Here is a 72,089-nt window from a genome sequence, read left to right on the forward strand (position 1 = left end):
GCAAGGTACTTCTTATGAAGGCTGAAGGCTTATTTCTGCTGCTCAATCTGTTCATTTGAAGTCGAAGCTCAGTCAAAATATTGACCAGATACTCTTTAAGTTTTTGTAGAAAAACTCAATTAATTGTATTAGAAAATCCGTTGTAATGAATATTAGTGAAAAGGGTGGTCTTAATATTTTGGATTTTAGTACTTTAAACTATACCTTTAAAATGAATTGGTTGAAACAGTTTAGAAAGAACCCAGCGTCTTTATGGAACTTTAGTCCTAATTAATTTTTTTCTCAGTTTGGTGGTCTGGATTTTCTTCTGTTATGTAACTACAAAATTGAAAAATGACCAGCAATATTATCTGCTTTTCATTGGCGTCTCTTTTGGCTTGGTCTTTGATGTTTAAGCACAACTTTTCTCCTCATAAATATTTGATTTGGAATAACTGTAATATTTTATTCAAGAATAAATCTATATTTTTTCAGAATTGGTTTGATAAAAATATCTTGTTAGTCAGTCAATTAGTTAATTCTCAAGGATGGTTGTTTTCATATAAGGAATTTCTAGATCATTTTCAATAGTTCTGGGTTCAATCCCATCAGGTGCTCTTGCTTTATTGAGAGGAACTCAATCTCTACTTCCAGTCTCTTTGAGTTTGGTCAATACTTCTGTTGGCGAATTATGCTTTGCTTCTCCTTATAAAAACAATAGTAGATCAGTCCGTTCACTATTTCAGCAAGACCGCTTACTGGAATAATGCAGTCGGTAATATCTGTTGGAAAAAAGTGTGGATGCTTCTTTTAACCAATAAAGTAAAAGAGATTTCTTTTAAAATAATTCATAAATGCTCCCCTGCAAATCAATACATGAAAAATTTCCTCCAGTTGCTCTTTCTGTGACATCATCTCTGTCGAAACTGTAGTTCATCTTTTCTGGTATTGTCCATTTACAAAAATGTTTTGGCAAGATGTTTTAGGATTTATTAGGTCTGAAATCTATAATGAATGTGTGTTTTACTGGAAGGCTTTGTTGATTTTGACCAATCTAAAAAAGGTCATTTTTATGTAATTAATCTGATCTTGTTACTAGCAAAATTCCATATTCATAAATCTAAATATCTAAATGCTAAACCTCTCTTTCTTATATTTGTGAAAATACTTCTTCTCAATTAAAGGGATAGTTCACTTTGAAATTAATTTTTGATATGTTTTAGCTTACCTCAAGGGCATCCAAGATGTAGGTGTCTTTGTTTCCGCAGTAGTTTCAATTTTGATATTTTTAGGTCAAACCGTTCTTGTCTGTCAGTCATATAATGCAGGTCTGTGGTCACTGTCTCAAAACACAAGCACAGAGTCCAAATTAAAACAATTCCCCATCGTCCAAATGAAACAATTCCCCATCATAAGTACACATTGATGGCCTAAGACACGAAACGAGCGGTTTGTGTGAGAAACGAACAGTATTTATATCGTTGTTATCTCTTGAAAACAGCACACGTCCAAATGATCTGACGGCGCGGGCGCGTATAGATATATACATAGATGTCGCCTTGGCTACGGTTTCGTTCCAATGAACTGCAGTAGCGAAGGTGACATCTAGTGTATACATCTATACCCGCCAGCGGGCGGGTATAGATATATACACTAGATGTCGCTTGGCTACGGTTTCGTTCCAATGAACTGCAGTAGCCAAGACGACATCTATTTATATATCTATACCCGCCCGCGCCGTCAGATCATTTGGACGTGTGCTGTTTTCAAGAGATAACAACGATATAAATACTGTTCGTTTCTCACACAAACCGCTCGTTTCGTGTCTTAGGCCATCAATGTGTACTTATGATGGGGAATTGTTTCATTTGGACGATGGGGAATTGTTTTAATTTGGACTCTGTGCTTGTGTTTTGAGCCAGTGACCATCGACCTGCATTATATGACTGACAGACAAGAACGATTTGACCTAAAAATATCAAAATTGAAACTACTGCGGAAACAAAGACACCTACATCTTGGATGCCCTTGAGGTAAGCTAAAACATATCAAAAATTAATTTCAAAGTGAACTATCCCTTTAAGTTGTCTGAGAACAAAAAAAAAAGCCTTAAAAACATTATCTGTTTGTAACTCTTTTCCTTTGTTCAGTGTCATGTAATTCTCATAATTTGTTAATGTTTAATTTAATTTACTTGGACCAGACACACACAGATCCACCCTGAAGCTGTCGTCTGCAGGTAAGAGATGCACATCATCACTATCTATTAAACATAGATCCGACTATTTCAAGCGTGTATTTATATGGTCAAGTGGCAGAAATTTTGCCAAGTGTGTCAGAGGTTCTGGGTTCTAATCCGCACTCGTATAGTTTTTTTTCTTCCTCAAGTCAAGTCATCTTCATTTATATAGTGCTTTTAACCATGTAGATTGTTTCAAAGCAGCTTTACAGAGATAAACGTATAATTTAAGGTAACAGAGAATGTTTAGGCTTTATAGCGGTTCTTTAATAAAGTTATTTTCCAGCTAAAGTTAGTTTTGATTGATTTGCTTCCGTCGCAACGATCATTAGTTATTAAATTAGGGGCCGCTAAGACGACACCATTCCCTCTACACAGACTTTAAACACGAACCTGTGAGAAACGCTGATGGCGTTCAGATGCGCATTAAGAACTGGTTCTATAGTTATGTGCGTTTGAATATATGTGTGCAGGTTTGGAATTCCCTACAGACCAAGCCTAAACAAAGTACTGGTGTTTCCTTATAAATTTTGATACAGAATTTTATTTAATTTTATCAATTCGGGGTAGATACGCAAATTGAGTTTCCTGATGACGCTTTATCTGTAGAGTAGTAAAGGGATCCTCCATAGGGAGTGACTAGTTGGCACTTCAGCACTGCATTGTCATCGGTCCAGGCGAAGGTCCTTCATCAGATCTGGATACGGCCTGGATCCGGCAGGCTGTGGGAAAACCTTGGGATAAACAAAGACACTAAAATTAGCGTAGATGCCATTCTTCTCATGATGTAACGAGTACATCAGGATTTATGGGAAGTGACTCATCAAAACCGATTATGTTTATCAGTGGTTGTATATCAGGCAGGGACACATTTATGCGCAGTTTCTTTTGTAATTTCACCGGAACGAATAGAAAGTCTCCACAACGGATTGAAGCGCGCGTCTGAGTGAAGACTCTGAGAGAACACAGTATCCGCGCCACTGATTGCAGCGCAGTGGGCATTTCATGTCAATATAACATCAATATGACATCAAACATTGTCATTTATGTCAAAATTACGTCACGAAATAGGTCAAAAATGAAAGTCATATTGACGTCAAAGTGTGGATGTCAAGATTTTGACCTCTGCTGATGTCATTTTGATGTTATTTTGATGTCATGCTTTGTTGGCATTTGATGTCAATTCAACATTTATTTGACGTCAAGATGTCATGATGTTGATGTCATTTTAATGCTATTTTGATATCATTCAATATCAAGCTTCGATATCAATTCAACATAAATGTGACATCAAACATTAATGTCAAAATTACATCAAAATTTATTGACATATTTTGATATAATAATTTCAATGTCAAACATCACTCAGTTTCAACCTAAATGTACAATGACTGACAACATACACATACTTTGAGATCTGATATGTTTTTATTTAAAAAAAATTTGAGCAGTGTAATACAGAGCTATGAATCCACACTTCCAGAGCTCTCAATGTGCCTGTAAAAGGGAACAAGAGAGAAACAAGAACAAGAAAGCAAACATTAAAATGGGCCCTGTTCATTGACATAACTAATGCTTAGTACACACACATGCACGCACACACACCTCATATTTGACCGCGAACAGTAAATTAAGGGGGGTAGCAACAAACAGTGTTAAAGGTTAAGGGGTCTTTCGCGCTTTTACACTCAGTGGCACCGAGGCGAATGCGCGGGGGAGATTACTCGCGACTGCCGGCCGCCGTAGGAGTTAAAACGCCCTCGGGATGGAAGGGGCTAGAGAGTAATATTCAGCTGGTAGTCATATCAAATTTCACCACTAGATGGGAGAAAATCCTACACAGTGTAGCTTTAACAAACGAACTAAATGAATGCTCTGCTAGTTAACTGGAGATGTTTTATTTATTTGTACTGTACATTCGTGCCACGAGATGTTTCAAAAGTGGTGCGGACAATATCCACCTTAGAAAAAAGCGCCCGACCTTGTGCACCTGAGACTCGTTTCAATAGTGCGCGCTCTCCGACTGACATCTCTATCTTTTCATTCAGATTTCATAAACTAAATTTCGTTTTGAATTAGATCATTTTAAATTAGACACTTAAATGTTTATAAAGATAGCTCATGCCTGTGTGAATGGTATTCGCAGAGTTTTGTTTAGAGACGTGCTCCAGAAAAAAAGGTTCACGGAGGCAGAAAGCACCCTGCTTATCTTCTTCATTTTACAAAAGCACAATGTTTAGTTTCGATTGTAACAGTTTATTTTTTCATATTTCTTAAGTCTGTATGACCATAAATGATGGAATATTTCAAGTCTATTTTGCTGCTATGTGAAAAAATCCAGCAAAACACGCGGCGTGTTTGCAGACCCCAGAGGGTTAACTTTAGCCTAATAGGAACATAAATTGTGACTAAAAATATAAGCTCACATCAAGACGCCGCTGCGGTGGTGGAGTCATGCCGGAGGAGCAGCACTTGGCACTGTGTTGCTTTTGAGAAGCTAAATAACTATATAAAAGCTATGCTAACTAGATACTAATATCCGCTATCCTGATCGTTTTCAATTCTCGCAATTCCAACTCCTGACTCGCTACAGTGGTTTTGACGAAACAAGATGCTTTTATTCTGCCAAGGGCGTGGTGAGCTGGAACCTGCTTATGTCACAGGACACTGCAAACATCCAATAGGAAACTTCAACTGCAGTAGCCACCGTTCAACCTGAAGAGGGCAGCACTCAGACGTTTTTACACCATATATTGTAGAATTAAAACACTTTATACCGAAATGTCAAAAAAGTTACTCTAATCAATGAACAGCACTAATAAAGCCCCATTCTTACAGATCATTAACTAAAAAAGTTGTTTGTTTAGTTACCCTTTAAATACACAGTGGCGATTAACTAAAGGATGAGCAGCTGTGATGAATGTGATAAGTGTCCATTGCTGAGTCCCAATTCGCATACTATCCGTCCTAAATAGTATGCGAAACTAGAATTAGTACGTCCCAAATCGTAGTATTGTGACATTTCTTTTGTTTAATATTCATTGTATTCTATTTATACATATTTTTGTTAAGGACTTTTATTTTGGTGTGGAGTCCTCAGAGAAAGAGGATGAGGAAATGAGAGGGGAGGAGTTTTTGGGGGAGAGCGGACGAGTTTTGTGCGGGAGATAAGTGTGGTGTTGCTCTGCTCCCCAGTTCTAACACTCTGCTCAATAAAAGTTGTTAGCCGTCAATATTTCAAGTCCATCGTCATTCTTGAGATTAATCCACGGACAGTTAAACCCCACGCCTTACATATTTATTGGTGGCAGCGGTGATCGTCTCTGGCCTCTTTGGAGAAGTTGCTGTTAAACGGGTACGGACGCGTTTTGCTTAACGTGTAACGTTTACATTTACATGGACTGTATTCCGACGGACTATATTTATAACTTTAGAGCAGCTTCATTGTTTTCACCATCGTGTGAGTTTTCTTTTCATGTGTAGTTATTTGTTTATTTCGTTTTATTTTGGTTAAAAAAAAAAAGGAGTTAAAGAAGACACCTGCATCTCGACGGTTTGAAGTTGGCTCATTGCCAGGATTTGACGACGCTCACTTTTTCTGAAACGTGAGCGTGTGTCTCCCTCCTGTGGCGGACTTCGGTAACTGCACATAGCCGAGAGTAAAAGGAGAAGGCACTGCAAATAAGACTTATAAAATAGACTTATTTTATGTGTTCATGTACTTTTTTTTTATTTATATATTCATCCTCACTGCAAAAGTTACAGTATAAGTCTAACTTGCAGACAATCTTTATAAATAAGACTTTGCTGGTACTGGCCTGGTTGGTACAATTGCATTGGCATCACTCTTTTGAACATGGCTGAAGACAATGTATCAACCCCACAAGTGCACTTCAGAGCTGTTTTACCTCCAGACTTCACTGGGGATGGCAACGAAAGCTTTTCTCAATGGGCTCGTCGTTTTCAAGTATGCTGTGAGACCTCAGGTATGGACAAACCTCAGCTTGCCAAAGTACTTCCCTCAAGATTGGCTGGTGCTGCATTCAGTTACTGGGATAGTTTGTCAGATGACATAAAAGCTGATTATGACAGTACATGTAACAAAATTGCTGCAGTTTTTGACCACAAACAGCTACTGAGAACTTTTCAGACATACTTAAATGCCAGACCGCGTCGGAGTAACGAGCCACTGGAAGTGTATGCTGCTGAATTGACCCGCCTTGTTCACCAGGCTTTTCCGGATTATGGAGAATCTGCCATCAAAGGTGAAATTTTGCGACGCTTTATAGCTGGACTTGAACTTTCACTGCAAACTAAACTGTATGAGTTTGGTGTAACTACACTTGAGGATGCGATTAAAGTGGCTGGTCGGTGTGAGAGGGCACGTTCCACAGTCACTGAGCCTTTTCCACTGCCGACATCCTCTGCACCTCAACCTGCTGAGGTACACAGCCTCACAACTGAGTCTGCCAATATGCTCGCAGCGCAGCTCAGTGACCTCCATCTGAAAGTAGACAAACTTCAGTCTGTTGTGACTATGTTGACGCAGCCTAAGCCTCATCACACCAGTGCTGTCTCACCTCCTGATCGTCACTTCTCCTATCGTCAGAGATCACCTTCACTTGACAGAGTGAAAGACAATCACTATATGCCATCTTCTCGTTATCAACATTTCACCTTATCTGATGAGCCCTACTTCAGAGGAAGATCTCCGGTACGTTCCAGTAACACTCATCGCAGACTACACGGGAGCCCCGGGCCAAGTTATCATCAGCAGCAGCAAGGGTATGACAGACCCTTACAATACGACAGTAGAGAGACCCACTTTAGCCCTCCGCAGAGATATACTGCATACGATGACTCAGTGCCTTCTCAACCCAGCTACAGGCATCAACTGAAGGATGACAGCAGCCCAGGTGAGAACCGAGATCGACGGAGGGATGAGCAGTATCACAGACGTCGCTCTCCAAGTCCACAACGACCCCATTCACGCCATGTACACTTTGTCGAACATCAGCATTCGGGAAACGAGTGGTAGCTGGAGATGAGGGCCAATCTTCAGTTCAACTGTCAGCGGCCCATAGCAACAATGCAGTCACATCTGTGGACACCACAGTCTGGACACCTTACATAAAAGGCCTCGTGGAGGACCAAGAAGTCAGTATTTTCCTTGACACGGGCGCTGGTTTGTCACTCATCAGTGAGGCCTTATGTCAACGCATCCCTGCACTTAAACATCGCCCCTTACTGAAAAGTTTCCAGGTGGCACACACACTGACAGGACAACAGCTAGACATTTTAGGCTCATTATCTGTCACATTACGTCTGGGGTCACACATATTCAGTATGAACATGTATGTCGTAAGAGACTCTAGACAGGACGCTCTTCTTGGGTGGGACTTTTTCAAAATGCATGGTGCTTCAATTGACACAGCCTCTGGTGTTTTTTTGTTCAAGAATGAAAAAATTTCACTTCTCAGTTCCTCCCAAGCACTGCCTTTTTGCTGTAATGTGTTCCTCCTCTCACAGGTCTCAGTCCCCCCTTTGACAGAGATTGTTGTTCCTGCCTCGGTAGCGTGTACCTCAGAAACAGGAAGTCAGCTACATGGTTTTCAAGGTATTTTGGAACCACATGTGACCTTTGACAAAGATTTAGCTGTTGCTCGTAGCTTCTCTAATGTCGAAAATGGGCTCACAGTAGTTCATCTGCTTAATCCTACACACCAAGACATTGAGTTGCCCAAACAGACCCATTTGGGTCAGTTCTATACTGTGCGTGACATGCCTTCTGATTTCTATAAGCCTGTGGACGGTCTTGTAGCTCAGGTTAACCTGCCAAGCCCTTCGTGCCGATTACCTGATGTTCGCATAGGTACAGACACTCTTACTCCCAATGAGTTAGAAGTAGTTAACTCCCTTCTACAAGAGAACTGTGATGTATTCAGTACTTCCTCTACTGATCTTGGTAGAACGGATTTGATTAAGCATAGCATACACACATCCTCCACATCCCCTGTGCGTCAGAGAGCATACCGTACATCTCCTGTCCTACGAGAGGAAATCCACAGACAAGTACAGAAACTCCTTGATGCTGACTTAATTGAGCCTAGCCATAGCCCATGGGCCTCCCCAGTGATACTTGTTCGTAAGAAGGATGGGTCTTACAGATTTTGTATTGATTACAGGCGTTTGAACTCAATAACCATCAAAGATGCACATCCACTGCCACGTGTGGATGACAGTTTAGATGCCCTTTCTGGAGCCACCTTGTTTAGCACTCTAGATTTGTCAAGTGGCTATTGGCAGACTCAAATGGATGATGCTAGTAAAGAAAAAACTGCCTTTACTACAGGAGATTCCCTCTATCAGTTTAAGGTCATGCCAATGGGCCTTACTAATGCCCCCCCAACATTTCAGAGGTTGATGGAGCTTGTTCTCCGTGGCCTCCACTGGTCTAAGACTCTGGTTTATCTCGATGACATCATAGTCTTCAGTAAGACCTTTAAAGATCACATTCACGATCTCGCTGAAGTGTTTGGTAGATTGCGGCAGGCCAGTCTCAAACTCCATCCTCAAAAGTGTCAGCTTTTCAAGCAATCTGTACTCTTTCTAGGACATGTGGTGTCAAAGGATGGCATTCAACCTGACCCCAAAGTGACTGAGAAAGTGCTGAATTGGCCTCGTCCAACTACACCTACAGAAGTTAGAGCTTTCATAGGCCTCTGTTCATACTATCGCCGGTTTATCAGAGACTTTGCGGAAAAGGCAGCCCCTTTACACATTCTGACGAGGAAACATACCAAATTCACATGGAGCGAACAATGTGAGGACACATTTCAGTATTTTCGCCATGTTCTATCCTCACCTCCTATTCTCACCTACCCTGATTTCAGCAAGTCTTTTATTCTCTATACGGACGCATCTCACCATGCGATTGGCTCCGTGCTTGCACAACAGCAACAGGGTGTTGAAAAGGTAGTAGCCTATGCCAGTCATGTGCTAAGCACAACAGAGCGTAACTGGTCCACCTTTGACAGAGAATGGTGGGCTATTGTTTGGTCTGTTCGACATTTTTCACACTACTTGCAAGGATGCCCCTTTGTGATTGTTACAGACCATCGCCCCTTGTTAGGGTTAAAGACAATGCCTATTGATCGAGATCCAACAGGACGTAGGGCACGTTGGGTATTGGAGCTTGACGTGTACAATTGGGTCATAAAACACAGGAATGGCGTAAAGCACACAAATGCAGATTCACTATCTAGACGCCCGAGTCACAGTGATACTCTTCCTTCTGTTCCCGCAATGTCAGACAAACCAGAACCTTCTGTAGACACCGCCCCTCTGACCGCTCATGCTGTCATAGACCTTTCTCAGACTTTGTCAGTAGATCTTGCACAGTGTCAGAAAGATGATGTCACACTGAGGACAGTGAGTGAATGGTTGAAGGAAGAAAAGAGACCCCCAGCCTGGGTTCTAAAGAAAGGTTCAACAGAGCTCAAAGTGTACTGGCGACAGTTTGATAGACTGCATTTGCAGGATGGAACAATCTACCGTTTTGCCTGTAACAAACCAAAAGAGTCACCCTCTCTTCATGTAGTCATTCCCAGTAAAGCTGTCCCCCAGATATTACGTTTTTTACATGGTCATTCCACTGTAGGTCACCTTGGCTATAAAAAGACACTTGCAAGGGGCAGGGAGCATTTCTATTGGCCATATATGGCTAGAGACATAGAGAACTACTGCCAACAGTGTGTTTCATGCCAGTCTAGATCTATGCCAGTCCCACATCGAGTAGCTCCCTTACAGAATATTCATGCCAATCATCCTTTTGAAAAGGTGGCAGCTGACATTACTGAGCTTCCGGTGACACCATCAGGCCATAGATATGTCCTTGTTCTTCAAGACTATTTCACCAAGTACGTGAATTTGTACTCCATGAAGGACCAAAGAGCTGTAACGGTGGCACACTGTATTTTTGAACAGTACGTCACAGAGCATGGTGTTCCTGAATGCCTTCATACAGATCAAGGCCGCCAGTTTGAGGCAGATTTAATCAAGGAGTTGTGTTCCAAGTTGGGTGTCACCAAAACTAGGACTTCTCCTTATCATCCTGAGGGAGATGGTTTAATTGAAAGATTCAATCGCACCCTGAAAGACCAATTGAGTAAATGTCTGTATCAGCAAACAGAGCCATGGGATACCATGTTGAGGTCAATCCAGTTCTCTTACAATACCAGTGTGCACAGCAGTACTGGATACACCCCTTTTTTCCTTGTTCATGGACGTGAAGCCAGACTGCCTGTTCATTTACTCTTTCCTTGTCCTACTGAAGCTTCTACTGCCTCTGCTGGCACCCCGGCAGAGTATGCTACGTCTGTCTACAGGAAACTGCAGTTTGCATTCAAGTTGCGTCAGGAGAATCAGGAACATGCTCATGTACAGCAAAAAGCTCAATATGACAAAAAGGCCAAATTCACCACGTACAGTGTGGGAGACTTGGTTTGGCTGAATGATCCTGCTCATTCCCGATGTAAACTGGCCCCACGCTGGCAAGGACCCTACATTGTAACACAAACTGTCCAGCCTGCCGATGGTTATCCTGTGCTGTATGCTATTCTGCCAAAAGGTTTTCCTGAAAAGACACCAAAAGTGGTACATCATAACCGTCTTAAACCCTACCTGTCTTCCACATATAAGCTGGGGCATACAGCATCAGATGCATCGTCTCCCATTACACAGACTGTTGAAAAGGAAGTACCCCCTAGCACTTCTAATTCTTCTATGCTTGCTGTCCGAGAGAACTTGCCTTCTGTTGTCTTTACTGGAGAAGTCCCCAATCCAACTAGGTCATTGTTTGTGGGACAGTCACCACTGAACGTAACTCAAAACACTGGACAGTTTCATGTCCCTCAGTCTGATAATATGGACACTGTAACCTCAAAAGGGGGCTGTCCTACTGCTGTGGCTCCACAGGCTGTTCTAGACTCTAGACCGTTAGGTCGCAGGCCTGTCAAATTGCCTGCAAAGTTCAAAGACTATGTTGTGAAGTAAAAGAAAGAAAGAAAAAAAAAGAAAAAAGAAAAAGGGTTATCCATCCTTTGCTTTATAACTTTTGCTGAAATCCTTGCATGTCTTGGACTACGGACCATATTGTGTTTATTGAAACTTTTGGTTTTAGTGCACCAATAATCTGCACATTGCTTTGCCTGGTTTATTAATGGCATTGTTATTTTCTGTATGTTGAAAACGTGGACGTTTCTTTTCCCACAGGGTAACTAATGTGACATTTCTTTTGTTTAATATTCATTGTATTCTATTTATACATATTTTTGTTAAGGACTTTTATTTTGGTGTGGAGTCCTCAGAGAAAGAGGATGAGGAAATGAGAGGGGAGGAGTTTTTGGGGGAAAGCGGACGAGTTTTGTGCGGGAGATAAGTGTGGTGTTGCTCTGCTCCCCAGTTCTAACACTCTGCTCAATAAAAGTTGTTAGCCGTCAATATTTCAAGTCCATCGTCATTCTTGAGATTAATCCACGGACAGTTAAACCCCACGCCTTACAGTATGTTGAAATGAGTATTCCAAAGATACCCGGATGGTCTTCTATTTCCGGTTAGAATTCGAAGTGCAGATCAGTGCACACTCTAACAGCTAATATTGCCCACAACCCATTGCGTGCGGGAGGGAGGAGCTTTGTTGTAATGGTGGTGATGTAAACATGGCAGCCGGTGTGGAGAACAATCGAGTCCGATTGAAGAGATGAGTCCAAACTGCGTCAATAGCAGAGGAGAAAGACCGCAAAATTTAAAAAATACGACTGTATTTTTTACACACCGGATGCAGCAGCGGAGATGCGCCCTCAGTTTTTAAGTGTAAGAATTCAAATGTTTAACCCTAATTAAAGTTATATTTTATTGTCTCGTAATATTAATGGGTTTATGTTGTGCCAAAAAAGTACCGTGTTTATCTTGTAGGGCAGTGGTTCCCAACCTTTTTTTGTCTGAGACCCCCTTTTTCCCAAGAAAATATTTTAGGGCCCCCCTTCACATGATATTATCGCTCTTGTAAGCCAGCAAGGATGACAGAATATGTTGTTTTCAAGCAAACTGTATGTTTACTATAACATTTACTATGTTTATGCACAAATAATAGCCTATAATATTGAAAATACAATAACAAAAACATCAGTAGGCCCTTTGTAATTTAAAAATGTAAGCCTAGGAGTAGCCTATAAATCGGCCCTATTTGAAATGCAATAACAAAAATATTCACACTGGTGTGTAGGTAAAAAAAAAAAAAAAAGTATATAGGCTAAATGACTGCTGTCTGGGACCTCAATACTTGCATGTTATTTGTGAGGCTTTATCAATGAGAGGCTTTATTTTTTACGCTTTGGCGCTATAGCGAGCAATAATAAACTTGCGTTTATTAACAGAATAATGCGTATTTCGGAAGAACATTGTAGTCGGAACTACTTCCCTCTGTGTGCGTCTATGACGAGTCACGCAGGTACTGGGCTACTCCGCAGCGGCAGCGATCTGAACCAGTGTGAAATAGTCCCAATGTAAACACTTATCATAGGTGTACCATAGTGGTTCAGGATAAGACAAAAACACGGATTGGAAAATGGATTCATGATGAACTCGCTCATTATATCAATTTTGTAAAATTTGAACAGAAAAAAGTTAAGGACTTTAATTTAATGGTCATTGCTCAAAACTATTCAAAATACGACGCGACCCCCCCACAGAGCTCGCTGAGGCCCCCTTGTGGGCTGCGACCCCCCCTGTTGGGAACTGATGTTGTAGGGTATTCACCAGTTCACATCTACATATTAGTACAATAAGTTTATGCGTATTTGGCGTGCTGTCCGGGGAGAGGGCTCCGAGCTCGGAGTTAGGCCCGAACCCAGAGTACTCCCCCCAGTTGGTAAGTGTAGATGGAACTGGAAGTGTAGATGGAACTGGAAGTGAGGAGATGGGGTGGAGGAGGGATGCTGACAAACTTTCAATGAACAGAGATAGGTCTGCAGTGAATTTATACTCTGTTATTGAGTTGATTACTGATTAATCTCCAGCTGTGCATAATTTGGTTAATTATCTGAACCTGCTCCTCCCGAACTTTGTTAATAAAACATCATTTCACGAGTTCACATCTACAAATAATTAGTACAATAAGTTTATGCATATTTGGCGTGCTGTCCGGGGGGAGGGCTCCGAACCCAGAGTACTCCCCCCATAAAAGCCAGGTAAGCGCAGGACAGCAATCGTAAAATGATGTGGAATTAATCCCCCCAAAAAGTGCAGGGCATGAGAAGGTATTTACTAAAAACGAGCTTGACTGTTCAAGCCGACACATCCGACGGGAACTTGGATGCTCACGGCATCGGACGGATAAGCCCATTCGGCAGTTGAACTGTCAACTCGATGACGCAAGATTTTTACGAGCGTGATTTGAGAAAGAGTTTAGCCATTCAACTGGGAGGGCCCTCGCAGCGTCCGACGGGAACTTGGATGCTCACGGCATCGGATGGGTAGGCCTCGCCAGTGGAAGGGAGGGCGCCCGCTGGACTCTGTCGGGGGGCTCGACCGGCGCTTCGAAGGGGGCTGGGACACGGGAACAGAACCCCCGCGGCCCAACGAATGGGAGCCCACACAGCGACACGAGCGCGGCCGTCCCACGACGACTAAGACGGGCAGACTCTCACTGCGATTCGAACGGGAGGGCTCGATCAGCGCTTCAGAAGGGGGACAGAGCCCGGCCCTTGAACGAGGAGCGGTTACGTGTGCGAACGGGGGAGCCTGCCATTGTTTGTAAAAAATACGCTGTATTGTAGATGTTTATTGTATCGAGCTTGAACCAAATGATACTGGAAGTGGGTTGGAACTTGGTACTGGTACTGAGAGTGACAATGGATGGAGCGCAGCAGGTGATGGAAATGAATGATTTAATTATGGCTTGGTGAGCGTTTTGATGTGGAAGCGGCTGGATCTGATGTAGGTTTTGAACGCTTCTGATATGGGCCGAGTAGAGATTTGAACATTGAACGTTTATACTGCAGTAAATCAAGAGAGTGGTACAGTTGGATGGGAGATATCTACGATCTGTAAATCTGAGATTGAAGGATGGGTATTTGAGTCGACGTTAGATGTGATAGTCAATTCGGAGTGGTGGAGAAAACCGAAGACAGCTAGGACAGACGAGCTTCCAGTGTGCAGACGGAGTTGGTGGAATGGTATGCGAGACAGAGTGTTGGAATACATTTGGTGAGTATGTCAATTGCAATAGATTGACTGGTATCCGGACGAGTGGGATAAGTTCTTGAATCCTTTAATGAGAAGGGATGTTTGAGATTTATTTATGGCGGGGGCAGGCTTACCGTAGACTAATTTATTGAAAACTGCATGCTGGTTAGATAGCTCTATTAAGCTTTTTATGCTTCTGGCACCAACGTCCTGAATTTCTGGAAAGAGTAATGGGAGAGAGTCAGTGATTTGATTTTGTGCTCCTGGAACGTGTTTGGCAGTTGTTACAAACTGATCAGGCGGAGTTCCAGATGAGGCATCTGAGGAGTGCCAATTAGCGCGGGTGAGTAAGAACGACCTTTGTTGATGCAGTGCATAGTTTAGTTTGTCGCGATGGACCAGGATTCTGTTAGCTGACCACTTTCCCCCCTGGGAAAGCCGTGACGACGATTGGAAGGAGCTGTCAACGGCTTAAATCAAGGGGGAGAGAGATGTAATCGAAGAAAAAGGTTAAGCCATTCCACTGATTAGAGTAAGTTATCCATAAACTTAGGGCAAGGAGGTGCGTGATGACAGGGGCGGCCTTGCGGAATTATGTGTATAGCATGGTTTAGGTGGCCGAGCGGCGAGAAGAATTCGTGTTTGGAATTATTTGGGCAGTCTATGAGGTTGGACGGAAGGACTGCCTCCGCTGTGAGACCGATGCTTGCAGAGAAGAGAAAACAGATGCATGCAGTGTCCACTGGGAGACCAATGCTCGCTGGACAGAGAAGAGAGAAAAATGGATGCATGCAGTGTCCGCTGGGAGACCAATGCTCGCTGGACAGAAGAGAAAACTTGGATGCATGCTACAGTACATCCTCTGGGAGACCGAAGCTCGCTGGACGGAGAAAGGCTGTAGCAGAAGATGAGATTAGCTGGAGAAACAGTTCTCCTGCTGGAGCAGACACATCCCTGCTAGCAGTAGAGAAAATGAACTGGAGTAACAAATCCTGTGGGAGCAAAGGAAACCTCACTGCTGCGGCAGTAGAGAATTAGCCGGAGAAACAGTTCCTGCAGGAGCAGAGGAGACATCACTACTGCGGCAGGGGAGAAAATAGCCAGTAACAGAAAACCCATGAGAGCGAAGGAAAACCTTACTGCTGTGGCAGTAGAGAATTAGCCAGAGAAACAGAGCTCTTGCGGGAGCAGGAGACAGCCTTGTTACAGCAGTATAGAAAATTAGCCAGAGAAATAGAGTTCCTGCGGGAGCAGAGGAGACATCAGTGCGGTGGCAGTGGAGAAAATAGCCAGAGTAACAGAAAACCTGTGGGAGCAGAGGAGACATCACTGCTGTGGCAGGGGAATCTGTCGTTTTTTAGTTTTTGTGCACAAAATTATTCTCGTCGCTTCATAACATTAAGGTTGAACCACTGTAGTCTAAACCCTTTCTGGAGCTTGACAGTTGCAATGACGTTGATGTTTATGGGTGATCAGAAAGCTTCCGGATTTCGTCTAAAATATCTTAATTTGTATTCTGAAGATGAATGAAGGTCTTACAGGTTTGAAACAACATGAGGGCGAGTAATTAATGACAGCAATCTACATGTTTGGGTGAACTAACCCTTAACAGACATCCTTTTATACTACAAGTATTAGAATTTATTTTTATTTTATTTTTTACATTTATTTCTATTTCATTGTCCTCTGTTGTTTTTTCATGTGTTCATAATTTCTTTGTATGACAGCCTGGCTAAAAATATGTCTGTACAATTTGGCATGTTTCATTGTGTTTTCACTAATAAACAATTGACTCCAGGCACAACTACACAATACGCTTACACAATCTTTACACATTTTTAATACTATTTGAATAAAGGGTGAATCTGACCATTTTCCTTTGCCTCACTTTTCCACAGGGTTAGCATCAATACTAATTTGTGATAATTTTGCACAATGCAAAGCAATAATAAAATAAAAAATAATTAAAGTTTCAGTGTTTTAATTAAATGATTTTATTATAATTACATTAAATGATTGGTGTCATGCTGCAGTGACCTCACCCTTGCTCACTATTGGCTGATTCAGTGGTTGAGGGCGGCCATTTTGGGTTGACATCACTGTAGTCCTTAGTTCACAGCACTTAAGAATCAGTCCTAGACTTTACTGAAAGTTGCTTTAAGCTTCTTTATAAAAGTCTCCTACTCTTAGAGAAGCCTTACTTTTTACTAATAATTTTTTTAAAACTTAAGTCAAAGCTTAAGACAATTCAAAAGAGCATTTCTGACACCTGGGGAGACTAATCACCATAACGGGGAACTACTAAACATGGGACAAGACAGGGGAACCCATTAATCATGACAATTTCTTTGTTATTACTGTAGTATGTTTAATCTCTTCAGGTAAAACCAAATTGTGGATATCTGAAAATTTCTTTGAAAAATATGTGTAAAAAAGGGTTCAAATCTTGTTTTTCATGCCCTAAGAGCAATAAAAAAACCACATAAGAAATGACACATTACTAATGACACTCAGGACTGATAATCCAGCCTGGTCTCATTGTTAATACGTAGGTATTAATACATAATTTTCAAAGATAGAAAACGTACTTTTTTGCACGTTTGGATAGATGCTGAAACGTATAATGTGGACGTATCTGCAACGTTTAAACGTAACATTATTACATTTTTACAGCTAAAAAACGTAAACTATTTACGAATATTTCATAAAGATATCTGTATATTTCTGTATTAGAAAATCTGTATTTATGAGTAACGTTAACGTTAAACTGTAACGTTAATGCGACTGAAAATTTAATTGATAAGACAATTGAATGCAATAGAGTCAAAACATTAATGCCACGATTTTAATATAAGTTAAATATGAATACGTACAAATTTGTACGTCGATAAAGTTGTTTATACGTAAATAAATTACGTTTTTTTGCTGTCAGTACGTAAATATTATACGTTTTAGTGCTGTAAATACGTCAGTATTATACGTGTCTGTGAGTATAAAACGTAAATAAATGTACGTATGGTAGAACTTCACTTTACGTAAAAATACACACGTATTCTCATGAGATCACGTTGGATAATCATGCATATATTATTTTTACGCTTCTTCAAAGGGATGTTTCTTAAACGATGACACTTGTACACCCATTTCACAAGATCAAACCTTAGCATGGTTGAATCTCACAATAGTGACAGATGCTGTCAAATGTTGATCATGTTTGTTTCTGTGTGCAGATGTCAAGAGTTTTACCTCAGACTGTGTGTTTTCCTGTTTCCACTGTCGTGTAGGCCTCTCTGTGTGTGTCACACCCTTCCTCTCACATTTGAGTCGCAGCAGAACCTCTGCATTTCCTCCGTGAAATTCAGCTCTGTGAATGTTTTATTTTATTTTTTACATTGGATAACAGACCGGTTGATTACACTTGAATTAGGATACCTGAATGTTTAAATGTTTAATTTTTACTTCTAAAATGTTTGTTAAATGAGTTTAAATGTAGGCAATATTGTATGTATGTTAAAAACAGTGTAAAATGTGCTGTATTGACGTTAGCTACTCATCGACAATAAAGGCCTATGTCATGTATACTGGTGGTTGTATGGAATACTATTTTACAAAGGTTTAGAGGAAATAAAAAAGTTAGTATTACTCATAAATAAAAACAATTAAAATTACTCATAAATATATTATATATTTTTAAATGTTTAAATGTTAAATTCTTTCTACTCAATTTCATTTGTTAATGTACCAGATGCAGTTACTCAGATTTACTTAATTTTTTTACTCAATTCATACAGTATATCATATTTAATTGATTTCACAGCTTTAAAATGTACTTTTTGTGTGTGTGTGTGTGTGTGTGTGTGTGTGTGTGTGTGTGTGTGTGTGTGTGTGTGTGTGTGTGTAAAAATGTTTCACCAAAAAAAAGAGTAAATAATAGTTAAACTTTTTAGAGTGTGGTGACACTGGTCTGTAATTATATTATACAAATATAATTTATACATCATTTATGGAACTCTCTGAAACATTGTAGTTTTTTTTATTTTTTTATGTTACTTGTTTCAGAATGAGAACATTCAAAAGTATTCCATAATGTTTAAATAGAATGTTTCCTTAATGTTTGCATAAATATGTTTTTTTTTCTTTGTAAACATTTGAAACTAGAGAACATTCAGAAATGACGTTTTCATAACTTAAAGGGAACGTTAACAAAATGTTAAAACATATTTATATTAGCTGGGAATGCAGTCGAGTCCAAACATCTGAGAGTGAAAAGGCTCACATTTGCCATTTAATTTAAAAACTTTTCTTTTCCAATGCATGTGATATTACCAGTATGATAAATGGCAAACAATCATGAATTTTTATAAAATTTTGAATTCCAGATTTTAAGCATGCTCTCAGAGTTTCCGTTTGTCATAAAGGTTTTTTTTTTGTTTTTTTTTCACTCAAGCTGAAGTGAAGCTTTGCGCTGTGGTTAAAAACAGGAAACTGGGAGGACCTGCCCCTGTGTGTCTAAAAGCTTCATGTGTTTCTAACAGGATCACAGTGAAGAGCAGAAGAACAGAAGAAGAGCAGAAAACCAGAAGAACAGAAGGAGTTGGTCATGGCCACAGTAAATATCTTGTAATGAACTCAAACGTACGGAGAGAGTGAAAGACAGCATCAATCAGATAATAGATCTTTTCTGGCTGATGTTTCTGATATAAAAGACTGTTTGCTCATTGATCAAGGGTTGCCGGAAAGCAGTTTTACTACGGTAACAGAGCTTGGAAGAGTTTAAAACTACACAAGTTGTTCTCTAAGGAAACAGAAAGCTAAATACTTATAGACCTCTGAAACGAGCTTATGTCATGTGTACAGAAGCTGTTTTTAGGCTAACTTAACACTCTCTTATTGTTCCCTATCAAGGCGGAACTTCGACATTACGGATGTCGTATATGGGAACTCCCTCTCTTCTTCACATCTGCTGATATCTTATAAGCTAACGCCAGCTGACACAGCTGGCCAATTGACGCAAAATATGCAAATACTGACAAGACACCTGGCAGTATAAATTGCATAAACGCGCCAATTGCATCAGAATCTCTCATTTCACGCTCAAATCAAGTGTGCTATACTTTATCGACTGGAAATAGAAATCAACCTTGCCATCGTTGAAGGTGCACCAAAGATACCTTACTGTCTTCAGCATCCGATGGCGACCGTATGCAATCTGTGCGCGGGCCCCATCATGCAGCCCGACACGCACCTCTTTTGCATCGCCTGCATGGGCCTGGCTCACGCCGAGTCAGCGCTCACGGACGACCTCGCGTGCGATCTCTGCGCTGAAATGCCCATGAGAGCACTCAAGGCCAGGCGGGATATGGCTCGTACAGTAGCGGGGATTGGGCCCACCGCCGCCAGCGAGCCGCTGGTGGGTCCCGCCACCCCCGGGGACAAAGAACGGGACGCGGTAAGCTTCCTGGATGCTTCCTTCCACCCCCCTCGCGAAGTTGCGGACTTCATCTCCTTTGGTGCGAGCGTGGAAGACGACTCGATGTCCCTGTCGGCTTCGGAGAAGGACTGGGCATCTGAATCCGTCAAGCCAGAGGAGGGCCCTGCAGACCTCCAAGAGGAGCTCTTCAGGATCCTCAGTAAGGCGGTGTCCAAGCTGGACCTCTCTTGGAGCGCTCCGGATGAGCCTACCCAGGAGTAAGCTCGATTCGTGGTTCCTCAACTCGAGCCGCCGCCAGGCCACATCGAAGAGGGGAACCCCCTTCTTCCCGGACGTGCACGACCATGTGGTAAAGTCGTGGGCTGCGCCCCAGTCGGCGCGCACCCTCGCCTCTACCCAGGCCTTGTTCCCCCACGTCGACGACGCGGAGGCACACGGATATCTACACGTGCCGCCCGTGGAAGAGACCGTCACCTCCCATCTCTGCCCATCGACGCCTGCTCTGGGCTCGGACCGCAGCCTGCCGTCCAAGCCCTGCAGGTTCACTGCTCATCAGGCTGACAAGGCATACGGAGCGGCAGGAGAAGCAGTGTCAGCCCTCCACGCGATGGCTGTTCTCCAGGTCCTCCAAGCTAAATTGCTTAAGTCCCTCGATGATGACGCTCAGTCTAATAAAGCATGCTACCACTTCACAAAAAGAGCTCTTTCCCCCTCTTACACCTCACACCGTGTTTCCCGTCCTGCCCGCGAGCAGCACAGGGTCGCGGTTCATACCTATAAGGCCATGCGAGGGGTCCCAAATCGTTCGCAGCCCACCGGCAGCGGCGATGACCGCAGATCAAGACACGGCCCCGTTGAGTCACTTTCAAGCCGCGTGGGCGGCTATTCCGGGCATTTCGCCGTGGGTAATGAACATAATTCGGCACGGGTATACGCTTCAGTTCAAACGCAGACCACCCTGCTTCCGCGGCGTGATTCCGTCATTGACTTTGCCCCAAAACGCCCATGTCCTGAGACAGGAAGTTCGCGGCTTGCTCGAGAGAGGAACAAACGCGCGTTCAGAATGACGACGCTGAAGCAGATCCTGGCACAGGTTCGTCCCGGGGATTGGTTCGCTTCAGTGGACTGAAAGGACGCATACTTTCACATCCAAATAGTGAAGCGTCACAGACGCTTCCTAAGATTCGCGTTCGAGAACACGGCTTACCAGTATTCGGTGCTTCCGTTTGGACTGGCTCTAGCCCCCTGCACATTTTCGAAATGTGTAGATGCGGCGCTTTCTCCCCTCAGGTCGAGCAGAATACGCATTCTAAACTACCTGGACGACTGGCTGATTCTAGCTCACTCGAAAGAAACGCTGATCGGTCATGTGGAAGCCCTGCTTCACCATCTGAGTACGCTTGGGATGCGGGTAAACGTCCAGAAGAGTGTGCTCACGCCGAGTCAAACCACTACATTTCTGGGGGTGTGTTTCGATTCGGTGAGGATGCGAGCCCGTTTCTCCCCGGAGCGAGTCGAGGCTCTAAGATCATCTCTGGGTCTCTTCAGACTGGGCAGGTCGGTCCCGCTGAAAGACTTCCAGAGACTACTGGGACGGATGGCAGCGGCTTCCTCAGTTTGTCACCTGGGTCTGCTGCATATGAGACCGCTTCAACTCTGGCTGAAAGATCGAGTCCCTCCGAGTGCGTGGTCCTCTGGCCACAAGCGTAGCACGGTTACCCACAGCTGCGTTCGCGCTCTGGCGCCGTGGAAAAACACGGAGTTATTCAGCTCAGGAGTTCCCCTGGGCATCGTGACGCGAAGCATAGAGGTTTTGACGGATGCGTCGACCTCAGGCTGGGGAGCGGTCTGCCTGGGCGAGCCCGCTTCGGGTCAGTGGTCAGAACTGCAGAAGAAGTGGCACATAAACCGCTTGGAGCTCATGGCGGTTTCCCTAGCCCTCAGAGCTTTTCGGTCTCAGTTAGAACAACGGCACGTGCTGATCCGGACCGACAACACGTCCGTGGTTTCCTATATAAATCGCCAAGGCGGAGTGCATTCCAAAGCCCTTTTCAAGCAGGCGGAGGCTCTCCTGCTATGGGCAGACAGGCACTTTCTCTCCGTGAGAGCAGCGCACATCCCCGGTGTCCTGAACCGCGGGGTGGATATGCTGTCGAGGGACGGGATTCCTCAAGGGGAGTGGAGGCTCCACCCGGGGACGGTCCAACTGATTTGGAACCGTTTCGGCAGAGCAGAGATCGACCTCTTTGCCACGGTCGAGAACACGCACTGTCAGGTGTTCTTCTCGCTGACTCGTTCCCCGCTGGGCAACGCGTTGACTTCGCGCTGGCCGAAGACCAGACTCTATGCCTTTCCTCCGGTGAAAATTCTGCCCACGGTGTTGTGCAAGATCAGGGAGGAAAAAGCGTCAGTAATCCTTGTAGCTCCCAACTGGCCAAACCAGCCTTGGTTTGCGGACATGAAGGAATTACTAGCGGGAACGCCATGGGAAATTCCACTCAGAAGGGATCTTTTGTCCCAGGCGAGCGGCACGATCTGGCATCCCAATCCTGGGCTGTGGAACCTCCATGTGTGGCCGCTGCGGGCTCGCTGAGCGGACAGGACGCGCTGCACTCGCGGGTTTTGAACACCATTGCCGAGGCGTGGGCTCCGTCGACCAGACGTTTGTATGCTCTGAAATGGGGTGTTTTCTCTAAATGGTGCCAGGATGTCGACATCGACCCGGGAAACTGTTCCGTGTCGGATGTCCTGCGCTTCCTTCAGCACAGGATGGATAACGGGAGTTCACCGTCCACTCTGAAGGTGTATGTGGCCGCTATTGCGGCGTTTCGCCCCCCGGTCGACGGACGGTCGATCGGTAAGCATGCATCTGTGATCGGTTTTCTTAAGGGAGCTAGGAGATTATTCCCCGCGCGACCGCCTTCGGTACCGCCGTGGGATTTGGCTCTGGTTTTGAAGGCTTTGTCTCTTCCGCCGTTCGAGCCCCTAGCCTCGATAGCGATCAAGGAACTCTCCATAAAAACGGCTCTTCTTATAGCTCTCGCTTCGGCGAAGCGGGTCGGAGACTTACAGGCATTCTCGATAAACGACGACTGCATTCGCTTTGGACCGGGGGACTGTAATGTTACGCTGAGACCGAGACCTGGGTATGTCCCTAAATCGCTCAGTACCCCGTTCAGAGCGCAGATTGTTTCCCTGCCTGCTTTATCTGCTGAGCAGTCAGCCTCGGGTGACGCTGATGCTCAGAGTCCTGTTTGCCCGGTCAGAGCGTTACGGATGTATATTACTCGCTCGGCCACTTTTCGGCAATCGGACCAGCTGTTTGTGTGCTTTGGCGGGTGTAACAAAGGTCGGGGAGTTTCGAAGCAGAGGCTTGCTCACTGGATTGTGGATGCTATTGCTTTGGCTTACGATCGCATGGGGGAGGAATGCCCCCTTAACATCAAGGCCCATTCGACGAGAGCAGTTGCTTCTTCATGGGCTTGGGCCAAGGGTATGTCTATTCAGGATTTATGCCTTGCAGCTGGCTGGTCTTCTCACAATACGTTCGCCAGATTTTACAAGTTGGATATACCCTCTGTAGCATCTCAAGTGCTTTCGGTGAGTTAAGATTTAACCCTTAAGGCCATTGCACACTGAGTCCGAAATTCGCATCCGAAATTTTCGCACGTTAAAAAAAAAATTCGACCTCACGTTATGTCAATCATGCTTGCACACTGTCTACGAAACTTTCGTCCGTAAAAAAAAAATTCGGATTGGGTTCGATTTTCTGCGTTTTTCGCATCCACAGCCAGTGTTTTGTGAGGTTTTTTGCAAAATTCAGAGCCACCGTACAAGCGAACGACAAAATCCAGAATGACGTCTGACAAGTTGATACACTTCGTCTCGCAGCACAAGTACTGTATGAAAAACAAAATGCGGATTACAAAGACACTGAATAAAATATAACCTGTATACAGCTGTTCTGTCTGCCCAGCGCTTCTGCCGGCCGCGTGTGTGTGTGTACGTCCATAGACATACTGCCAGTTTCTGTTCAGGATCGACTGGTTCACGGAAATTGGTGGTCTTCTTTTTAATATGTGGCTCCAGTATCGCTAGCAAAGCATCAAACTGTTCCACTGACATTCTGAGGTAAATTTTGAATCGTTTGGGATAATTTCGCAACTCCTTTATAAGGAGGTGAAACTCTCCTTCCTCTCGGCGCAATCTCAGGATTGGATGGACCCAATATTTCCTCTTTCTTTTTCTCTTTTTAAGAAGAAAGAGGGCAACAAATTCATCCTCACTGCTTGATGAATCCATTTAGTATTTTTTGCGTTTTTTTCCGCAAAGGTTTAATAAATACGTATCGGACTCAGTGTGCAAGGTTTCTGTGCGTGACGAATTTTACTGCTGACGAACACGAAAAAACGCATACGAAAATTTCGGACTCAGTGTGCAATGGCCTTTACACAGTTACAGTTGTTCTACTCTGCGCATTGCTCATGAGTCATCTGTGTTTTACTGTGTTATGCTTAGTGCACTGTCGCCGCTATGCGTTGACTTGTTCTCTATTGAGTTGTGTTGCCCAGGATAACTGTCAGTGCATCCTCCTCCTCATTATTTTGCCTGGGATATGCAAATTCTAGCAAGGTCCAGATGAGCTTGCTATTGGCCAGTTTCGGCCTATCAGGGTAAGGGGCTTGCTATTGGCAGTCTCGCCCTATCAGATGATCGCATTCCCAGAAGGACGGTTATTGGTTGTGGGTTCTGTCAGTCTCAAGTGGTATGTTATGCTCCACGGCGGGATTCTATACAGTTCCCATATACGACATCCGTAATGTCGAAGTTCCGCCTCGATAGGGAACGTCTCCGGTTACTTTCGTAACCTCGGTTCCCTGAAAGGCAGGGAACGAGACATTACGCTAGCCGCCGTGTTCGCTTCAGATTTTAGCTTTTTTCTTAATTCTGATGCAATTGGCGCGTTTATGCAATTTATACTGCCAGGTGTCTTGTCAGTATTTGCATATTTTGCGTCAATTGGCCAGCTGTGTCAGCTGGCGTTAGCCTATAAGATTTCAGCAGATGTGAAGAAGAGAGGGAGTTCCCATATACGACATCCGTAATGTCTCGTTCCCTGCCTTTCAGGGAACCGAGGTTACGAAAGTAACCGGAGACGTTTTATCTATTCACAAGTTCAATGGTATTGTGTTATTTTAGATAAACAGTATGATATTATATTATGACAGATTTAAATGGCTCTGTATCTTTTTTTAAATACTACGCCTGACTGACTGATGTCTCTCCTATATGATAAGAATCCGGAGCCTGGAGACCTCATTGAGATCTACAGACAGTTCACATTTCAGCCATATGAACATTGGGCTTTGTATGTCGGCGATGGAGATGTGATTCATCTGGCCATAGACTGTGAGTGTTTTACACGCTTTACACGCTTTACACGCTGCCGTTACATGTTTGCCGTTTGACTGTATGCCGGGAACGATCTTAAGAACTTCAGCAATAATATGAGCCGCTGGAAAACCTCTGGTGTGTGTCTGTGGCTTTAACAGCATCACTAGTATAGTGTAATACTTAGTTCATAATCAGAATATAGGCACTTAAATATATTCAGGCCTAGCATTAATTTAGTTATTTAAACACAAGACAACATAGAAAAGACACGTTCCTCAGTGTTCCTCCTCAGCAAAGTTCTGTTCGACCATCAGTTTCTCATCAACACACTGTCAGTTATATATGCACTTTAGTTAATCACTGAACAGAATGTGAGTTTCACAAGTGTGCTGAAATCATGAGCTTGACTGACAGCTTCAGTGATTATAGAGCGACGGAGCCGTGCTCGCTTTCTGTGTCACTCAATCACTAAATATGTGAGTAATATCTGAGTGTGAAAATATGACTGGAAACGGCTAATATGAGCCAATAAATGCTCCTCTTCTGCTGGTCAGAGTGGGAATTACTGTCTTTTTATTTTTAAATAAAAGTGTTTCTATTAAATCAAACAAAAGGAATCGCCGGTGCAACACAGATGTCTACTGATTAATATATTTATTTAAGGTGCATAACAATAAATGACTAACGTTTCGATGTGGTTACATCTTCATCAGAGTCCTTGGAGAGAATGAGCAATGAAGCCATTAATAAGGATCATCAACAGGTGTGATTAAGGGGGCGTTAGCCACCCAAAAAATACACCCCTCTAGATTCTGGTAACCCAGAATGACAGCTAACAGGAAATGCCCAAGCTGGCTTATTGAACACCAGGAAGTGACCGTGCACATGCTCAACTGAGCTCAACTTTTACTGAGTCTGAAACATTTATTCCATTCTAGTCTCATGAGTCATAATTGCTTTTAATTTTCCATTTCTTTCTCTGTAGCCGACACTGGGTCCAGCAGTGGGAGTCCAGTAGGAGAAGGCAAGGCCATCGTGAAGAGAGAGAAACTTAAGGATGTGGTTGGCAAAGATGATTACTGTATCAACAATCATCTGGATGATCTAGCATCAATGTATCCACACTTCTTTCAGCATCAGCATCGTCCCATCCAAGATATTCTGAGAGACGCACAGAGCCTTGTGGGACAGAGACGTCCGTACAATCTGATTACAAACAACTGTGAGCACTTTGCTAAGATGTTGAGATACGGAAAGCCAGAATGCAAGCAGGTACAGTAGATCGACACGACCTTGCATGCAGAATCATATTGTAGGATACTCATTAATGTCTCAAATGTGCAAATCACAGGATTATAGACTATATTATGGCAAAAATTGTTTAAATTTAAAATTAGGATCAAGGTTACAAAAGCAACAAGTTTTCACACAGTGATTTAGAAAATAAATACTTTCTGTTTATTCTTCTAGGTGAAAACTACACTGGACATTATGTCTATCACTATGGCTGCCGCTACTCTTCTTGGACCCGCGGGCTGGCTTATCTATCCTGCTTTAAAAGTACTTAGAAAAAAAGAATAAAAAAACAGAAGGAGAACAACAAAAACCTTTAAGTCAGCAAATATATGATGAATTGTGTTTAATCTGAATAAACACCTCACAGCACTGGCATCCTTGCTTTTATTCATTTTATTGTTTCAAAAAAGACAACGAGAAGCAGACACAATGAACTGTGGGAAATGAAGCACTAAAAGTACAATGATGGAGGCCTTGGATTATTAATTAAATTAAAATAAATAAATAATATTAAACAATTTAACACACACAGTTTTATAAACATAGGCCACAGGCAGGGGCGGATTAAGGTGGTCGGGCCCCTAAGCTCTGTGTGTGAGGCCCCGCATATCATTATGCTTTACTGGACACTTTTATTCAGTGTCATACATAGTCCACACACACACAGTAATGTGACCTGGCACACACACACACACACACACACACACACACACACACACTGAGACAGCCAATACTACAGTGTTTCCTCTACATTCCTCAAGGGGTGGACCACCACAGTAAGAAAGTTAGGAACAAAACACAAACACAAGCTCAAGGCCCAGTGCTGTCGAAGCAGCGGTTTAATAATGACCCAGAAACACCGGCTCTACAACCACAACTATCATCAGCAGAGATGGAGATATCATACCTCATTTTCTGCTTTCAATTTTAAATCGAAAAACAAATGAACTTCTTTCTTGATTTTCTGGCAGAGAAGTCCTTAATGAGGCCAGTAAAATCCAGTTTGCACAGAACATTATTTTCAATGGGCATCAGAGACGGGTGATTCAGTCGGTTTGGCCCATCGTGGATCTCAGTCTATGTTTAATTAGTCCCAGTTTAGAAAAAGAGCTGGCGTTGGTTACAGGAAAAGTCATTAATACCCGGAGCGCTATATCAACATCTGGAAAAGCTTATTGTAGTTTCCTTGCTCTTATGAGTTGACCTTGCTGAGGTTTCTTCGGTTTCTTTGATAAATTGTCTGAATTGTACACTTTTATCCACACAATCCTCCTCTAGATCACCTGCATATCTTCTGCAGATTCGCTGCTCCTGTGAGAAGGTCTTGTATGGGGATGGATGTGATGTAGGAGTGATCCCCCTATCCAGCTCACCAACCAGACGGCCTATGACGGCTTTTACTCCTCTACAGTTCTGTCAAAGTCCTTGGGTAGAGAGTAACATCAGTCAGGGGCATTCTGGCTGCAACTTTTCAAAAATGAAAGTCAGGTTGACGTCAAAAACCGGCTTTTAGCCGACAGACTTTGGAGTTTGTTTGGAAATGAAGGTCAGGTGACGTTAGAGCTCGACTGATGTTGGTTTCTGACGTCAACCCAATTTTCATTTTCAACCACAATACGTCTATTCAAGAACCGCTTTAAAGCCAAAACAATCTCTGCTACTTTAAACTATCCTTGTATCTCTGTAAAGCCGCTTTGGAACAATCTACATGGTTAAAAGCGATATATAAATGAGGATGACTTGACTTCTGCTGAATTGAGAGAGTGATGCCGATTTCATCAGACATTAAAACTATTTAATCCTTCAGATTGGTGTCTGTGTCTGAGATATTCTACACCGTATGGCCATATACACAAGTTTCTGAAGGTCTCGGTCCAGTCCAGAACACGACTGGGGGATATCGTATCACTACATTCTCATTGTGTGTCGTCTGATTTATTTCTTAACATTATTGTGATTGGATGTAAAACATATTTCCAATTTGATGTATTTTGTTGCTGTTGTGCAACAAGGGCTTGTGTCAAAATGCCTAAACATTCAGTTGTGTCGGTCGTAAACCCACATTTAATACACATGCCCACAACATTCAGGTTATGATTGCAGAAAAGTACTTGTAGGAGATCTTGATTTTTATATTACGACATATGATATAATTAAGTTTATGTGGTCTTGACTACAACATTACTAAAATATAATTATGTTATTAGAACTCGTCTGATGTTGGATTCTGACGTCAACCTGATTTTCATTTTCAACGTTGGGTTTGGTTTTCTAAATGCGAACTTTGTCACTGTTTTGGAGCGCACTAGCTTATAGATAACAGTAAGGCTAACATATTCATACTAACAGCCAAACAACTTTAAACAGGGCAATATTTGAGGGAACAGGCATTAGTGTGTCCGACATCATTGTGGACGTTATTGAGTGACTTATTCAGTCTCACGTTCAATCCCACTGGAACTGTGTTCTAGAAATACATCTGATATTGATATGAGGAAGGCACAGACTCAGAGGCATACGCTACTGTAAGTATCACATACAACAATGCAACAATAATAAAACAATGCACTGACATTTACTTTTTACTTTTGATACTTAAGTACTTTTAAAAACAAGTACTTCTGTACTTTTACTTGAGTAAAAATAGGTCTTTACAACTTTTACTTGTAACGGAGTAATATTAGACCAGTAGTATCTGCTCATTCACTCAAGTAAGGAAGTGTGTGCTTTGTCCAGCTCTGGACGGCGATAAAACAGTTGTTCTGAATGTGTCGCGGCCGGACCGCTCATAGTCAGGCTCAGTGGATTCATCCGCTTGTTTTTTCCTTCTCCTGTCTCTGGGACAAAGGTGGACACATGTTTTTTGCATCACTCTCAAAATCCTCTGGTAGACTGGCCACATAATCCCTCATCGAGCTGGCCAATATAACAGCATTACATAACTCCAGGTCAGCTGTCTGTAAAGCAGTGCTAGTCTTGTGGAAACACTGCCGTATGTTGACGTAGTGTCAGTGTAACAGTGTCAAGTCACCTTCATTTATACAGCGCTTTTAACCATATAGACCGTTTCAAAGCAGCTTTACAGTGATAATAGGAGATTACAGTAACAGAGATTGTTCAGGCTTTACAGCAGATCTAGAATAAAGTTATTAGATCGACTATTTTTGACTGTCATAAATGCCAGCGGACACCGCTTCAGTGAGTTGTTCAAAATCTTTCTCTATAGTAGACTCTGTGAACACAAACTCTGTTCTCAGTGCTGGAGCTCGTGTGTAGAGTCGCTGGTGACACTGAGAGCACAGTTTCATGTTGTGTCGAGCCTTCTTAGTGTTTTAAAAATAGCGATTTTTGATGCTATCACAGTCGTGCCCCATTAACTCCCATTCACAAGGCATTAACCTAAAATGAAAATACGGTCAAACTTAAAAGTGGCATTTCCATCCTAATTATGTTTTTAAACAAAAGTTTGCCTCGGGTAGATTAACAAAAAGAGCCTAGGTTGCGTTTTGGCGAGAGTTACCCTTTAACGCGCTCCGGCCCACTCATCCGCTCAACACCGTGCCTGGTGGCTCGAGAACACGAACCCTGTTATAGATGTCAAGGTGCAAGCCAGTGCAGCGCTTCTGGGCTCTGCGTCAGAACGTAGGCTTATTATTGGCCGACTCTGGTCGTGTGTGATGACCCAGGAGATAGCCAATAGTGAGCCTACGTTCTGATGTAGAACCCAGAAGCGCTGCCCTGTTTACACTACGTCACCAGTGTAGGAGAATGACATGGAAAAAAAGAGATTATTCAACAATGTTGTTATTTTGGGGGATTTTTGCACACAAAAGTATTCTCATCACTTCATAATATTAAGGTTGAACCACTGTAGTTATATGTACTATTTACCGATGTTTTTACCACCTTTCTGGGCTTTGACAGTTGCAATGACCTAGCTCTCAGTGGAGGGACAGAAACCTCACAGATTTCATCAAAAATATCTTCATTTGTGTCCCGAAGATGAACGAAGGTCTTGAGGGTGAGTAATAATGACAGAATTTTCATTTTTAGGTGCAAACATGCATTTTAGTCTGGAAAATGTCATGTTTAATGTAACCCTTTTTACGATATAATAACAGAGTAAACAGGTAATTGGTTATCTTTAGCAGTATTTGGACCAGTAACAGAAGATGCTAAGCCTTTAAGAGCCAGTGGTTTGACATCAATAAAGACAGAAACAGTAATTTGCGTTATTGTGATCACTCTTTGTTTAACAACAGGAACAATAACAAACAGTGTGACAATTTAGTTCAGAGAATGTACATAAAGAAATAAGAAAATAATAAAGCCGGCATAAGGTTCCCTTAAAACAAAAGAAATGAAACCCAAAAATAGTCTTATTGCTCGTTGGGGCCCTTTTTTTTCTCGGTTGAATCAGTGTCGTGACAGTATCAGTATGCCAGTGCTCGTGGATCCTACCACACAATCCGTGAAGGAGGGAAAGTGAAACTGCGCATGGACTTATGCTCGTGGGTTCGTGGCTCGCCACCCAACGTACGCTGGGAATCTTTCGAGTTTCAGAGTGTGAACATCAAATCCCAATCCAACCGAAAGGCTTCAGCTCCAGGTCGGGCGTGACTTCCGGTCCATGTGCATCACTGGAATGAATCTGGCAGAAAAAACCTGACCTATGGGTTGGCCAGAGGAAATCCAAAAGCATTCATATCATTACATTCATATTCTGTCTATCTCATGAATTATAACCAATCAATAACATTCCACTTTATATCAACTGGTTCAAATCATGTTCTTCAAAAAGGTTCAGTCGCACGACAATAATATATCAAGTATCAGATCCAAGTGTTTATAGTAGTGAACTATAAATATATCCTAAAGCGCTTTTACATTCATGTTCATTCATTTTAAACAAACCAATTTTCAAGTATTAGTGGTTATTGCTATTTAAGGTAGTAACAAACTCACAATACAAATACAATACAAATAAGAACTACAATTTGTGCAAAACAAATAATGCAAGAACATTAATAGAGATTTAGGAGGCACTAGTAAGGCTAAGCGTGCTTTATCATCCCTGCCTGCACCGGTAACATTGAGGGAATGCACTAAAAAATTGACCCCTTAAATCACTGACAAGAAATTCACATACATATGCTTTAACACTTTTTTTCCTTTTACACACATATTAAACATATTGATATAGAACACAGCATCTTTTGCAACCCCAACTGGAAATAAATCCATTTTTGCAAGGATAAGAGCGCATATGGCACTGAACACCCAAGCTAGCAGGATAGCTAGGCTCACATCAGCAGCATTAACATCGTGATACAGCATTAAATAGCTATTACAGCCGTTAACAGCCTTTCTAAACGGCAGCTTATCAACTATTACCATTTCCAGCATAATTAGTTCCTTTACAGGTAACCTAACAGATCTCAAAGTTTTTCCTCACTCACCGTTGAGTCAATGAGTGGGTCTCTCTAAATTGGCTGTCTGATCAGCGGCAGCCGTCTGCCGATCGCAATCTCTATAAAGTGTAAACACGACAACATAGCCGTCATCATATGTTTAACATCCTCATTAATTAATGGAATCCCGTTGGAGGGGATATTTATGTTTCTTACCCTATGGATGTTAATTGATTCGGAATTCAGCTAGGCAACGAAACAGCCATGCAGTCTTTCAGTCAGGAAGTAGCTAACAGGAAGTGAAAGTGGAGCTCGATTGCCTGAAACTTTGGAGCTCAGTGATTGGTCAGCTCCTCACAAAAAGGAGCATGGGAATTGTAGTGTGAACAGCTCTTTAAAGGGGAAATCACTCTTTTTCTATCTTTTTATGCATTTGATCACTTATTTTAGAATGGCGTTTTTTTTTAAACCCACCTTTTTAACAAACACTTATTTGTTGTCATCACTGAACTGTTTTTATCTTTTAATACATAGAAAATGTACTTTGATTAATTAACTTAAAACATTTATCTCAAGATTTGATTAACTTTAAGATGCTTATGCCAAGACTTCGTTTTAAGACCTGGTTACACTCTCCCCTCCTGAACTCATGTACGTCCCTGTACATGGAAGAGCTCAAATGTGCTTTATCTGAGGGGGGTATGGGAGGAAAGGTGCAGAGACTACTTGATCTTCATTCAAAACATCGGACAACACAGTGGTCAACCCATGGAGAAACGATTTAACAACTGTGACCAATGGGTTTCCGAGTTCAGGATAATCCAGTCGCCTTGACGGTTGACGTTCCCTTCCAGATTTCCTGACAGGAGCATCTGTGACTGCCATTCTCTCTGCTTCCTCTCTGGATTCAGTTCCATCCATTTCCGGTTTCTCTCCTTCCACAGACTTCTCAGTCTTTGTTCTGTCTACTTCCTCCTCACGCTCTGACATGTCAGAAAACACCGGCTGCTGTTCAATACAGATGTCATCGACAGCATCAAGTATGGTCTCTTTCTCCACAGGATGCACTTCAGGTAAGTGGGTATCAGGCAGGTTACTTTTAATGGGGTCTGTTTCAGGTACTTGGTCGATTGGGGCGATGCTTTCAGTAAGTAAGTGTTCTGTATTACTGCAGCGGTTGGTAGGTCCACTGGCCCTCAGAGGACTGACTGGGGCATCGGTAGACATATCTGATGGACTAGACAGTTCAGGGGGGCAATCTACGGTATGGGCATTTACTGGGCTCTCGACAGAAGAGGGACCTGGAGATACAGTATACTGCCTATGTCGTTCATTAGACAAGGATTCTTTGGGCTGTGCTTGACCTTCATGGACTGTGGGGATGAACACATTTGAGACCTCACTGAACCAATGGACTGGGATGGATTCATCCTCTTCCTCCTCTGAAGGGTCAGCATCCAGAACAGGATTTGCACGAGTTGCTATTCTGCGCTTTGCAGGTTGTTTGGCAGACTTGCTGCTTCCCTCCATAGGTAGGAATCCACATGGGAGGAGTAAGTCCCTGTGCAGGGTTCTTAATGGACCATCACTGACTTCGGGCTTGACAGTATAGACAGGTAGAGTACCTGCCCTGCTCACTACTACGTGGACGGTAGACTCCCACTTGTCTGAGATCTTATGCTTCCCCCGGATGCGGACGTTCCGGACTAGCACTCGGTCTCCAGGCTCCAAGTCTGAAGCGATCACTCGTCTGTCGAACCGTGTTTTGTTCTTGTGTGCAGTCTTTGCAGCATTACTCATGGCTAACTTGTAGCTCTCCTCAAGCCGTGATTTAAGGTTCTGCACATATTCGGAGTGTGACGTGTGTTGCTTGCCATGCAGCGGTAGTCCAAATGCCAAATCGACTGGAAGGCGGGGCTGGCGCCCGAACATCAGCTCATAAGGTGTGAACCCCGTCACATCGTTTTTAGTACAGTTGTAGGCGTGGACAAGGGGTCTGACAAAATCACGCCAATGGGACTTTTCTTGATTCTGAAGGGTGCCAAGCATATTGAGTAAGGTGCGATTAAACCTCTCCACAGGGTTGCCCCTGGGATGGTAGGGTGTTGTCCTCACCTTTTGAATGCCGGCCACTTGACAGAGTTCCTTTATCATGCGGGATTCAAAATCTGGTCCCTGGTCACTGTGTAGTTTTTCTGGCATTCCATAGTGCACCATAAAGTTCTCCCACAAACACTTTGCCACTGTACGGGCCTTTTGGTTGGGAGTGGGAATGGCCACTGCAAATTTCGTAAAGTGATCCGTGATCACAAGGATGTCTTTAGTTCCATTTCTGTCAGGTTCAAGGGAAAGGAAATCCATACATAGAAGTTCAAGGGGTCTTGTGGTCTTGATATTTATTAGGGGTGCGGCTCTCTCTGGAAGTGCTTTCCTCCGCACACACCTGCCACAAGTCCTCACCTTTCTCTCCACATCCACAGCCATCCTTGGCCAATAGAACCTGGTCCGAATAAGGTCCAATGTGCGGTCAACTCCCATGTGACCCATATGGTCATGGAGGCTAGTCAAAACTGCGCCACGAAGCTCAGCTGGGAGGACAAGCTGGTACGTTGTGTTGGGACCTTCTTGGCGTCGTCTGTACAAGACATTATTCACAAGTTCAAGGCGGCTTAATTCTCTTAAAAAGAGAGGAAGATCAGGAAGTTCATTTCGCAAGGTAGGGGGTGGTGTGTCACCTGTCTCGATTTGGGAAATGACGTGTTTTATACACTGGTCGGCCCTTTGTCTATCCACCAGTTCTGCTTCAGACAGGTGAGGGACGGAGGGAGGTTCACCAGACTGGTCTGCTTGTTGATAGCATTGGGGCACCGCATCTGCAGAGACGGCAAGGCATTCGACTAAAACAACGTTTCCAGTGTTACTGTCATCAACCTGGGTGCTGTAAATAAGTTGTCTTTCACAGATTGCTTGTATGACTTCCTCATTAACAGCATTGGCATTATCTGGGTCAGAGAGATGGTCTTTGGTGAACTGGAAGATGCGTTCCCTCTCTTTCTGTGACTTTGGGTCATCCTCCAAGGCTCCGTGTGGCCTGCGTGACAGACCATCAGCATCACCGTTCTGTTTCCCAGGTCGGTAGAGAAGCTTGAACGAGAATGTGGACAGTGCTGCCAGCCATCTGTAGCTCGTCGCATCCAGTTTAGCTGTCGTCAATATGTAAGTTAGCGGATTACTGTCAGTTACAACAGTGAACTGATTACCATATAGATAATCTGCAAACTTTTCGGTGACTGACCACTTCAACGCTAAGAATTCCAATTTATGCGCCGGGTAGCGACTTTCACTCCGGGATAACCCTCTGCTCGCATATCCAATCGCTCTCAACTGGCCCTCCTGTTCTTGGTACAAAACTGCACCAAGTCCAGTGGTGCTGGCGTCAGTGTGCAGCACATAAGGTTTCCGAGGATCTGCAAAACCTAGCACAGGGGCGGTGGTAAGCTTTTCGATTACAGTCTCAAATGCTTGTTGGCAAGCAGGGGTCCATCGCTCCCCAAAGGGCTCTTTTGGGTCTCTGTACTCTGATCTTTTTGTCACTTTAGCTCTCTTTTGGGAAGGTGGATAGCCAGAGGTTAGCTCATGGAGGGGCTTCACAATGTTGGAGTACCCTTTAACAAACCTCCTATAGTAGCCAGCGAACCCGAGGAAAGATCTTAATTCTCGCAGGCTCTCAGGGACGGGCCAAGTCCTGAGAGCAGCAGTTTTTTCTGGGTCAGTTTGTACTCCATTTCTAGACACCACATGACCAAGGTATCGGACTGATGTCTGAAAGAAGACACACTTTTCTGGGGAGAGTTTGAGGCCAAATTCTTTGAGACGGGATAGCACCTTCATCAACCTCTCCTCGTGTTCTTCAAGGGTCTTGGAGAATACAATCAGGTCGTCAAGAAAAACCAGTACTTCTTTCAAGTGCATGTCCCCCATGCATTTCTCCATTAGCCTTTGGAACGTACTAGGTGCGTTTGTCACTCCTTGAGGCATCCGATTAAACTCCCAGAAGCCAAGTGGGCACACAAAAGCTGTTTTTGGCTTATCTGCCTCTTCAACCTCTATCTGGTAGAAGCCAGATTTTAAATCGAGGACAGAAAACCACTGAGAGCCATTAAGTGCACAGAATGTGTCCTCTAGCTTTGGGAGAGAATACGCATCCTTTATGGTCTGGAGGTTCAACCGTCTATAGTCTATGCACAGGCGGACTTGGCCATTTTTCTTCCTCACAACCACGATTGGTGATGAAAATGGAGACTCTGAATCTCTGATGACTCCTGCATCGAGGAGCTCCTGGATGTGGTTTCGAACGGCCTCAATATCCTGAGGGTGGATTGGTCGTGCGCGCTGTTTGAAAGGAGTGTCGTCTGAGAGTTTTATATGATGCATCACTTTGTCTGTTCGGCCGAAATCTGCATCATGTTTTGCAAACACGTCATGCATGTTATTTAGTTTCCCTGTGATGCGTTCTTTCCACACAGGCGGGATAGGGGACTCACCGAAATTAAAGCTCAGAGTGGACTTTTGGGAGGGCTCTGCTTCCGCCGTCTTTTTGGATGGCTCAGCTGACTCTGCATTGTGCTGCTTTAACAAGATGGTCTGGTAGGTATGCATTTGGGCTATTGTGCTCTTTGGGGGAATGACAACATCATGATCAGACTCATTACAAATTATGACTGGTAACTTATAGGGTCGCCGGAGGGGAAGATCAACCAGGCTGGCCTTTACAAGCAAGCCACCCGGCAAGGAGGGTAAGTTTGGGTGTTCGATCAGAACAAATTTCTCATTCTGGAATCCACTAACAGGGGAAACTCCCTCAAGTACGACAGTTTTGCCAGCTGGAACAATTTGAGCACTCTTCCCCAGTAATTTCACAACGCCTTGGGGCTCAGGATGGGTTGCCTGGTTGTGTCTAACTTCAAGTACTTTAAGGACTGCGCGATAGCCATGTGGGATAGGCTGATGTTTAACCCCAGATTCGGAACAGATGTTGTAAAGGACATCAAGGGTGTTGGTGCCTATAAGCACAAGGGGCTCTGTGACGGTGTTAAGATTTGGGACCACTAATGCAAGCGTGTTTACTTCAATTGGTGCTCCAACGAACTCTTTCGGGAAAGTTACAGCTAGTTCAATGTACCCCAAGTAGGGGACAGACTGTCCTGCTGCTCCTTCTACCTCTAAGAGGTCATGGAGTGGTTTAATCTCCTGTCCTGAGAGATGTCGTTCATAAAATGACTGTGGAATAGTTGTTACTTGTGAGCCCGTGTCGAGCAAGCAGGTAACTTCTTGATCTTTTATGTTCACAAAAGCCGTACTTTTCGTACCGATGAGTCCTTTAGGAAACTTGAATGGGGGGCTACTGTCTGATTGTTCAGTGCTGGTGCATGCTTGTGAGTTGACTATGAGGTTTAAAGCTGAGGGACATTGATTTGTCTCAGCCCCTGTCTGTCCCACCACAGGAGCCGTTAGTCGTTTAACTGTGTGCTGGAGTTAGCCTTCATTTCCCACTCACTTAATCTCTTCTCCAACTGTTTTCGTTTTTCAGCCACCAAAGCAGGATTGGGAGCTTCGGTACACGTAGAGGAGATATGCCCATCTTCTCCACACTTAAAGCAGTACCAGGGCCGGGGTTTGTTCGTCTGCTTTGTTCTTATCTGGGTTTGCATGTTTGCATTTGTTTTGTCTGGTGTTCGGCTCTGGGGTTTCTGTGCGGTTCCTTTTCTATCTTTCTTTTTCTCTGCCATGAAAGAGGTAAGCTGGCTCTGCAGGGTGGCAACCTGCTTCACAAGGTCTTCAATGGCACTGGGACAAACCTGTGGTTTCTCCTTTGGGTCTGCGCATGCACATGCACTCTGAGACTGAACTTGGACTCGTTTTGTGGCACCTATATGTTTCCTCATGCGGCTGGCTTTAGCTTGCTGCCTGTCTTCCTCTGTGCGCAACATCAGCAGGAGCTCTGCAAACGAAGGCGGGTGACTTCTCGCCTGTTCAAGCTGCAGAGTAGAGAGCAGAGCACTGTCCCAACACCCTCTACAGAACTGCTTTAGAAGGTGTCTGTCAACTTCTCCTGGTGCAACCCCACCCCTTTTTACTACAAGGTTTAATGCTACCTGCAGCCGATGAAGGTAAGTGGAAGCACTCTCCCCTGGATTCTGGAACGTGTTTAAGAAACGTGCAAAAAGTTCTTCCCCATCCTCAACCGCGCCAAAAGCCGAATCAAGTAGCTGCAGGAAAGCTAAAGGGGGTGAATTGGGCCGTAATCCTTTGACCACATCAGCTGCAGGTGGAAGCAAACTCTCTACAATCTTTCTGGTGATCTGAAGGGGAAGTATGTTAGGATCATTTAGCAGCAGTTCAATATGGGAGCGCCAGGTGTCATAATCGGTCTCATTATTGGGCCTGGGAGTCTTTCCAGAGAAGGAGCGGAGCCTTAATTGGGGCTGAAAGTGAGGGTTGATTGCTTCGCTCCTTACAATGTGTTCAACCACAACCTTTTGAACTTCTGGTGGATTCATGTCATTTGCTGAAAGTGAAGGTGCTGTACCCACACTGTTGGTTGGGATGGTGACAGGGGGAGGAAGGCCATCATTTCTGTGAGCAGTGTCTGAGGATAAGACAGGGGGGTGCTGTTCAGTGGAGGTAATGGTCAGCTGGGTCTCAGTGGGGGTTTCAGCATGGGTAAGAGGAACTTCCTCTGATACAGAGCTCATTGCTTCAATATCTTTACTAATCTGGGACATCACTCCTTTAAGCACATGTCCGTACTCAGCACCGCTAAGTTTGGCTAAGGCCTTAAGTTCTGACAGGTAAGTTTTGGTAATATTACCGCTGATTTCAGTTTGGTACGCACTGCTCAAAGCTCTGATGTTGTAAACAACAGAGGGGTCATCTTGCAAGGCATATTTGTATGGCAATATTCCACTTAGTGTTTCTAGAGCTGTGCCGTGCGTGTACTCAACGATCAGGTTTTGGTAAAATTCAGATTCATCTTCATCAACTAGAATGGTTCTTTTGATAGACCCATATTCTTTAAGGAAGTCAACAACCTGTTCATCTTGGTCTCCTACTTGTGTTAGCCCACTAACAATAACTGCGTTTGGGATTTTAACACCACACCTCTGTACAAAGTCCATATTGGACACGTGTTCAATATTGATATTCAAACCAACTGGCTCCTGGCTGGCTCGCCAGAGCTGTAACCCTTTTTACGATATAATAACAGAGTAAACAGGTAATTGGTTATCTTTAGCAGTATTTGGACCAGTAACAGAAGATGCTAAGCCTTTAAGAGCCAGTGGTTTGACATCAATAAAGACAGAAACAGTAATTTGCGTTATTGTGATCACTCTTTGTTTAACAACAGGAACAATAACAAACAGTGTGACAATTTAGTTCAGAGAATGTACATAAAGAAATAAGAAAATAATAAAGCCGGCATAAGGTTCCCTTAAAACAAAAGAAATGAAACCCAAAAATAGTCTTATTGCTCGTTGGGGCCCTTTTTTTTCTCGGTTGAATCAGTGTCGTGACAGTATCAGTATGCCAGTGCTCGTGGATCCTACCACACAATCCGTGAAGGAGGGAAAGTGAAACTGCGCATGGACTTATGCTCGTGGGTTCGTGGCTCGCCACCCAACGTACGCTGGGAATCTTTCGAGTTTCAGAGTGTGAACATCAAATCCCAATCCAACCGAAAGGCTTCAGCTCCAGGTCGGGCGTGACTTCCGGTCCATGTGCATCACTGGAATGAATCTGGCAGAAAAAACCTGACCTATGGGTTGGCCAGAGGAAATCCAAAAGCATTCATATCATTACATTCATATTCTGTCTATCTCATGAATTATAACCAATCAATAACATTCCACTTTATATCAACTGGTTCAAATCATGTTCTTCAAAAAGGTTCAGTCGCACGACAATAATATATCAAGTATCAGATCCAAGTGTTTATAGTAGTGAACTATAAATATATCCTAAAGCGCTTTTACATTCATGTTCATTCATTTTAAACAAACCAATTTTCAAGTATTAGTGGTTATTGCTATTTAAGGTAGTAACAAACTCACAATACAAATACAATACAAATAAGAACTACAATTTGTGCAAAACAAATAATGCAAGAACATTAATAGAGATTTAGGAGGCACTAGTAAGGCTAAGCGTGCTTTATCATCCCTGCCTGCACCGGTAACATTGAGGGAATGCACTAAAAAATTGACCCCTTAAATCACTGACAAGAAATTCACATACATATGCTTTAACACTTTTTTTCCTTTTACACACATATTAAACATATTGATATAGAACACAGCATCTTTTGCAACCCCAACTGGAAATAAATCCATTTTTGCAAGGATAAGAGCGCATATGGCACTGAACACCCAAGCTAGCAGGATAGCTAGGCTCACATCAGCAGCATTAACATCGTGATACAGCATTAAATAGCTATTACAGCCGTTAACAGCCTTTCTAAACGGCAGCTTATCAACTATTACCATTTCCAGCATAATTAGTTCCTTTACAGGTAACCTAACAGATCTCAAAGTTTTTCCTCACTCACCGTTGAGTCAATGAGTGGGTCTCTCTAAATTGGCTGTCTGATCAGCGGCAGCCGTCTGCCGATCGCGATCTCTATAAAGTGTAAACACGACAACATAGCCGTCATCATATGTTTAACATCCTCATTAATTAATGGAATCCCGTTGGAGGGGATATTTATGTTTCTTACCCTATGGATGTTAATTGATTCGGAATTCAGCTAGGCAACGAAACAGCCATGCAGTCTTTCAGTCAGGAAGTAGCTAACAGGAAGTGAAAGTGGAGCTCGATTGCCTGAAACTTTGGAGCTCAGTGATTGGTCAGCTCCTCACAAAAAGGAGCATGGGAATTGTAGTGTGAACAGCTCTTTAAAGGGGAAATCACTCTTTTTCTATCTTTTTATGCATTTGATCACTTATTTTAGAATGGCGTTTTTTTTTAAACCCACCTTTTTAACAAACACTTATTTGTTGTCATCACTGAACTGTTTTTATCTTTTAATACATAGAAAATGTACTTTGATTAATTAACTTAAAACATTTATCTCAAGATTTGATTAACTTTAAGATGCTTATGCCAAGACTTCGTTTTAAGACCTGGTTACACTAACATTATCATGTAGTCATGTACTCATGCATGCATGATATTGTTAATGAGCCGGGTGGAGTTGACAAAAGTTGTATAATAAAACTTTAAATCTGGCAACCCCACTTCCAAAAGTTTAGTTAGTACTAGTAGTATTTATTATGACAGTGCGCATGTAAACAGACACACTGAGTTGATGTATTTTAACCAGGGCAGAACAAATATCAGTTATTGATCACGACATCCAACACTGCATTTTTGTTTCATGTTGTTCAGTTTTATCCAAACAAACTAGTCATTAAAACCAATATCTGGTTTCTTTTTACACATCTTTTGTGCTGTCTCTCTCTCTCTGTCAAAATATATAGTCCATAATATTTCATTGTTTTTGTTTTTGTTTCTTTTCTGCCTTTCTTGACATCAATCCTGAACGTGGATCAAACACAAAGAAAGGACAAGTAACTTCAAAGAAAACTGCCCAAGTTGTGCAAAAAAAGAACACCACTGTAAGCCTACAGGTTTCCTCACTTCTGCGAACACTTGCAGATGTTGAATGGGATTTCGTTTGCACTTTAATGGACTTCTAAACAGAAACAGCTATTCACTGCCATTATAAAGCTTGGAAGAGTCAGGACATTTATTAATATAACTCTGATTGTATTTGTCTGAAAGAAGAATGTCATATACACCTATATGACTTGAGGGAGAGTAAATCATGGGCTAATTTACATTTTTGGGTGAACTATCCCTTTAAATAAGTGCTAAGTGTTACCTGTTGATTGTTAAGTGTTAAAATAGCATTTTATGTTTAAAAAAAAAAAATTCAGCCAACATGTTCACAGAAGGCAATTTTCTGATCTTTGCTTTTAACCAAAATAAATGTTTTAAAACCCAGAAAATGTTGTTTTGTTTTTCCTAGTGTGACTACTCTTATGAAACTTTAAAGTATAATATTTTAATTATGTAATAATAAAAGCAGTGTTCCCTGTTGTAATTGTCGCAACATTATAATAATGTATAATTTGTTTTCAACCAACCAATGTCATAATTTAGAATTATAAATCGCATTTAGTATTATTTAGTGATTTTATTTGGTAAAAGTAAAGTGCTTTTATTTTGAAGTTTCCGCGCAAGTTTTTTTGGGACGCACGTGTGTGAGAGAGTGGGCAAGCTAACAGCAAGTGAAGCACGGAAAGCTAACAGCAAGTGAAGCACGGACAATTTAATGCTCTGATAAAAGTGTTAAGGTTGTTATAGTGGATGTCAGCGATCTAAGGAAACTTTTATTCTCTTGTGTACAGCATGCAGCCAACGAGGTATGCTGTTTTGTGTCTGTATTTTACTTTGGTGAACGTTATTTTACATGCTGCGCATGTCATTGTATGTTCATATTAAGCTAATGCAGTCTTTATTTTCTCGTTATACTGTATGTTTAGTTTTCACGGTGGACATGGAGAATAAGCTTCAAATAAACCTGTAGCAAGAAAACCACTTGTGTCTGCCAGTGCTTCGAGGGAATTACAGTGAAAACTCGGACTGTTCATCAACGCGAGTGGACATTAATCGACGGCGCGCAAGTTCAAAGGATCAGCATCAGTCGGTAGCGCGCAGAACTGTCATCAAAGGACTGAAGCCGAAAACATGCACGCACGCAGACAGAAGTAAGAGGACGCACAGATCTTAATGAACAACGTTTTCAAGACAAAGCCATAAAGAACTTGAACACTAATAAGTCAAGAGTGATCAAAGAAGAGGGCTTCTGTTAAGGTTTGCCAAAAAGATTTTTGCGTCAATATAGCATCTGTAGTGTGTGTAGTAAATGTTTTGACTTATGTGATCATGTAATATACATTGAAGCTTGCCATTTGTAGACACACAGTGCCAGAGTTAAAAGGAAATTATATTCAAGTTTAAATAGTGTGTTTGGAAATAAGTGAAGGTTATTGGCCATTTAATATCTAAGTGTCTAAGTCTATAAACTCTGCAGCACATTTTGAAAGGTAATATCCAAAGTTGAGTTTAGCTGGGGGGTTTTTTTGTGCACATTTTCAATTTTCTATTCTCATTTGAACCTCATCTCATTGAAAACTGGAATTTGAAAACCTTTAAGTCATTTAAGCTTACAAGTAACAATATGTAAGTGAAATTTACATTTGAGTAAGCGTTAAAGGCAAACATAACAGTTTAATTACAGCCTTTATTTAGAAAAGTGGGTCAATTTAAAGGATTAGACAATGTCAGAGTCAAGTGAGCCTACAACCCAGGTTAGGGAAAGCATAGAAGAAGATCAAGTTGGTGTTGCTGAAGTCCAGCAAGAGAAAGCGCAGCAGCCAAGACGAAGTCAAAGAGTCAGAACTCTAACCGAGAAAGGTAGAGAATTGCAAGATGAAAAAATTAAAGCGCTTCAACAAAGGTTCAATTACATTTACGACAAATGGAGAACCCAAGTTAAATCTTCAAAGAAGCCATTATCACAGTCAACCGAGCCCTTACCTGATGATCTGCTTAATGACATCATCGATTGCATCACAGGTCTTTCTGCAGACGTTCAGCGTGTTTATGATGAACTACGTGACGTCTCAATTCCAGAGCAAGACACGCGTCGAAAAGTGGATCTGTGTGTAGAGATTTCCAAGTTCATTGTATCCAGAGCCTTAAGTCGACTGGATGGAAAGATTCCAGAAGGAGAAAAGCAAGATTGGCCTGAAGCAGGCTCTCTCTTCGACTCAAGTACATACAAATCGGGTTCTGTCACTTCTTTCTTGAAAGGCAACTCAGTGCATTCAAGTAGGTCTTCTGTTAAACGACAAGAAGCTGCCGCTGAAGCTGCTGCAAGCCAAGCTGTTCTGAAAGTGTTACAAGAACAAGAGAGAGAACAATTGGAAATACAGCGCCTAGAAGCAGAAGCTAAAAGGAAGATAGCTGATCAAGAAGCAGCAGCAGTAAGGCGTCGTTTAGAACGAGAAGCAGAGGAAGTGAAACGAAGACTACAGAGAGAGGAAGAAGAATCTAAAATTAAGGCTCAAATGGAAGAAGAGTTTGGAGCTCTACAGAAGACTCTTGAAGAAAAACGGAGGAAGATACAGCATCTAGAGGCAGTAAAGGGTCTTAATGCAGCACGAGCGAAAATGCAGATATATGATCAAGTGAAAGTCATAGAAGAAGAACGGAAAGACATACTAAAGCATGAGATGGTAGCAGATAACAAAGTCCCGGCTCCTTCAAGTCCTCAGTCTCTACATATGACCTCCATCCCACAAGCTATGACCACCTCAAATGAAAGTACATCAGAGCTCATTAAGGTGCTTGCAGGCGCTTTAAGTGCCAACAGAATTCCAGTTCCTGAACCTTCAGTTTTCAGTGGGGATCCATTGCAATACAATGATTGGAAACTCTCCTTTGAAACACTGATCGACCAGAAGAACCTTCAAGACAAAGAAAAGATATATTACCTTCGAAGATATGTGAGTGGAAAAGCTAAGAAAGCCCTCGATGGTTATTTTCTTCTCGGAACTGAGTCTGCCTATGTTGCTGCATGGGAGATTTTGGAAGAGAGATACGGAAACCCGTTCACAATTGCAAAAGCATACAGGGACAAGCTCCAAGCGTGGCCCAAGATGGGATCTAAGGACAGCCTTGAGCTCAGGGAGTTCAGTGATTTTCTCCGTAGTTGTGAGGCTGCCATGGTTCACATCAAGGCATTGGAAATCTTGAATGACTGTAATGAGAACAGGAAAATTCTCTCCAAGTTACCTGATTGGCTAACGGCAAGATGGAACCGGAAGGTTATCGAAGTAGAAGAAGAGATAAACCAATTTCCCTCCTTTAGCCAATTTGTCAAATTTCTGGCAAGGGAGGCCAAAATTGCCTGCAATTCTGTCACATCATTGCAGTCACTAAAACAAGGTGAAGCTGAAAACCCAAAAGTCCAAAAACATCAAAGCTTCAGAGCAAAGACACTGACCACAAGTTCCAGCGAACAGACTTTTACTACATGCACTTTCTGTAAGAAAACTGGGCATACTTTGCACAAATGCAGGAAGTTCATGGAGAAAGCAGTTTCAGACAGAATCAAATTCATTCGAGTTGAAAGTCTATGCTTTGGGTGTCTCAGGTCTGGTCACCAGTCAAAGAGCTGCAACAGTAGAAGTGTCTGCGACATTTGCAACAAGCGGCATCCTACCTGTCTGCATGAGGAGCGAGACAAGAAAGAACAAAGTCCGCCACAAGCCAAGAAAAATCCAAGTCAAGAAAGATACAGAGAAATACCTCAATCATCCCAACATGAAGAAACCACAGCCGCTACTTCCAATAGAGTAATACTTGGTGAAGCTAATGCACAAACAGCTGCAGTAATTCCTGTCTGGCTTTCATCCTTAACTCAACCAGAACAAGAAGTCCTTGTATATGCCCTGTTGGATTCTCAAAGCGACACAACCTTCGTTCTAAGTGAAGTAGCTGAAGCCTTGGAAGCAAACAAAGAACAAGTGAAGCTCAAGCTCTCTACTATGACCTCAAGAACCACAGTAGTAAGCTCTCAAAGAGTTAATAACCTACAAGTCAGAGGCTTTTACTCCGGTAAGAACATCTCCTTGCCACCAGTCTACACGCGTGAGTTTATTCCAGCCAACAGATCGCACATACCTACAAACGAAACTGCGAAAGCATGGTCCCATCTAGAGCACCTCCAAGAAGAGATCGCACCTCTGCAGGACTGCGAAGTAGGTCTGCTTATTGGGTATAACTGCTCACAAGCTCTACTTCCAAAGGAAGTTGTGTTTGGCGAAGATCATCAACCTTATGCACAGCGTACGGACCTTGGATGGAGCATTGTTGGCCATAGGAATCCCACTGTAGACTACGGTGATGCCATCGGAATCAGTCATCGCATAGTAGTGAGACAAGTGACACCAGGTGTGGAGCCTTCTCTCAATCTCAAAACTGAAGTACACTATGTGAGCCGAACCAAAGTAAAAGAGATCACTCCCTCAGACATCATAAAGGTCCTTGAGTCAGACTTCTCTGAAAGAGCTGGAGAAGATGATCTGGTGTCTCAAGAAGATCTCAAGTTTCTGGCAAAGTTGAGAGAAAACATCACACAGAAACACAATGGTCACTACGAAATGCCATTACCGTTCAAAGAGGAAAGACCCAAACTACCTAACAACAAGACATGCGCAACACATCGACTGCACTGTCTTGAAAGGAGACTAAAGAAAGATCAACAGTATTACAAAGACTACGTAAACTTCATGGACGATATCATTTCACGTGGTGAAGCGGAAAAGGTCCCAGAGGAAGAAATTGACAACAGTCCGGCCTGGTACATTCCACATCATGGAGTTTATCATCCACGAAAACCAGGAAAAATACGTGTAGTATTTGACTGTTCTGCCAAGTTTAAAGAAACATCTCTCAATGACTACCTGCTTACCGGTCCTGACTTGACAAATACATTGGTGGGTGTTCTATGTCGCTTCAGAAAAGGTTCCATTGCAGTCATGTGTGACATTGAAAGGATGTTCCACCAGTTTCACGTGAAAAGGGAAGATCAAGATTATTTAAGATTCCTTTGGTGGGAGAATGGCAACTTGGAAACCATACCATCAATTTACAGAATGAAGGTCCACTTGTTTGGAGCAGCCTCGTCTCCTGGCTGTGCCAACTTCAGCCTGAAACATCTGGCAGGACAAGGACGAGGTCAGTTCAGTGAAGACTCCATACGCTTCATTCAAAGAAATTTCTACGTTGATGATGGTCTTGCAAGTGTCCAAACTGAGAAGGAAGCCATTCAGCTCGTCAAAGAATCAAGAGAACTTTGCTCCACTGGCAAGCTAAGACTCCACAAGTTTGTTTCCAACAGTGAGAAAGTGATGGCAACCATCCCAGAAGAAGAACGTGCCACAATCAAAGATCTAGACATGGCCTTGAGTTCACCGCACATGGAGAGAGCTCTAGGAGTAGAGTGGTGCATCACATCAGACTCATTCAAATTCAGAGTTCAAGTAAAACCTAATCCGCTAACAAGAAGAGGTGTGCTCTCTACTGTAGCCTCTGTGTATGATCCCCTGGGGTTCATGGCACCCTTTGTCCTTTTGGGGAAACAAATACTCCAGCAAATGTGCAGAGAGAAAATTGGCTGGGATGAGGAACTTCCGGAAAACCTAAGACCCAAGTGGGAGTCCTGGATCAGAGACCTGCCCAATCTGGCTGAAATGCAAATCAAAAGATGTTTTTTACCTTCAAATTTCGGCAACGTGAAAGGATATGAACTTCACCACTTTGCGGATGCAAGCGTCTCCGGCTACGGTGAATGTACCTACCTGCGAGCCATTAACATGTCCGACGAAGTTCATTGCTGTCTGGTAATGGGCAAGTCAAGAGTGTCACCAACCAAGGTCACAACTATTCCGAAACTTGAGCTCTCTGCGGCAGTTGTTGCGGTTCGTACTAGTGACATGCTCCAAAGGGAATTAGAAATCCAAGATCTGCAAGAGTTCTTTTGGACAGATTCCACAGTCGTTCTTGGCTACATAAACAATGACGCCAGAAGATTTCAAGTTTTCGTAGCCAACCGCATACAGAGAATCAAGTCAAGTACAATGCCTGAGCAATGGGCTTACGTTGCCTCTGAGGACAATCCGGCAGATCATGCCTCTCGGGGTTTAACCGCAGAGCAACTTAAGACCTCAAACTGGTTCACAGGTCCAAAGTTTCTTTGGTGTAAAGATCTACCTGAAAGAGAACCCAAGGTGGGAGAAATCAGACCGGATGATCCCGAGCTTCGCAAGGTGCTTGTGTGTAATACTAAAGCCAAGGAAGATAGATCTTTTTTGGATCACCTACAGAAGTTCTCTGATTGGTCAAGAGCAGTAAAAGCAGTTGCTAGATTGAAACAAGAAGTCAAAGAATACAAAGGTGTGAAGCAAAGAACCAACGAAGCTACGAGCCTAGAAGAAAGGAAAGAAGCAGAACTCGCTATCATCAAGCTAGTTCAAGAAGAAGCATTCTCAGATGAGATAAAGAGCTTGAAAGCAAAACGGGTAGTTCCCAAGACCAAAGACAGTAAGCTGTATAAGTTAAGTCCTTTCTTGGACGAAGAGGGTATTCTAAGAGTGGGAGGACGCCTAAGTCAAGCCACGTTACATCCTCATGTGAAACATCCGGCAATACTCCCAAAGAACTGTCACATATCAGTCTTACTCATTGAGCACTTTCACAAAAGAGTACAACATCAAGGACGTGGAATGACAATAAACGAACTGCGAGCTAATGGATGGTGGATCCTGGGATGCAGCAGTGCTGTCTCATCACACATCTCCAAATGTGTCAAGTGCAGAAAGTACAGAAGAGGTACTGAAGAACAAAGGATGGGTGACTTACCGCAAGACAGAACGGAGATGACTCCACCCTTCACTTACGCAGGCATAGACTGTTTTGGTCCAATCTATGTAAAGGAAGGAAGAAAGGATCTCAAAAAATATGGTCTCTTACTTACCTGTCTATGTTCAAGGGCCATACACATAGAGATGATTGATGACATGACAACTGACGCATTTATTAATGCTTTAAGGGCATTCATTGCCATAAGAGGAAATGTGCGTCAACTAAGATGTGACCAAGGAACCAACTTTGTTGGTGCAAGGCGAGAGTTTGCAGAACTCATGAAAGAGATGGATCAAGAAAGAGTAAAGGCTCTAGGATGTGAATTTTTTATGAACCCTCCAGCGGCAAGTCACATGGGCGGTGTCTGGGAGAGACAAATAAGAACAGTAAGGAGTGTTCTAACTGCTATACTTGACCAGTCATCGCAAAGGCTTGACAGCACCTCTCTAAGGACATTTCTGTACGAGGTTATGGCTATTGTTAACAGCAGACCACTCACAGCTGAACATTTGAATGATCCATCTGGACCTGAACCTTTGACTCCGAACCACATCCTTACAATGAAGTCAACCATCATTCTGCCTCCACCTGGACAATTTGTTGGAGAAGATCTCTATCTTCAAAAGAGGTGGCGTCGAGTGCAGTATTTGGCTAATGAGTTTTGGACCCGATGGAGGAAAGAATATCTATTAAACTTACAACCAAGACAAAAGTGGCACATGGACAAAAGAAACTTGAAGGTCAATGACATCGTCCTTCTACAAGATGATCTGGTACCACGCAACGAATGGAAGCTAGCAAGGGTCACAGAAGTCTATCCAGGGTCAGATAGTAGGGTGAGAAAAGTAAGGTTGCTAGTTAGTAACACTACATTTGACAAAAAGGGGAAACCCACAACTAAAACAGTGTTTCTTGAAAGGCCCATACATAAAGTTGTTACTCTGCTTGAGGCAGACTAAGGTGTTTAATGTTTTACTGAAACTCCATGCTAAATGGTTAAATACCAAAAGGTTAAAAGTTTTGTTTAAGTTTATTTGCAACAACCATTATGTGTAGAGAAATCCATATTAAGGTTTGTGTGATTTGGTGGGAGTGTAATTGTCGCAACATTATAATAATGTATAATTTGTTTTCAACCAATATCATAATTTAGAATTATAAATCGCATTTAGTATTATTTAGTGATTTATTTGGTAAAAGTAAAGTGCTTTTATTTTGAAGTTTTCCGCGCAAGGTTTTATGGGACGCACGTGTGTGAGAGAGTCGGCAAGCTAACAGCAAGTGAAGCACGGACAATTTAATGCTTTGATAAAAGTGTTAAGGTTGTTATAGTGGATGTCAGCGATCTAAGGAAACCTTTATTCCCTTGTGTACAGCATGCAGCCAACGAGGTATGCTGTTTTGTGTCTGTATTTTACTTTGGTGAACGTTATTTTACATGCTGCGCATGTCATTGTATGTTCATATTAAGCTAATGCAGTCTTTATTTTCTCGTTATACTGTGTTTAGTTTTCACGGTGGACATGGAGAATAAGCTTCAAATAAACCTGTTGCAAGAAAACCACTTGTGTCTGCCAGTGCTTCGAGGGAATTACATTGTGTGCAATGTTTATGGTCACAACTCACGCTCTCGGAACAAAGGGCTTTTCTCCCACATAGTCTCAAAATTAAATGATCTCTTGCAGAAGTATTCAAACTCCCTTTTAATTTTAGGTGGTGACTTTAATGAATGTGCTGATGATGCAAAAGACAGGTATCCTCCCAAAATTTGCCAACCTTCACAAAGTAACAATCTGATTTTAAATCTTTGTTGTGACTTGTCTCTGACTGATGCATGGCGCTTTTTGAATCCTGATATGTTGAATTTTACTTGGTCTAACAGAAGTTTGTCGTGTAAATCTAGAATTGATCTTTTTTTAATTTCAACAAATGCTCTTCATCTTCTTAAAAACGTGTCTCATTCTTCTGCCCCTTTATCAGATCATAAACAAATTATTCTGAAATTGGGTGATTCACAGGAAACTGCAAACTTAAGAGGTTACTCGAAATTCAATAACTCTCTTCTCCAGGACGTCAACTTCAATGATAGTATTAAAAAAATAATTGAAGAAATATTTAATGATAATGCAAATAGCAAATTCAAGCAAAAATGGGAATACTTTAAATATATGGCTAGATGTGCTGCTATTAAGAGAAGTAAAGAACTTAAATTCTTTAGAAATCAAAAAGAATCAGAATTATTTAATAGAATTAACATCCTTTCAACTAAAAGTACTGTATCTTCTGAGGAAGAAATGGAGTTAAAGGAGATACAACTAAAAATAGATCAAATGTATAGAGATTTAGCTAAAGGCGCATTTATAAGATCTAGAGCTAAATGGCTGGAGGAGGGAGAAACCAACTCCAGTTACTTTTTTGCTCTGGAAAAAAGGAATGGAAGGAGGAAATCACTGGATGTTCTTGATATTAATGGAACTCACTGTTCAGATATTTTATTTTGATCTGGGTGAGTTAGCTCCTTTTTGTAAATCTGTAGTGAAAAACCTTGGAGTCCAATTTGATAGCTCTTTGAAGTTTGACAAACAGATTAATTCTGTGGTGAAATCTTGTTTTTTCCATTTAAGATCAATAGCAAAGGTTAAACCGTTTTTGTCCTCCAGTGATTTTGAAAGGATTATTCATGCTTTTATTTCTGTAAGACTAGATTATTGTAACTCGCTATATGTTGGTGTCAGCCAAGCACTTCTGAATCGTCTTCAATTGGTTATAAATGCGTCTGCTAGACTTTTAACAGGGACTCGTAAAAAGCAGCATGTAACACCGATTTTAGCCTCACTTAAATGGTTGCCGGTGGAGTTCAGAATTGATTATAAATTATTGATATTTGTGTACAAAGCCTTGCATAATTTGGCTCCATCATACCTTGCGCATCTTCTTCATATACATAAACCTCTTAGGTCTCTCAGATCAGCAAATCAGATGATCCTAGACATTCCAAGGACGAGATTAAAATTGAGTGGTGATCGGGCATTTTCTGTGGCAGCTCCAAAGCGCTGGAATAACCTGCCTCTACATCTCAGACTGGCTCCTTCCTTAGGTTATTTTAAACGAAATCTGAAACTGCATTTGCTAGAATTAGCGTTTGGTTCAGTAGGTTAACTAGTAAGAGGCTCTTTTCAGATGTTTGTTAGTCATTGTTCTGTCTGAAAAAGAAACATTTTATTATGAAATTTTATTGTGTGACTGTACAGCACATTGGTCAACATCACGTTGTTTTAATTGTGCTTTATAAATAAAGTAAATGAAATGAAATGAAATGAAATGAGATAAAACAGAGATTTCCAACTTTGTCTCTTCATTTTACAATGCCCTTTACACTTCCAAATTTGATGATTGCGAATGTGAAAATTTCATCTCTAAATTAATGAAGGATGTGCCTGCTATTAAGGATGACTTTAAAACACTTTGTGACTCAGAGATTACTTTGAATGAAATTAAAACAGCACTTTTTTCAATGAAAAAAGGGAAAGCACCCGGTATTGATGGCCTTTCAATTGAATTTTATATTCATTTTTGGGACCTTATTCAAAATAATTTATTTTATATGTATAAAGAATGTATCAGTCAGAGAGAAATGAGCACAACGATGAAACAGGGGGTTATCTCCTTAATACCAAAACCTGATAAAGATATTTTGCTAATAGATAATTGGCGGCCCATTACTTTATTGACTATTGATTATAAAATCTTGGCTTTAGTTTTTGCAAGCAGATTAAAGACCGGACTTGATAATATTGTTGCTGAACCCCAGTCAGGTTTTATTAAGGGACGGCATATTAGTAACAATATTAGACTTGTAGTAGATCTATTAGACTATGCAGACTCAATACACTCTAAAGCTTTCATCCTTTTTTTAGACTTTTATAAAGCCTTCGATACCATTGAACATGGTTTTCTTATAAACTGTCTTAAGTTGTTTGGTTTTGGAACGGCATTTTTAGATATGATTGATATGTTTTATAAAGGAATTAATAGCTCTGTAATAGTAAATTTCAACACATCTCCTAGATTTGATACTGTATAAAGCGGGGTGTTAGACAAGGTTGCCCTATTTCGCCCTTTCTTTTTATTTTAGTTGTTGAGTTGTTATCCAGGAACATTGTATGCAATTCTGATTTTAAAGGCATCTCCATATTTGATAGGGAAATTAAAATTTCGCTACTGGCAGATGACACAACACTTTTCCTTAAAGATAAAGATCAGCTGCCAAAAGCTATTGAGCTAGTCGAACAGTTTTCTGCTGCCTCAGGGTTAAAGCTTAATATATATCTAAATGTGAATTATTGCCTGTGCATGATTGTGAAGATACCTCGATAGGAAGTGTTCCTGTAAAGAATGTAGTGAAATATTTAGGTATTTATATATCCAGGAATCTTTCAGCCAGACAACATTTGAACTTTAATGAGAGGATGAAGTTTAATGAAGTTAAACTCTCTGCTCCATTGTCTAGTGGAGATTAAACAATGGCTTAGTGAAAACTATCTGCAGTTAAATGCAGACAAAACGGAAACACTGGTTATCGCACCTGATGATGCAATTCCGGGGATTAAACAATACCTGGGCGATTTAGGCCAGTCTGCGAAGCCAAGTCTTCGCAACCTGGGAGTTATTTTTGACAAAGATATGTCATTAGCCCAGCACTGTAAGCAGCTAACAAGGAACTGTTTCTTTCAATTAAGGAACATTTCTAAACTTAGGAATATGGTCGCACGTAATGATCTGGAACTTATCATTCATGCGTTTGTGTCTTCACGTTTGGATTATTGTAATAGTTTGTTTTCATGCTTAAACAAGAAAGAGCTCTCTCGACTACAATTAGTGCAAAACTGTGCAGCGAGAATTCTGACCCGTACTAACAAGAGGACCCACGTATATCCCATTTTAAAACAGCTTCATTGGCTGCCAGTGTCTTATAGGATCCAATTTAAAATTTTGGTTCTAGCATTTAGAGCCCTGCATGGTCAGGCTCCTTTCTACCTCAGCGATCTGATTCAGCCGTATACCCCTGCACGGGCTCTGAGGTCTGTGAATCAAACTCTGCTGAAGGCTCCACGCACTTGTTTTCGGACTAGAGGTGACCGATCCTTCCAGGCTGTTGCTCCTAGGCTATGGAATGGTCTGCCGCTCTCTTTACGCTCTATTGACTCTGTGGATACTTTTAAAAGTAATCTTAAGACTTATTTATTTATTCAAGCTTTTAATTAGCTACTTTTTGGGCTGTTATGATTTCGGTGTTGTTTTCATTGCATGTTATTTCTGATTTAAACTGTGTTGTGAAGCACTTTGTGGCCCTTGTCTGTGAAAGGTGCTATATAAAAAAAAAAAAAAAAAAAAAAAAAAAGGATTAAAAAAACTAAGAATATATTTAACCTCTGGCTTCAAAGAGACTTAACGATATATGGAAGAGTGCTTTTATCAAAAGCCGAGGGTCTGTCTCGTTTTGTTTACCCTTCACTTTCTCTTTTTGTTAATGAATCCATGGCCAATGACATTAATAAGTTATTCCTTGATTTTATTTGGAGAAATAAAACTCACAAACTTAAAAAAGCTGTGCTATCTAATAGCAGAGCGGAAGGAGGTCTTGAAGTTTTAAATTTCATTGATACTGTTAATACTTTTAAAATTAACTGGCTTAAAAGATGCCTGGCAAACCCTAATTCTGTATGGTTTTTTATCCCCAACTACATTTTTGAAAAAATTGGTGGCCTTTCTTTTGTCTTGATATGTAATTACTATCCAAACAAACTTCCTGTTGCATTATCTAAGTTTCATCAGCAGTCACTTCTTGCATGGAAACTATGTTTTGTCCACAATTTTTCTCCTCACAGAACTTTCTTATGGAATAATATTGATATAACTATTAGAAATTCCTCTCTCTTCTATCCAAAGTGGTTCCAAAGAAATATCGTAAATATCTTGTCGTTGTTTGATGAACATGGCTCCATACTGTCATATGAGAACTTCATGATAAAGCACAGTTTTCCCATTCCTTTTAAGGAATACAACGCGGTCATTAAAGCCATCCCTTCTGGTTTGATCCTTCTAATTAGAAGTCATGCTCTTTTTAATAAAGTAAATACCTCATATGCTCAACCTACATTGTCTTTGAACGGCATTAAATTACTTGATAAAAAATGTAACAATAAATATATTCGTCTAATTTTGCAAAATAAAAACAAGGTTGTTCCAAGAGGAAAATTTTACTGGAATTCACAGCTGGTTGATATAAATTGGAAAAAAGCATGGCTTTTACCGCATAAATTCTGTATTTCCAACAAGGTAAAAGAAGTTCATTTTAAAATCTTACATAAAATTTATCCTGTAAATTCTATAATATCCAAATATGTGGATATATTGATAACTCCTGTTCCTTCTGTGGACGCGCTGATGAAACTTTTATTCATCTTTTCTTTCATTGTGATTCTACAAAGAAGTTCTGGTCTGATTTAAAGTATTTCATATTCCATCCCCCCATGATAATTTATAACTTTTCTCTTAAGGATGTAATATGTTACTATGATAATAGTAAGGATCAGTCTCTAATTCTTGTGGTTAATTTTTTTATATTACTGGGGAAATTTTTCATTCATAAACAGAAATTCTTAGGGTCTCAACCCTCATTTCCTTTATTTTTAGTGGAATTTAAATCACTTTTCAATTCTCTTACCCTGATAGATAATAAGAAAAGTAATAGATTTATAGAGTGTTATAAAAAAAATATTTGGTAAGCTTCCCTGATATTATGGCAATCAATTTACCCTTTATATATTGTTTGTATAAGATGAATTTACTATCTCTGTACTCTGTGGCTAACTATTTTTATTTGTATTTTTATTTATTATTTATTTATTTATTTATTTATTATTTCTCTGAACTGTATATGTATGTATATTATGTTTATGTGGGTTATTTTTTTTTTAATATACTTGTTTGTGATATGAGAAATATTACTAAAAAAATAACTAAAATTTAATAAAAAAATAAAAAAAATAAAAAAAAAATAAAAAATAAATAAAAAAAATCGGCAGAGATAATTCTGAGTGAAATTAACAGTGATTTTGATGTAAAACTAGACAAAACGTCTAGAGGTATATTTATTTTATTTGAATTGAACTATATGAGTGATTTTGAGTTAGTTTTGAGTGTTTTTATCGTGGACACGTCACACGGCGATGATACGGACTGAGCTCATCACTGTGTGGAACAAGATGGCGAGCCTCCCAGCGAATCCTGATTAAAACGAAAACATCGAACGATTTCATCGGACCCCCTGCTTAGTTTTCCCCGGACGGAGGAAAAGAACTGTGCAGGATGACAGAGTGAACTGACGTCGAACTCTTTTCTCTTCTCTTCTCAATTGACAGTATTCTATTTTCCCCTTTCACCACAACGGTAGGCCTGAACTGTTGCATCTAACGTTTACTGGGGTATGGACGATATTTTTTCTCTTTTGAATTCAGAGACTGGTATTTGGAAAAAACACTACTGAATATACAGATATTTGATCGTTTGTTCATTGTTCATTGCCTGTTTTTATTTTTATTTTAAAGAGAAGGGTTTATTGTGTGAAATAATTGAGATATAATTGTTATTTTAATTTTATTTTTATTTCTGAGTTGAACTGGGAAAAGAAAAAGAAACGAATCCATTGTGGATTTCGATTAAGAAACTTAAAACCTAAAATTAGTTCAAATAAGGAACTATAAAACTAAAAGATAAATATGTAAAAAGAAAACATTGAAATAAGAGTTTGAGGAAATTTGCAATAAATAAGCTTTCAAAAAGAGATTAAAAGGAAATAAATAGGCTAACGCCTAAAAGAAAAAGAAAGATATTAAAAAAGGGATAAATAACTAATAATTCTAACAAGGGAAAAGATAAAACCCAGAAACCATTTTATTTAATTGTTTTATTTTTCTTGAATTTATTAATAATCCGTGGTTTCATTGTTAGTCAACTGCCCATTTTTCTTTTCTGCCATTTCTGTCTTTCCTGAAAGAGAGACAATTTAATTAATTTAATTCATTATTTTTTTTCCCTTTAATATAAATCTTGCAACATTATTCTAACTTACCTTTGTTGTCTGTCTGTTCATTTAATCTCTCACTGCTGCTCCCTACGAATCTAGAGTACTGGTCCACATATCCTCTTGTATGACTTACCTTGGTGCCCATTAGGCCGTGGTGTCCTGGTGACCTGAAGGAGGCGCTACAATCACGTGATCTGTGACGTCCGAAGCTTCGTTTCCACACACACTCACGTGACTGCTTCGTGTTCAGATTCAAAAATAGCGCGAACTATTAAAAAAATAGCGGGAATAACAGTTCACAAGCACTTCACCATTCCACACAATTTTCTTTTCTTTTTTGATTATATATGCCTACATGAGCCTGAGGACTGAGACTAAAGTTTAGCTGCATTTGTTGATCAAAGCAGATTCATAAGAACTGTTTCTGTACAAGTGAATTAGTTCCATTTTCTTTATTTTTTTTATTCATAAATTAATTCATACAGTTGTTTTGTTTGTTCATATTTGTATAAGAACTACATCAACACTAACAGATGAATTATGAGGATTAATTGTATTTCTTTGTGATTTACAGAGCACAAAATGATTTATTAAATGAAACAATTAAAAAAATGTATTGGTCTTCTGGGACAGAAATGCAGCTTTTCCACCTTTTGACCACTAGATGTCGTTAGTGTGCAGCGTGTGGAAAAGCTTTAAGTCGAAGGGGGAAAGCCCCAGTGCTTCACAAAGCTTCATCTCTCCATCACTAGCAGATGGTGAACGGGAACAGAGCCGGATGACAGGATACTTCAGGTACGTGTTGAGAGAGAGTATTGACCCTGAGTGAAGGGAAGTGCCGTTTTTAGGGAACAGGTGCTGATGTAATTAGATGAGGGCTGATAGTGCGCAGGAGGGAAACAAGAGGGATTCTGGTCAGTGTAGTGCAGACTGGGATGATGGCAGTGATCGTGACATTATCCTGGTATAATCTGTAAATCAGTTCTGCTATTCTGTAGTTTGGTGTATTTCTCTGTTCTCCTGCTGAATTGAGAGAGTAATGCCGATTTCATCAGACATTAAAACTGTTTAATCCTTCAGATTGGTGTCTGTCTGAGTTCTTCTACACTGTATGGCCATATACACACGTTTCTGAAGGTCTCGGTCTTGGACTAAGAGGACTCGAGTCCAGTCCAGACCACGACTGCGGGATATCACATCACTACATTCTCTTTGTGTGTCGTCTGATTTATTTATTAACATTAATGTGATTGGATGTAAAACTTATTTCCAATTTGATATATTTTGTTACTGTTGTGCAACAAGGGCTTGTGTCAAAATGCCTAAACATTCAGTTGTGTCGGTCGTAAACCCACATTTAATACACATGCCCACAACATTCAGGGTATGATTGCAGAAAAATACTTGAATGAGATCTTGATTTTTATATTACAACATATGATATAATTAAGTTTAGGTGGTCTTGACTACAACGTTACTAAAATATAATTATGGTATTAATTGAAAGCTCTTGAGTTGATGATAATTCTATTCTCCGTTAGAGAGTCACTCTTCTACAAGCCAGAAGAGAAAATGTTGCACACACAGAAGAGGCAGTATTTTCTGGTGGCACATATAGTGTTTATTTCTGTCACACTGTATCTGCAAAATCTGCAAAATCAACAAAGACAACAATAAAATGAACAATATGTTGATATGGCTGGCAGTGTGACTTCTTCTTTATCAATAGTGAAACTCCCTGCAATAAACTCACATACACATTACTCTGATATACATTTCTCAGATATACAGTATGTCAGGAAATAAGAACATTTGCATTTCACTAACTGATATTAATCTTTCAGTAATCAGATACTAATGCTCAATTCACATTTAAACTGTATACAAGCACTTAAAGGTCTATATTTAATCATATGTGATTGTAAGCTCTGTTCTTTAAATAACATTAGGCCATAACTCTGAATGACTACAAACTCTCTCAATAGCATCATAATAGTCACATAATACCCACAATGACTGAATGTTATGACACAAACGAATTACAGATCAAATGTTGCTTAACTATCTGTAAAGACAACACTGTGTGCATTAAATTGATAATCATTCTGAGATCGCGATCTACCGCGCGACCGAGTAGGCCGCATTCCAGCCGCGGCGATCACTCGCACGGAATTCCAGCCGCGGGTGCGTCAGGGTTGCCACCCGTCCCGGTTTTCCAGGGATTGTTCTCTTTTTTGAGCGACAGTCCCGGAAAATTAATATTCTTTCCCGGGACACGAATTGTCCCGGTTTTTTGTTAAAATGTACTTCTAAAGTAGAATTTCCTGGTTTCAAACCGTTTCCTTCTACTGTTACAGAGCTGCCACGCGCAATTAACCCTCTCACGCACAGAAAAATCGCGAAGCAAAGAGGACACGGAGACCGACAGACTAGACAGAGCAGGTTACTTATGATATAAAAAAAATCTCAGCTCTCAGATTCTGTCAATTTTATTACGAAATTCAAACAATAAATACCGTTTTGGCGTTTGTAAATGTGACGTGAAAGATCCCTAGCGGCACGTGAACTGATCACCTCTAGCTAATAGTAAATAAACACGAATGAACAATGTTAAAATAAAACGTACAACTTACCGAAATGTATATTCATCATACATAATATCGATCAATCAGTGTTTTTCAACCGCGGAAAGGGTCAATAAAACAGCTGGAGAACAATTGTCACATAACATTTACCTCAGGAAAGCCATTTGATGACCATAATAGGCTATAGCACTTAGTTAGCTAGAAAAAAAGAGCTATAGAGAGTATTTTGCTAAACATTGGCTACTATATTACATATTTATTATATTTACTTATCATTAAATAAAGTTGTTATTATAATAAAAAATGCATTATATTTAATTTGTTAAATAAAGTTATTTTTAACCTTAAATAATTTTACCAGCTGATAAGGCTCTCTGTATGTTTACAGCATTAGGTGAGATTTTTTTCTTGAGAAAAATGAATGCCTATCTTCTAATATTTATCCAAATCAGTCAATTAAATCAAATCACAAGAATTGAACTGAATTGAAATCCTGAAATTTGTTTCAAGCAATAATAAAAAACGTATCTTACCAGAAATTGTACCATATAAACATTGTAACATGTTGTCACTAAACCTAATACAATTCAGTTTAGTTACTAAAATGTTTTGACAATCACAATACACTTATTTGCAAGATTATTATTTTTTTAGAGTTAAAAATTTCAGTTAAATATAAAGGAAAAACAGCGCTGGAAAATCATGCAAAAACACCCCAATAAAATGAACAATATGTTGATATGGCCATAGATATCATATAAAGGCTAGATGTCTCATCCGCGCTGCTGGCCAATGGAGGTCGACGTCCGCACACGGCGGCCATCTTACGACAGGGTGCTCGCTCACTCATAACATGGTGCATGTACTTTTAAATAACCATAACTTGCTCAATTTTCTACCGATTTTCAAACGGTTTGGTTTGTTATAAACGTCAGAGATGTAGCTATTATACTGTATACATATGAATAATTATGTTCAAAATGTTTAAGCATTCAGAATTATAGCCACGTTAATAACGTTTGTAAGAAACCAAACCGTTTGTAAATCCGTCCAGATTTCAGCGAGATAAGAGGATTTGTGTGCGTGCTGCTCACTCACCTTAATTCACAGAGCCCTGTCCTAAGATGGCCGCCGGTGATGCCGGAAGTGACTCCGCCTTAAGACATCTAGCCTTTATATGATATCTATGGATATGGCTGGCAGTGTGACTTCTTCATCAATAGTGAAACTCCCTGCAGCTCACCACTGCTCCCTAACGTCACCCGCCCGTATCGCAGGTTTAAGTGATATTAACAGACATCTTTACTAAATAAATGGTAACCAACTATACATAATAACAATAACACATATGAATAACAATACATAAGAGTATTTGAATTTATATGACTATTTACGTATAATAATAAAAAAAAAAAAAAGACTTTATATAACCACTTGAATCTATATGACTACAAAAACAGGAGACAAAGGAAAGGAAGAACAGATTTATTAAATAAATGCAGTTGTGTGTTTGTTGTGAGAGAATGACAATCAACAGCAGTGAGATGGAGAATCACCAGTTTAGAAACATCTCGTCTTATATCAGAGAGAGAATCTCTTCACAAACACAAATGAATTACACACTTACACAAGAAATGAGGAGAGGACAGAAACACTGAACAAAACAAATGCAGAAAAATTAATCAGTTAATTAAGCCAAACCCTTTCCAGATGAAAATGTTTTGAAATGGCTTTTTCATAATCATAAGCTAATTTACCAGCAAAACTCTTAAAGTACTCAATGAACTTCTTATGTGTAAACCTTTCATATCCTTCATCAACTAGATCACACCACACAGAATGAAAACACGAATAAACTTTTTCACAAATTTTCTCGCTATGACGTTTTTTCACATGTATTTTCAGTTTATCTGCCTGTTGTTTTCCACAGTTCTTGTGCTCATCTAATGTCATTTCAGTACTGGGAAATGTAATATCAAAATTTAGAATGAAGCTTATGTCTTTCCATTCCAGTAAATTAAGGTCACACATTTGTTTTTTAAAGTGTTTTTTAAAAGTTTTTGACTGTTTTATGCGTTGTTGTTTTTCTGTGTGGAAACATGAAAAGTTTGATCTACGGTGTTGTTCATTCACCTTTTCTTTTAACCACTCAAATTGAGCAATAATAGGATCATTCAGAAGCTTTATCTGGTTATCGATATTGCCCATTGCATAAAAGTCCTGGAAGTGGAAACCTCTATTTGATGATTATACATTTCCTCAGAGAAACGAGCTAACTGACTCATACAAGAATCAAAACCTTTATTTTTTACACACGGACAAAAGATTGTAAATATAAGTATAGATTTTATATTTTTCTCTTTTCCTTTAATCTGTCTCTTTATTTCATTAATACATTGCTCTTCACTGTGAACCATAACAGGAGGTTCTTCAACTGGATAATACGGTCCGATTACAGTATCAGGTCCAGTTTTATGCTCAATCACTGCAAAACTACTGATTACAGTCATCTTTTTTATATATATATTAAACAAACTTATATACCTTGAAATCTTAGAAGACATTGCTTGATTTTCAGGAAAAAATAAATGTATAGGCAGAGCATAATAATAATAATAATAAAAATACATTAGTTGAATTATATTTACAACAAATGTGTCATTCTTGTTCACTTTGATGAGGCCGTTCTCATCTCTGTTGTTCCACTTCTCCTTCAACGCCATCAAACTGAGGAAACATGTTCCACTAGAAGAGGATCACAGTAAATTACAGTAAATGAGTACAGTAAAGAAGTTACAGTAAGGGTATTATACTGTGGTAAGGGCAACACATGTACGGTTAAGATAGTGTAAAGAGCAGTTAATCGTGCGGTCAGTAAGTTACCGCAAATACAACAAACAGTGTGAGAGTGAAGTGATATTGTGGTAGCTGTTAATGTTATGAGATTAATGTTTTTTTATTATTTTTTATTACACAAATAAATGCCATGATGCTCTTAAAGCACCAGTAGGTGGCGGTCTTCTTGACTCAACTGATTCGTTCAAAGCGCTGAATCATTCGATGATGAACCGCGGCGAGTGTTGCTGTGATCTATGATCTATTGCACTCTTGGTCGTGTGATGTTTCTGAACTAAATCATTTATAATGATTATAAAAACTGCACTCATTTGTTCTGAGTCTCTCAAACAGCCTCAAATGGGGCAACCTTGTTCCCATCAGGATATTATCTATTATCAGCCGCTGTTTACACTGAATGTAACTGAATCAGAATCATTCTCACATTTTGGTGCTTCCTTAGTTATTTTATCTTCCTGAAATGTAATCAGGCTATTAGTCCGGTATTCTCTTTGTCCTTCAAGCAGACAAGCGTTAAAGGGTTAATTCACCCAACAACTCTGTCAGTGATTACTCTTGTTCCAAACCCGTAAGACCTCTGTTCATCATCGGGACACAAAGTCAGATATTTTTGATGAAATCAGAGTTTTCTCAACCAGCCATAGCAATTCAATTACCACTTTCAAGGCCCAGAAAGGTAGTAAAGACGTCGTTAAAATAGTCCATGTGAATACAGTGGTTCATCTTTAATGTTATGAAGCAACAAGAATACTTTTTGCGTGAAAAAAATTAAAATAAAAAAGACTTTATTCACCAATTTCTTCTCTTTCGTGTCAGTCTCTGATGCTTTTCCCATAGTAACCACAGTCCAGCGCTGCCGTGTTCTGTGTCCGAGCGCCGGCTCTCGCGTGTGTCGTGGAGCTCACGTGAACAGCGGCGGAGAACGACACGGTTTAGACTGAACCACTGTAGTCTAAACCCTTTCTGGAGCTTGACAGTTTCAATGACGTTGATGTTTATGGGTGATCAGAAAGCTCCCGGATTTCGTCTAAAATATCTTAATTTGTCTTCCGAAGATGAATGAAGGTCTTACAGGTTTGAAACGACATGAGGGCGAGTAATTAATGACAGCAATCTACATGTTTGGGTGAACTAACCCTTAATGTCGAGCTCTGTATCTGTGTTACCTGTCCAGTATAACTCTTTTAAAGGCGACATCAATTAAACGTTTGTTTTGGCAGCTTTCTCATGTAAGGGTTAAGGTCACTCTTCTTAGAAAATTTTAATTATAATGGTTTCAATGGTGTAAACAAACTGGTTTTAGATTTTACCTGAGAAAATCTAACTGGATACTAAAGGGTTTCATTCAATTAACTGCATTGATTTCTCAGAGAACAATATCCGTCAGAGGATGAGGATATGCCTGCACCTGCTATCTCATGTAGTTCTGATTATTTTGGTGATGGTTTAGTCCTAAAAGGCCCTGGCTCCCAGTCACCGCACACTGTTGAGAAAGTGGTGTCTTACTTTACAGGCTCCCACGACTCCGGCTCTAAACCCCTGTGAGCAGACTGAGCGATGGAGGACTCCATCAGAGCGAGATCCACATGTCCACTTGTCCACACGTCCTGCAGAAGTTTCTGACACTTTCCATCACACAGGTGATCTGTGAAAACAGGAGAAAATACCAGGTTATGACAATTTTGAGAGCAACATACCCAACTTTTACAGTATAATAGCTATTTATCCAGAGTTATGACACTTTTACATTCAGAACTCTTAGCCAAGTGATAGAAGAAGAGCTTACAGTCAGTATGGAGGAAATCATATATAGGTTGAAAGAGTGGGAAACTGTCCCAGATCTCAGGAGACTGGATCTCAAGAGCCGCATCCATTTCAACAGCGTAGAGCGGCAGGAGGTTCTCCGCGTGCTCCATCATCAGGTCTGCAAAGGCCTTGATAGTCCAGCAAAGGAAGAAAGAATGGAGAAAGTTAGAAACAACAAGTGTATAACGTAATCTCAGGCAAAAGAAAGATTGTAAGCTGGTTAAGGGTCCGCCATATGATATTCCACGTGTGTTCAGAGTAATCTGGGGCCGTATGTATAAAGCCGCTCAGAGTAAAACTTTAGTCGTAAGTGTGAAAAAATTCTAAGAATGACGTCATTTTACTCTTATTCCTAGACTTAAGAATAAGTGTGATTCATAACGGTTCTCTAATGCCGAGTTCAGACTGCACGATTTTAGCCCCAATTTTGGCTCGCCGACAGGTTTTGAGAAATCGCCGACAAATGCCCGAAATCACAGGCAAATCACAATCTGTGCTCGTTCACGCGAGTGACAATCACGCAGTGTGAATGAGCAAAGACGCGATCTGAGAGAATCGCCGACGAGTCGCCGACACCCGTGAGATATTTGGCATGCTAAATATCTGGACCTGTCGGCAAAATCCTGCTGTGTGAAAAGTGTTCTGACTGAAAACTACATCGGCGATGACCGACAGCCAATGAGAGAGCAAGATACAGAGCAGCGGGGAGTTCGGGGAGTTCGGGGAGTTCGGGGAGGAGTTATAGGCCACAATTTCAGTATTTTAATAGATATATTTACAATTATATCAAACAGAAACAAAGCACAAACATTTGCTTGACCAGCAGCAACAGCAGCACATTGCAAAATTATTTATTTACCCCCAACTCTCTTTGCAGAACACACAGTCCTTGCTCCCCTTGTCTTCCCAGCCATTTCCTCACGCATAATATGTTTTTCTTTTTCTCCTTTTCGCTGCAAATCCGTGCACAGACAATTTGGATCGCAAGCTTCTTGCAGGCTATAATTTTTAATAACAATTTCAGTCTCGCGCGAGAACTGCGGTCTTACGCACGCGGGATTTTGCCCTATTTCCTTATCACTTCTCGCGTGTGTTTGGTTGCGAAGCGTAGTTTGCGGGCCAGACAGAAGTTGTCGGCGATTCTTCCTCCTGAAAGTCATGCAGTGTGAAACCTCCTGTCGCCGATGCATCGTGCAGTGTGAACACACCAGCAACTGAATGTTACTCCAGATAGTCACGCAGTGTGAAAAGAACAGTGACCCGACTACTTTGAAAATCGTGCAGTCTGAACTCGGCTTAAGTGTCAAGACTTGGTCTCAGCTCGTAAATGATGTAAGAGAGCTGGAGAGGTCTCCTATCCTAGTTAGGAGCAACAAGATGGAGGAGAGAGGAGGAGACACACACTTTTCAATTAAAATATCATGTATTAGAATTAAATGATGTAAATCATTGATCAAACGATAAAAAAGTTTAATCATCAAGGTATTCTTTTTATAACCTACCTTTAAGACATTTTACAGCAATGAAATGAAAGTAATAATTAATTATATTGTTGGTGACTGTAAGAATGCAGCAGTACAGCGGTGAAGACTCGGCCCTTCAGTCCACAGAGAGCCGGCTCTTGAACAGCGCTATTGTGGCACTGACCACACCACACATACAGTAGTGGACAAAAGTCATGTGCGGAGGTTTAATTATCCTACACGTTTGCTTAAACCATCAAATTATGAGGAAAATGTTTTTATATTTATATTTTTTAACTCAGACATGTGTAAGTACCGATCTTTTATACTACAAGTATTTGGACACGATTGGATAGATGAGAAGGTAATAAATGACGTAACAGTTTAGTCTTCCTGGCAGAACTTATGCTAAAGCTTTCATTTCCATTGTACAAAATCATTAGTTATCTCTTTAGTTAATTTATCTATACAGCCGAAAACAGTGATGGTGGCAATGCAGGAGATCAGTAATATTGTTGAATATTAAGTGACAAAAAAGGGCAAACTACAGCTACAGGTTTTAGAAAAACTAAAAAAAATCATACATTTTCTGCAACAATTAACACTCCTGTGATGGGCGTTTACTGCCAGAGATGATCAGGGGAAGAAAATTATGCCGCTTTACACAGGAAAAAACTCATTTGAGAACCACATTTCCAATAAAAGTTAGAAAACACATCAGCGGTTTTATATCACTGTAAAATGACACTTAGTTATTATGTTTGATGTAATATTATTGGTTAATCATATCCTGTGAAGTTTGAGACGGGAGACAATGCTTTGGTCTGAAGTTATTTAAACATTTAAATGTATAACAGTACAGTAAGAGCCAAATCAATATCTGAACAGATTGTAAATTTATTATTGTTTCTTTGCTTCGGTTATTGAGGTAACAGTAAATTTAATGTGTTATTATATATTTTTATTTTTTAAATCAGAGCTGATTTTCCTGTATTTCTGTATATTTCTATATTATTTTTTATGTTTATTCTGATGTTTTATTGCTGTTATGTGTCTCTATTGGCCACCATTAGAATATCTTCCTATCTTCTGTTGCACTTTAGTATTTAACTTGTGTTTAGTTTAGTTTGCAGTTATTTATGTTTAGATGTCTGATGTTCTTCTTGTTTTCCAGCACAAATATCTAAACATTCTTAAATCAAGATACATTTTAATTGATTATTGCACAGTGAATAATGTGGCTTACACTTTAAAACACATTTCTTGGGTTCACTAAACATTTCATTAGAAGCAGTTAAACCACCAACAGGACAACACTATGTAAGTAGCCTCAGATAAAGGTATTGGTGTCGATTTGGAGACGCCTCAGATAGTTAGGTTTAGGGAAAAATCTACATTTATTATATAGAAGTATATGAAGTTATGAAATGGAACAATATACTTTGGACTGTAATGTATTTATAGGACTTTAGAAAAACTGCAAGAAGGCGACTGTTGTTAAGACATCAGAAGTGCTGGATTGCAACTAGAGATGATGAATGCATGAGTTGTCTTTAAAATGTTATTTGTACAGAAAGCTGATTTTGAGATGGCAGACCTATGTAAAGAATGGTTTTGATAAAGTGAAGAATATATGTGGTACAATGACAGTGATGGATTGATGGAATATTGTGTGAAAGCATTTGAGTTGATAATGTATTTTAGCACAGATGTGTTTGAGAGGTATAGAAACGTTGAAAATGCTCAACCCAGAGGTCAAAGAATCTATTTCAAGTGCTCACAGTTGTTTGTAAGCAGATTGTATGGATGTTTCTTTCCCAAAAGTCTAATTGCGTCTCCTACAATATCTTGAGTGGGACGAGGCTCACACTGCTCATCCAGAAGATTGTTGATACGGTATTCAGCTTTGCCAACCACATGCTCAAGTTTCTCTCTCTTCACGGTGGCCATCTTGAGTGGTAATAATGACATCACACTGCTGAAAAATCACACTGCTGAAGTGTGTAAAACAATCATGACTCATGAGACTAAAACGGAAAGTTTCAGATTCAGTACGAGTACAGCTCAGTACTCAGAACAGGCAGTTCAACTACATCTCCATCGCCGACACAGAGAGCAGTGGCTATATCCGCATCTGGAGATTTCAATGAGGTCTCCAATCTCCAGATTCTTATCATATAGGAGACAATATCAGGAGTAATATTTAAAAGATACAGAGCCATTTAAATCTGTCAAAATATAATATCATACTGTTAATCTAAAATAACACAATACCATTGAACTTGTGAATAGATAAAAACAAGAGAGTGAAACTTAACTGCCTATAACAGCTTCTGGTCACATGACATAAGCTCGTTTCAGAGGTTTATAAGTGTTTAGTTATTTCTGTTGCCTTGTATAGTTTTTAAACTCTGAAACGCCCGTTCTTCTAAACATGTTTCACTAATGATGACGATGGAAAGAATCAGTGGTATTTTATTCATCTGTTTTATTGTTGACCAGGGCCCGTATTTATCAAGCTTCTCAAAGTGCAATTTTAGTCTTAAGTGATGAGAAATCATGAGATCTACTCCTACTTTCAAACTGAAGTAAAAAAGCAAGTTATTAAATTTCTCAAAGCTAAGAGTCACTCTTACTCTCCCGGTTAATTAGAGAGATCCCTCGAGTGGTCAGGAGTTTCCAGTAGGAGCTTGTGATGCTCTGAGGAGACAGAGACCTGCGTGGATCTTTCAGGAGAGGAAGAATGTTTGTGAAATGCAGGTAATCAACCCGTATAGTTTAGACAGAGCAGGCGTCATCTTTGTCAGCGCTGGTTAATGTTGGACTGAACCCTTTATAACATGTTTCCGCTGTTCGAGTAATACAGCATCAGTCGCGCTTCTTCCTCCTGACAGTTCGGTTCTCTTCTCGAGTCCATGGTGGCTGAATATATCTTAAAATTACTTTTTGGTACCATTGACTTCCATAGTATATTTTTTTCCTACTATGTAAGTCAATGGTATCAAAAACTGTCTGGTTACTGACATTCTTCTAAATATCTTCCTTTCTGTTCAGCAGAAGAAAGAAATTCATACAGGTTTGAAACAACATGAGGGTGAGTGTATGATAGAATTTTAATTTTAGAGTGGAGTATCCCTTTAAATAAACTCAGATTTTCACAGATGCAGACATAGACTTAAGAACAGAACAACATTCAAAATCAAGAACCCACAAACACTGACACAAGACACAGGGTTTAAATACAGAGGCAAATAAATTAAACAAGATAGCAAGGGGGCGTGGCTAATCAGAAACACCTGGGAAGACTAATCACCATAACGGGGAACTGCTAAACATGGGACAACCCTTGTGAAAAAAAAAGTGCACTTAAGTGTACTTTTATAAAGTGTACTTATTACATAAATAATATACTTTAAATATATACACTTAAATGTGAATTAAATGCCATCTTTTCGGCGCACTTAATGCACATTAAGTGTAATTAATTTCAAATATATCATATATTAAGTTGAAATAAAATGTAATAAGTTGCCATTAAGAGTGATTTTTTGGAACAACTTAATTGGTACTTTATTACAACTTTATATCTACTTTCATAATTGCTTCTAGTGTTTTTAAAATATACTTAAAGTGCATTACAAAATGTAATGACACACAATTAATGTGATTTAAAATATACTTTAATGTCAGTTAACAATACACTTAAGTGTGAATTAAATGCAATGTTTTCGACACACTGAATGCACATTAAGTGCAATAAATTTCAAATATATCACATATTAAGTTGAAATAAAATGTAATAAGTTGCCATTAAGAGTGATTTTTTGGAACTTAATTGGTACTTTATTACAACTTTATATCTACTTTCATAATTGACCCTTCGCTAAGCCACGCCCGAAAACCGCCACAGGCCAATCGTGGCTTAGCAACCGTAACTAGGCACGGGAGGTCTGGCAAGCTTTCGAGCGAGGGAAACATGCCGAAGCGTTGTGCGTATGGATTGTGCAAATCTGATACCCGGTATCCTAAAAGTTTGGACGGGGTGGTGGATTTTGTTCCCTTCCCGAAACCTAAAACCCAAGGGGAGAAATGCCAGGCGTCATCTTCATTTATATAGCGCTTTTAACAATGTAGATTGTTCCAAAGCAGCTTTACATTGATAATAGGAAATTAAAAGTAAAGTGTTTTGGCTTTATAGCAGCTCTAGAATAAAGTTATTGTCCAGCTCGTGGATCAAGCAGTGTGATTAAAGGCAAGACGGAGGCTCACTGACATAACTTGCGTTACTTAAAAATATATTTCAACATTTTGTTAATCGACGGCCAAACCGTTACCCCAATCCGATCGCGACTCTCCCGTTAGTTCTAGTAAAAGTAAAAGGTACAGTAGTTAGTAAAAGGAGGGAATATCACGGGGCTTGCCGGAGATCTCCAAGGAAAAGGTTGGTATGCAAACTTAATCAGTTCATAACAGTAAGTTAGTCCGACGTGTGAGCAGTAACGTTAGCCTGGCGTGCTAAAAATATAAGCGGGAGAATGTTATCATTGCAAAGTGGTCAGGCTAATGTCTTGTGTTTATTCCACAATACATATGGATAAGCTGTTTGTTTTATAAATATTAGAATATTTTCAAATTTCACTTACCCTGCTGGGCATGCACAGCTGTTCCTCAAATTTGTGTGTTTCCCATTTGAATGGTCAGCATATGAGGCGGTTGCTGCTTGCGCTGGGACCTAACGTTATGCTTTAACTTCAATTTTGATGAAATTATTCTCTAATCGTTTGCATATTATGTCGTGGATATAGCCCTCGAATGCATACTGCAGTATTGCACTCTCATATTTTCACCTGTTTGCCAAAAATGACTAATTATCTCCTTAGGAATGTCTGAAACCAGTGCATACATACTGTAATAGACGTGCCAGGCGCAAAAGCTTGACAGGCGTAGCAACAGTAACTAAGGAGGGCGGGGCTTAGCGAAGGGTCAATTGCTTCTAGTATTTTTAAAATATACTTAAAGTGCACTACACAATATAATGACACGCAATTAATGTGATTTAAAATATACTTTAATGTCAGTTAACAATACACTTAAGTGTGAATTAAATGCAATGTTTTCGACACACTGAATGCACATTAAGTGCAATTAATTTCAAATATATCACATATTAAGTTGAAATAAAATGTAATAAGTTGCCATTAAGAGTGATTTTTTGGAACTTAATTGGTACTTTATTACAACTTTATATCTACTTTCATAATTGCTTCTAGTGTTTTTAAAATATACTTAAAGTGCACTACACAATATAATGACACGCAATTAATGTGATTTAAAATATACTTTAATGTCAGTTAACAATACACTTAAAGGTACAATATGCAAGAATTTTTGGCCGCTAGAGGGCGCTACATTCCAAACAACAACAACAGCGTAGCTTGATGACGATGTGAAGGAGCGTGGAATGATGGGAACTGTCGTTTTCAACTCCACCGTGGATGTAAATCAGTCAGACGGGAATCGAAAAATCATGTTCATGGATGAGGCTAAGTTCTGTTTTTATAATGACATGCTTTTTGTGGCGAGGGGGGCGTGGTTCAGCGCGGTCTGTAATGGGAGAGAGAAGAGACGAGCGGGACGCAAGTAGGTCAAGTGCAAATGACGAACACCTGTGTCTTATTGCTGTGATCCGCATGGAGAGACCGCGGTAACACTTTATTTTGATAGCCCGTTTGTTGAGACTTTACTAGTTATTAGTAGCCATTCAGTAGCTTGTCAACAGTGCGTCAGTTGACATTCAACAACACTGTTTCAACTGACAAGTAACATACGTTCAACTGACTGCCTATAGACTATAAGGTACAATTCAAGTGTTAATCTACAGATTTTACGAAAAAGTGCCTGTTGACTGTCAATGTTATTTTGCAACAGGTTATTAACCAATTGGCGACTAACTTTCAATTGTCAACTAACTTTCTGTAGATTGAGTACCAACAACTCAAGATCAATCTGTCAGTTAAAAGTCAACAGTCATGTCAGCATATGAAGTATATGATACTGTATATCCTACTCAAGGGGTCTCATGTGCATCAAATTAATGATTATTTTAGCTGATTTAAAAAAAAATGTTTTAACCATTTGTAGATAATCTGTTAGTCAACTAAAGATTACATGTAGTTGCTTATTTGTTGCTTGTCAACAAAGAAATTGTTTATGATCAGTAGACTATTAATAGACATTCTCAACTAAGCGTTAGTAGATATATTTTAGGACTATCTAATTAAAGTGAAAAAGAGTTTATATCAGTAGAAAGTCTATAACCTATCAACAGATTGCATACCTAACCTGACTGAAGTAGAACAAACACTATGGCCAGCACATCAGAGGAAAAAAAGTAACTTTTATTAAATAAATAAATAAAAAAATACAACCCATTATTTACTAGGATATCACGATCACATTGGAACCATCTGATTATGTGAAAAAAAAATTATATTGAGCATTCTGAATGAGAAAACTCTCAATAGTCTACATCATTTCAAATGCCCGAGGCCAAGATCAAAAGTTATAAACAACAAATAACAATAATTATTAATTAATACATTTAGCCTTTCATGACAGTAAGTTTTACAGAAAATCGCATTTATTAAATGCAGTTTAACGTTATAACAGTTAACGTTACTCATTTAAGAAATAATCTCTGTTCCTGCTGCAAACTCGCTTCGGAGGATTAATAGACAAGA

General features: G+C 40.6%; 1 protein-coding gene across 1 annotated transcript; it reads left to right on the plus strand.

Annotated features, from left to right (window-relative positions):
- The first annotated feature begins 1,724 nt into the window (after window positions 1-1,724).
- Window positions 1,725-27,457, plus strand: LOC311093758 (phospholipase A and acyltransferase 4-like). The gene is made up of 6 exons (XM_084131358.1): window positions 1,725-2,012; window positions 2,183-2,218; window positions 19,000-19,099; window positions 25,193-25,304; window positions 26,275-26,561; window positions 26,760-27,457. Exons 1-6 carry the CDS (start codon window positions 2,002-2,004, stop codon window positions 26,868-26,870), a joined length of 657 nt encoding a protein of 218 aa, XP_083987484.1. The 5' UTR covers window positions 1,725-2,001; the 3' UTR covers window positions 26,871-27,457.
- The last annotated feature ends 44,632 nt before the right edge of the window (window positions 27,458-72,089 follow it).

Source organism: Abramis brama (assembly GCF_963993115.1).
Source record: "Abramis brama genome assembly, chromosome: 12".
Classification (NCBI taxonomy): domain Eukaryota; kingdom Metazoa; phylum Chordata; class Actinopteri; order Cypriniformes; family Leuciscidae; genus Abramis; species Abramis brama.

What these genes read in the sequence shown, in the direction of transcription:
- LOC311093758 (XM_084131358.1), top strand. An exon ending in GATTCATCTGGCCATAGACT is followed by an intron (nt 25,305 to 26,274) that starts GTGAGTGTTTTA and finishes CTTTCTCTGTAG; the next exon opens with CCGACACTGGGTCCAGCAGT. An exon ending in GAAAGCCAGAATGCAAGCAG is followed by an intron (nt 26,562 to 26,759) that starts GTACAGTAGATC and finishes TTATTCTTCTAG; the next exon opens with GTGAAAACTACACTGGACAT.